The sequence below is a fragment of the Solea solea genome, chromosome 3 (genome assembly GCF_958295425.1).
Source record: "Solea solea chromosome 3, fSolSol10.1, whole genome shotgun sequence".
Classification (NCBI taxonomy): domain Eukaryota; kingdom Metazoa; phylum Chordata; class Actinopteri; order Pleuronectiformes; family Soleidae; genus Solea; species Solea solea.
The window spans coordinates 34800874-34869700 of NC_081136.1; the positions used below are offsets into that span (position 1 = coordinate 34800874).

The 68827-nt window shown below is 40.8% G+C and overlaps 7 protein-coding genes across 22 annotated transcripts in view; 4 read left to right on the plus strand and 3 right to left on the minus strand.

Moving 5' to 3' along the window:
• Window positions 1-277: 277 nt before the first annotated feature.
• Window positions 278-12784, minus strand: LOC131456257 (coiled-coil domain-containing protein 136-like). Of its 4 annotated transcripts, none has more exons than XM_058624424.1 (11): window positions 12407-12784; window positions 11679-11792; window positions 10426-10679; window positions 9126-9371; window positions 8897-8971; window positions 8159-8458; window positions 7917-8034; window positions 7645-7822; window positions 7426-7557; window positions 5948-6062; window positions 278-4592 (listed from the first exon to the last, which is right to left on the minus strand). In XM_058624424.1, the coding sequence occupies exons 1-10, from the start codon at window positions 12475-12477 to the stop codon at window positions 5958-5960; spliced, it is 1593 nt and encodes a 530-aa protein (XP_058480407.1). In that variant the 5' UTR covers window positions 12478-12784; the 3' UTR covers window positions 278-4592; window positions 5948-5957. The 4 variants fall into 4 exon arrangements, with proteins under 4 accessions (XP_058480407.1, XP_058480410.1, XP_058480409.1 ...); XM_058624425.1 differs by having other exon boundaries at window positions 4510-4589; XM_058624427.1 differs by lacking the exon at window positions 5948-6062 and having other exon boundaries at window positions 278-4589.
• A 20-nt stretch (window positions 12785-12804) lies between these two features.
• LOC131456258 (protein SCO2 homolog, mitochondrial) lies at window positions 12805-14727 on the plus strand. The gene is made up of 2 exons (XM_058624428.1): window positions 12805-13054; window positions 13407-14727. Exon 2 carries the CDS (start codon window positions 13422-13424, stop codon window positions 14232-14234), a length of 813 nt encoding a protein of 270 aa, XP_058480411.1. The 5' UTR covers window positions 12805-13054; window positions 13407-13421; the 3' UTR covers window positions 14235-14727.
• A 516-nt stretch (window positions 14728-15243) lies between these two features.
• ncaph2 (non-SMC condensin II complex, subunit H2) lies at window positions 15244-22343 on the minus strand. Of its 3 annotated transcripts, none has more exons than XM_058624421.1 (20): window positions 22135-22339; window positions 21011-21130; window positions 20824-20925; window positions 20660-20727; window positions 20501-20576; window positions 20361-20417; window positions 19990-20069; window positions 19698-19867; window positions 19475-19614; window positions 19202-19279; window positions 18476-18539; window positions 18078-18179; window positions 17961-18005; window positions 17764-17834; window positions 17009-17111; window positions 16801-16896; window positions 16593-16642; window positions 15844-15945; window positions 15593-15742; window positions 15244-15514 (listed from the first exon to the last, which is right to left on the minus strand). In XM_058624421.1, the coding sequence occupies exons 2-20, from the start codon at window positions 21116-21118 to the stop codon at window positions 15377-15379; spliced, it is 1800 nt and encodes a 599-aa protein (XP_058480404.1). In that variant the 5' UTR covers window positions 21119-21130; window positions 22135-22339; the 3' UTR covers window positions 15244-15376. The 3 variants fall into 3 exon arrangements, with proteins under 3 accessions (XP_058480404.1, XP_058480405.1, XP_058480406.1); XM_058624422.1 differs by having other exon boundaries at window positions 21011-21133; XM_058624423.1 differs by lacking the exon at window positions 19202-19279 and having other exon boundaries at window positions 22135-22343.
• Window positions 22344-24189: 1846 nt separating this feature from the next.
• On the plus strand, window positions 24190-27223 carry socs2 (suppressor of cytokine signaling 2). Its single transcript, XM_058624431.1, has 2 exons — window positions 24190-24324; window positions 24873-27223. Exons 1-2 carry the CDS (start codon window positions 24198-24200, stop codon window positions 25361-25363), a joined length of 618 nt encoding a protein of 205 aa, XP_058480414.1. The 5' UTR covers window positions 24190-24197; the 3' UTR covers window positions 25364-27223.
• Window positions 27224-27877: 654 nt separating this feature from the next.
• Window positions 27878-30239, plus strand: cradd (CASP2 and RIPK1 domain containing adaptor with death domain). The gene is made up of 2 exons (XM_058624430.1): window positions 27878-28495; window positions 29507-30239. Exons 1-2 carry the CDS (start codon window positions 28186-28188, stop codon window positions 29860-29862), a joined length of 666 nt encoding a protein of 221 aa, XP_058480413.1. The 5' UTR covers window positions 27878-28185; the 3' UTR covers window positions 29863-30239.
• A 1006-nt stretch (window positions 30240-31245) lies between these two features.
• ptpro (protein tyrosine phosphatase receptor type O) lies at window positions 31246-54020 on the plus strand. Of its 3 annotated transcripts, XM_058624740.1 has the most exons (27): window positions 31246-31649; window positions 37071-37332; window positions 37459-37614; window positions 37755-37907; window positions 38171-38677; window positions 39376-39537; window positions 39626-39822; window positions 40643-40763; window positions 40901-41094; window positions 41446-41557; window positions 41648-41811; window positions 41905-42025; window positions 42285-42418; window positions 42735-42873; window positions 43362-43482; window positions 44136-44204; window positions 46275-46358; window positions 48070-48105; window positions 48912-48993; window positions 49204-49294; window positions 49662-49738; window positions 49832-49966; window positions 50044-50166; window positions 50807-50961; window positions 51280-51415; window positions 52592-52702; window positions 52791-54020. In XM_058624740.1, the coding sequence occupies exons 1-26, from the start codon at window positions 31494-31496 to the stop codon at window positions 52694-52696; spliced, it is 3792 nt and encodes a 1263-aa protein (XP_058480723.1). In that variant the 5' UTR covers window positions 31246-31493; the 3' UTR covers window positions 52697-52702; window positions 52791-54020. The 3 variants fall into 3 exon arrangements, with proteins under 3 accessions (XP_058480723.1, XP_058480724.1, XP_058480727.1); XM_058624741.1 differs by lacking the exon at window positions 46275-46358; XM_058624744.1 differs by lacking the exons at window positions 46275-46358; window positions 48070-48105.
• Window positions 54021-57135: 3115 nt separating this feature from the next.
• eps8a (epidermal growth factor receptor pathway substrate 8a) overlaps window positions 57136-68827 on the minus strand; it is a 20665-nt gene continuing 8973 nt past the window's right edge. For 2 of the 9 annotated variants that reach the window (XM_058625266.1, XM_058625267.1), the window contains exons 3-22: window positions 68672-68730; window positions 67601-67668; window positions 67349-67510; window positions 67115-67264; window positions 66348-66430; window positions 66129-66265; window positions 65831-65922; window positions 65458-65584; window positions 65091-65179; window positions 64910-64984; window positions 64656-64804; window positions 64384-64567; window positions 64159-64292; window positions 63030-63132; window positions 62275-62415; window positions 61949-61972; window positions 61605-61857; window positions 60831-61014; window positions 60604-60736; window positions 57136-58451 (exon numbers count right to left, since the gene is read on the minus strand). In XM_058625266.1, the coding sequence (XP_058481249.1) occupies window positions 58341-58451; window positions 60604-60736; window positions 60831-61014; window positions 61605-61857; window positions 61949-61972; window positions 62275-62415; window positions 63030-63132; window positions 64159-64292; window positions 64384-64567; window positions 64656-64804; window positions 64910-64984; window positions 65091-65179; window positions 65458-65584; window positions 65831-65922; window positions 66129-66265; window positions 66348-66430; window positions 67115-67264; window positions 67349-67510; window positions 67601-67668; window positions 68672-68730 (2458 nt within the window). In that variant the 3' untranslated portion in view covers window positions 57136-58340. Of the gene's footprint in view, window positions 58452-60203; window positions 60257-60603; window positions 60737-60830; window positions 61015-61604; window positions 61858-61948; window positions 61973-62137; window positions 62174-62274; window positions 62416-63029; window positions 63133-64158; window positions 64293-64383; window positions 64568-64655; window positions 64805-64909; window positions 64985-65090; window positions 65180-65457; window positions 65585-65830; window positions 65923-66128; window positions 66266-66347; window positions 66431-67114; window positions 67265-67348; window positions 67511-67600; window positions 67669-68671; window positions 68731-68827 lie in introns of all 9 variants that reach the window. The other 7 variants (XM_058625275.1, XM_058625271.1, XM_058625273.1 and 4 more) reach the window with 7 other exon arrangements.

Genomic DNA, 68827 nt, shown 5'->3' on the forward strand with positions numbered 1-68827 from the left:
AAGGATTAAAAAAATATAAAAAAGAAACTCAAAAATATGTTAAAACAAACAAAAAAACTTTACATATTTAAATAATTAAGTGAAATTAAACCCAACATGGAGGGAAATCAAGTGAAATAACTTCATTTAATTACAACAAAAATATTATAAATCATAACACGTAACAAGGTCAGGCTACATTTCAAATAAAAACAACTTAAATAATTTCAAATAAAATATAAAAATATAATCATCAGATAATAGACATTCTAATACATATAAGTTCTGACAAAACATATTTGCTTCAGGATAAACTACTTTTATTTTGTTCATTTACAAAATGTACAGACTTAATTTAACAAAGTCGTCACATACAAACAGACATAAAGTGCAGAAACATGAAGAAATAAAATAATCATCATCATAATTTTAAACATCAGTCAGGTGACTCAGATCTCACATCTGACACAGCTAAAGCTAACGGACGATGCACAGAGACACAGAATGTGTCAAACGTCTTCTTCAGAGACATCAGTTTAACCTGTGACCAAGATGAGTTAGCCTAGCTTAGCACAAACATTGGTCCAGGATTAGTTAGCCTAGCTTAGCACAAACATTGGTGGTCTGGGACGAGTTAGCCTATCTTAGCACACACATTTGTCCAAGACGAGTTAGCCTAGCTTAGCACAAACATTGGTCCAGGAATGAATGAGCCTAGTTTAGCAAAAACATCGGTCCAGGACGGGCTAGCCCAGCTTAGCACAACCATCGGTCCAGGATGAGCTAGCCTACCTTAGCACAAACACTGACCCCGGATGAGTTAGCCTACCTTAGCACAAACATTGACCTAGGACGAGTTAGCCTACCTTAGCACAAACATTGACCTAGAACGAGTTAGCCTACCTTAGCACAAACATTTGTCCGGGATGAGTTAGCCTATCTTAGCACAAACATTGCCCCAAGATGAGTTAGCCTAGCTTATAACAAACAATAATCGATGACAAGTTAGCCTACCTTAGCACAAACACTGACCTTGGATGAGTTAGCCTACCTTAGCACAAACATTGACCTAGTACGGGTTAGTCTACCTTAGCACAAACATTGACCTAGGACGAGTTAGCCTACCTTAGCACAAACAGTGGTCAAGGATAAATTAGCTTAGTTTAGCCCAAAGACTGAAAACAAGGACCTGCTAGCCTAGCATGCACTTAGTAATCAAATAGCTTCTATAATGTTTAGTTGTTATCTTTATTTTAATGCATTTCAAATAAAAAAGATATGACATCAAACACTTTTATTTACTTAGGCTAACAGGTTCCCTATCTTCCAGTTTTTATGCTAAATTAGTCTGTTTTTTGTGGCTACGCACATAAGATGACCTGCAACATGCTAGCTGTAACAAGTAACTACTATACAAAAAGCTTGTGTCACGCAAACATTATCACAAATCGATTAATTAAATCAGCTACGTACCTAAAACAGCTAATGTTTGTATTTTCCTCATGGTTTTAGCTTCTTCTTCTTTTTTGCTCAAATAACATTTTAAAACAATACTTTGAAATGACAACTGTAACTTTGTAAGCTAGCTTGTTAGCTATCTAGAAAACAAGTGTGAAACTCGACCTGTAGCTTCTATACCATAATAATACCAGGCTATAAACATACAACATAGCATTTACTACGTTAACTACGATGTTACAGAAATATCTTTCAGCTAAGCTAAGCTAACACCTCCTGAACACACAGGTAAAGTGATGTGAAACTGGATTAATAATAATACAAAAAAATTACACATTCATAAACATAAATCTATATGTTTATATTTTCATGCAGAATCACAACATTGCTAACATGCAACATGGCTACAGATGCTAACATGTGTGAGGTAATACTAAGGAACATACTCTGATTACAATAATCAATATGATCAATAACTAACAACATTAACACACAAAATGAAGTAATAATATGATCCATAAAAGGATGTTGTTATTTATTAGAGAAAGTTTCACTGCTACATATGTTTGCAAACACTTGGCGACATTTTATTTAATTTTTTTTTACCTAAAAACTAAAAATAACTTCAACACTATTATACAGCATAAATTTAAAAATAAAAAACATAAATGCAGCATTTCTATTGAATAATATTTGCATGCGGTTGGAATCGTGGAAGAGTTCTGTTTGTTTTTACGTGCACAATAAAATATCTGTGTAAAACTAAATTTCTCACATTTGGTATGAACATTCACAGTTATTTCACAACCTTTTCACGGGGGGGGTGGGGGGGGTGAAACGTAAATTTGTTTGGGTATATTATATTTTATATTATTTATTGTTTTATATTGACGTAAAGTCAGACAACACTGGCTGTAACCAACCGTTGTTTTCAGATGTACGACAAAAATATAAGGTTATTTAAAAAAAATTTAAAACTCAATATTATAAGACACCTCAAATATTTGACTTAAAATTATGAGATAGTATTTTGACATCTCAGTCATTTCTACTTTGTTGAAATAGTCATGAATTTGACAAAAAAAAATTGGAGAAAATATTTCAAATTCTGTCTTTTTTGTATAAGAAACAAAATCCAGTTATTTTTCTGTTTATCTACATTTTCATATATTCCTCTGTCTCGTTAAAATGAATGACGTCTCTCATGCTAAAAATTGTACAAAAGTCTCCATAACACATGCTGGTTATTAGTTATTATCAGTTATGATGTAAATCGATAGGTTGTGAACATATAAATGATCAAATACGTGATAACAATAATTTAATTTTACTACAGTTTGATTGCTTCGTCACATTAATGCCACTTCAAACACAGCTCAGTCAATTTATTCACAACAGTCTTTTACATATTTAAATGTGTAATGATTTTAAAAATAAAGTATTATGGAATGTCTGATACTTTTGTATATTATTTTGTAAAAGGTCATCACTATCATCGAGACAGTTTAACTCAACTCTGAATATGATCAGTCATTAAAACTTCTGGTCAAGTTTATACTATTGTATTTAATATTATTATTATTATTATTTGGTCACCACTTAAATGTAAACTTGCGCATGTGCAAAATAAACAAGATAATCTCCAATAAAAAGATTTAATGCTACAAAACAAAAAGTTCTCACTTTCTGTTTGGGTTTGAATCAGTTTTGCAGCTACAGTTAAACTTAATGTTTAATCTATAAGTCTGTTTCGTTCAACTTTATAAACAGACATCGTTGGTGAAGGCGTCCCACAGGGCTACGTACTGGGTCCGCTTTCCATTTACTATTTACATCAGCTTTAAACAGGTGTATGTTCAAAAAAAAAATAATAATAATTTGTAACTCAGCTAATTAAATTTTTATTGAATTATTATAAACACAAATCAGGGACGACTGAGTGATTTGTAGACCGATTTGTAAAACAAATCATATGTAATCAAATATTACTGTTAAATAAGAATTGTATGAAGGAAAACCATTTTTTGTAAGGTGATAAATTGTTTTAGATAAATAATAGAAGAGGTAAGTATTTTTAATAAATCTGTCCAGTTTTCCACCATATTCTTTACGAATAAAATTTAAAAATGAAATATTTAGTAACATAACCAATATTCAAAAAGACAAACTGTTCTAACTATTTTGTGGAAAACTGTCACAGTGAAACCAGAAAAATGGCAACGATCACTTTGGCAAACACAAGTTACAGAGTTCTACGTTTTCATTTGTTGTTAGTAAAAGTGAGTCAACCAGTTTGTTAATTCTGTTTGAAAAAATAAGATTATTTTTAGAGCTGAAACTGTTTAAAAACTACATGTCTGTGCCTGAATATTTTCCCATTTATGTGTTTATTTTTTTCCTGCCATCCTCCTTAAATGTGCTTTTTTGTTTGTTTATATTAAGTAAATATAAACAATAGAAAACAATAGATAAAAATTTTATAAATTTTTCCTACATTTCATTACTATTTCTTTGTTCTGATAAAAATGTTTCTGTTAAACATTTGATGAATTAAATGAATAACATTTCAAGCCTTTTTAAAAAATAAACCAGTGGTTTCCGACCTTTAAAGCTTTGGTCTCACTATTATCACTCTGAGCTAACACCATTTGTGACAAAATAAAACGTATAATTTCCAGAAAGTAAATTATTTAGTGATTAACAACCAACGCAGTTTTCTTTCATTGTTACAAACAAACTCCATCACTGAAGGCGTTCCACAGGGCTACGTACTTGGCCCTCTTTCAATTGACTATGTATATCAGTTAAAAAAAACGACAAAAAAAACTTTTTAATAAAGTATTAACTCGGTCACTATTTAACGACCTAAGCATTCCTACTGGACAAGTGTGAATTAAATGAGCTTACTGCTTTTCCCTCCAGCTCTCACTGTAATTTGTGGCGTTCAGGATGACCTGCCGTGGTAGCCCCACCCACGAGACAGAGTGAGGCAAGGCGCGGACATCAGGAGAGCAACATGTATGAAGGCAGCGTGAGTCAGGTGACGCGTATCCCAGAGTTCCTCAGGCCCTTGTGAAGCTGGGGATGACCAGAGCCAAGATGGCCGCCACAGCAACCGCCACCACCGCCACGTTCCAGCCTTCAGAGTCGTTCTGCTGAGAAACCCCAAACTAATCATCAAGATCAATAATTATTAAATAAAACAACAACAAGTAAGTGAATATAAAAGGTCACTGCAAAAAGACTTGAATGTCACATCTCTCAATCCCGTGTTTGCGTGAATATACTTGAACTCTAGTGACATGATGTTGCAAAAGCCAATCAACGAACAGACATGGTGGAAAGAAAAAGCCCCTCCCACTTATCCTTCAAAAAACAGGTGACTATTCCGTTATTAAAAAAACAAAAACAAATAAAAACTGTGACAATAAAATTTAAAATCTTTGCAATTTGACAATAAGATAACCACGTTGGCACGTTTGAATTTAATTTTAATTTAACTTCAGAGCCACATCGCTAAAAGTGGGACCTGACGAAAAGCCACATTTAGAAGAGGATTTATAATTGTAATGGTCTGCAGAAACCTGCACCATGACAGACCTCTCACATTTATCCACAGTATTTTTGTCACTAACAAGCCTCCATACACACGTAAACACTCTAAATGTGGTGATGACGTTGTAGAAGTACACCCTGTAAACAGATCTGTTCTCACACACACACACACACACACACACACACAGGGGGAAGTCTGTTTTTAAACTGTCCCAAATGAAAAGATGAATGGTGTGAGCTGTCAATCATGATGTCACAGCCTGTTTTCAAAAAACTTAAAAAAACAACTGATTAGAAGCATTGACTGTTCCATATTATGCCCTTGTGCCTCCAGCCACAAGGGGGCAAAGTTTTTAATGCTGCATACCATTTGTAGTCAGAAATTGGGATTTTCGGAGGTCACAGGTCTTTCCTTCAATGGGAATGCGCCCTGAACTCGGATCTTGGAATCCTAACTCCAGGTACGCGAGGTTGGTACGTGTTTCCGAGTAAGAAATCGGAGGCCTTCCTTCAACTGGAGCGCCCCCTGTCTACGCTTTTTGTGTGCACCACAATCGAATGATATTGCTAACTATGGCTAGCTAGGTACATGTTTGCATCCATGTTTTTTTCCCGCCCGACTTCTCTGTGGTCAACTCAGACAATCCCAGTTCCCACTTCTGATGTAAATGGAACGCAGCATTATAACTATACCGCAGTCAGCCACCAGGGGCAGAGTTTATAAACTAGTACTTCAGCCAGCTACCAATGAGTGAACCTGATTTATGGCATACGTTTTTAAATATGTATTACTACAGTTGCATTTAAACAATTCACAAATCGTTGGTGTCAAAATATTGGGACCTTCTGCCGCTGAGCTCGACAGGAAGTTTGATGCACTTTTTTCAGGAGATGCCACACTCCGACGCTAAAGCAGCCACAGTGTCAGGTAGAGAGAGAAGGGGCGTGGCCATACCTGGTCCCCTCTAGGATGCCAGCTCCTCCAACCAGCACCAAATCAAGGCCAATATAACAACCAATCCTATGAAGGGAGCGGAGAGAACGGGGTGCTCAGATGGACGAGGGCGGGTCTGGGAAGAAGACATACGGAGGGGGGAGGGTAAGGGGAAGGGGGAGGATAAACCCATAAAATAATCATAATAATTATGAGGTCAGAGGGTGGCCGGGGCAACGGCGAGCGTGCAGCAAACAGAAAAAAGAAATGATCAATAAAAAGCATCAAATTTACAGAGAATTTGATCAAGTTCAGCAACAAAGATTAAAACATAACAATGAAGAGGAACAAGACAGGTGACATCACAGATGGTTTGAGCCAAGACGGAGGCGTCTTATCTCAACTGTCCAAAAAACGTCTTGTAGATCTGAGACAACAGTGCAAACCACCAACTACACGACAACTTAGCAAACATGTACCAGGTCCATGACACCTGAGGATGATCGATGAGTCAGGAATGTGATGAAGGGGAGCAATGAAGACACCAAAGCTCAAACCAAGTCACGTCTCAGGTCAAAGGTCTATAGCGTCAAGTCTGGAGAATCCTGGGAAGAAAAAACCTTACAATTTCCCCAAAAAGTCAAAACAAGTAAGTAAAAGTCTCTATGTTTAGATTTTCAGCACAAGAGTGCCATAATCTCCAGGTCTTATGTCAAGAGTAGGCTGGCAGGGTCCACTTCTCAAGACTGTCCAAGACTGATCCAGTGCCAAGTCATGTCCTGAGTCACAAATTAACCCGTTTAAGTTCCAATGAATGTCTGACCTCAGGTCAAACTTCCTGTCAAGAACCAAGTAATGTCTCAAAGCAAATTAAAACATGAAAATTTGACAAATGTTAAGATTAAAACAAAGTCCAAGTCTGAAAGTCTCAGAACGTGTCTCAATTACAGTCTCGTCTTGACACTCAAGTGCAAAATCAATTTCAAGACAAAGGAGTGAAGTCTCAAGTCTCAGTCCGCTAACAAGTTTCATCAGTCAGGTTCAGGATTCAGTATCAAACAAGTCAGAATTTGTCCTCAAACTCAAGTCTCGTGAAAAGGTCTACAATGAAGTCTGAGAACTGAGATCCAGGTCAGTGTGGCACCAGACTCAGCCGTGTGGGAGGGAGTCCGAAGAACCAAGAGTTCTAAAATCCCTCTTCTGTGGAGACCACTGAGGTCAGACCTCACATCATCCTTTATAAGCCAGACCTCGGCTCAGTTCCTCAGTGAACCTGCGATTCATTCTGATGCCGTTTTGTTTACGAACAAACAAGCAGACGATGAACAAACTGCTCAGCGGAAGCTCACAACAAAATGGCCGACACTGGCGACATGAGCAGCAAAATGGCCTGAAGAAGCGTCCAGACTGTTCGAACCCACATGCACAGAAACGCCGGGAGGACGTGTCCAGGAACCGTCCTGTAGGTTGCAGCGTTACCCTGAACTTTGATGTCTCACCTGTGTCTTCCCGCCCAGCTTCTGTAGCTCCGCCCTGTAGCGCTGCAGCTCCTGCTCCAGCGCCGCTCGCTCCCGCTGGCTGAGGTCGTTCCGCTGCTGCAGCTCGGCCAGCTCGCACTTCAGACCGTCACACTGAGAGAGAGAGAGAGAGAGAGAGAGAGAAATCCTGCAGTTACACAGCTCAGCCACCAGGGGGAGTAGATGTATCCATGTTCCTACCTGAATCTGAGCCCTCTGAACCATCTCCTCTGCGTCTCTCAGCTGGACTGTCAGGACTTGGAGCTCAGAGACGCCGTTCTCTTGATTGTCTGCCACAGGAGCCTGAGACACGGTGATGTAAGAGTGCGCCCTCACCTGGTCGTCCTGCGCTCTGACAGCCAGGTACACGTCCTCACACCTGTTCATCAGAACGACACAACACATGAACGTCTTTGTGAGTTCAAGGCTGATCAGAGGGCGATTGATTGACGGCCGCCTGAATGTCCACTCACATGTCTCGTTGCTGCTGCAGTTGGTCCACTTTGGTGCTCAGCTGCTTGTTGTCATCGCTCAGAGTCTGACGCTCGTCCTTCAGGACGTCCATCTGGTCCTTCAGCTGCGTCATCTCACCTGCACACAACATATTCAGCACAAAGCTAAAGGCAGGCTAGCAGTTTCCCTTCATTTCTAGTCGTTAAGCTAAGCTAAGCTAATGACAGAGCTGCTGTCTCTGACTGTTGACCAGAGTCCTCACCATGTGGACGCGGCTCGGTGTTCTGTCTCTTCATGGTGATTTCAGCTCTCAGCGTTGTGATCTCCAGCTCGTACTCTTGCGCCGTGGCGTGGAGACGCTGTAGCTCCGCCCTGAGCCGGCACAGCTCCTCCTGCAGGGAGGCGATGTCGTTCTCCCTCTCGGCTCCCGTCTCCTCAGCCGCATGCTGCAGCAGCAGCACCTCCTCCTGAGTAGAGCGCAGCTCCTCCTGAACCTCGTCCAGCTCTCTGTCCTTCTCCTCCTCCAGACTGTCCATCTCCTCCTGGATTGACCGCAACTGTGCTATAGGACAGAGGAATGGGCGGGGTTACAAGTCAGAGGATAAGTGGGCAGCGTCTCTGTCTTTATTTTAGGAGATTTTAATTATGGAGGACATTTTTGGGAACAAAGTACATATTTGTGAACTGGGGACTAAGACCTTTTTGGGAACTAAAGACACTTTTGGGAACTAAGAAAACGTTTGGGAACTAAATACCTTTTTGGGAATTAAAGACACTTTTGGGAACTAAGAAAACTTTTGGGAACTAAATACCTTTTTGGGAACTAAGGGGTCTTCAGAACAAAGGACATTTAAGGAAACTAAGGACACTTTTAGGAAATTAAAGACCCTTTTTGGAACTAAGGACTCATGGGAACAAAGTAAATTTAAGGGACCTAAGGAGACTGCTGGGGACTAAGAACATTTCCTAAGTATAATCAGAGTGAAGCGACAGATTATACCCTGCAGTCTCTGGATTTGTCTGGTGAAACTCTCGGCCTGGTGGGCGCTCGCCAGACGCTCTTCTTCCAGCAAACCTACGACAAACAAACATTTACATCCATCAATCAGATATTTAAATATTCATCATTGTTATATATTTATTTAAATTACTTCAATCTAAATAATCATTTAGAAATATTCAATGTCCACAGTAGCAGAGCACAGGTGAGACACAGAGGAGACACTGACCCTGCAGCTCAGTGAAACTGTCCTCGTGTCTCTGAGAGACTTCCCTCGTCTCCTCCAGCTCCATCAGCAGCTGCAGCACCTGAGCTCTCAGCTCCTCCACCTCCAGCTCTTCATCCTCAGCTCCTCCTCCTCGTTCCTCCTCCTCCTTCTCCTCCTTCACCTCCTTCTCTTCCTCCTGCTGTCCTTTCTCTCCATCTCTCAGCGTCTCATCGTCTTCCTCTTTGTCCTTCAGCTCACACAGCTCATCTGGAAAAAACAAACAAACAAACAAACAAAGACAGGTAAACACACAGGTGATGACATCACAGGGATAATTCACCCTCAATCTACGTGACACAGGTCACATGGCGATTGTGTTCAACTGTGCTGTGGCTCCACCTGCTGGTCATGGAGAAAATAACATGAAGTGGAGGAAAGAACACACATCTGAGGTCAGGAAATACATACGGTACTACATAATTAACAGTATTACACAACTGAGTACACACAGTTACACAAACAGTACCTACACACCTGAATACACAGTTATATACTCAGTAATACTGCTGAAAACACACATTACTACTAACCTGAATACACACAGAACTACATAATTAACAGTACTACATACCTGAGTACACACAGTACCACACAGCTCCGTACACACAGTACTACACAGCTCAGTATACACAGCACTACGCAGCTCAGTACTACACAGCTCAGTACACACAGTACTACACAGCTCAGAACACACAGTACAACATATTCTACGAGAAACCAGTGTGACTACACATCACAGACAGTAAATCACTGATTTATCTGCAGGAACCTTCATGAATAAATAATCTGATCCCACGGGACCGACCAGACTCCGCACTTCCTGTTCCTTTCACAATAAAAGTCATCACAAAGCCACCATTAAGAGAGCACATCTGTAGTCCAGGTCTATATACAGAGTCCTGACTCAGGTTCAGGTTTTAGGTTTCCAGAGCTCCAGTTCAGTCAGGAAGAAACACGTTCTCCGTGAGCGCACACACATTTATGTGTAGAGAAAAATCTCACAGGCTTTTATTGTGAAAGAAACAGGACGTGCAGGTTATACCTAACGGGAGCACAAAAGGAAAAATAAACAAATCATTTTCTAAAGGGAAATTATGAAGAAGCAGTTTAAATCTTCCTCCCTAGGTTACGGTTAGTTTACACTGATCACAGCTGATCAGCTGTCGATAATCAATAATCAATCATTAGTCACCTGTCCGTCAATCAGCTGTTTGGCCTGATGACGTCTTCAGTATAAATGTAATAAAATGTAAACACTGACCGGACGGGTCGAGCACCTCCTCTATGAGCGGCGGCAGCCGGAATCCATCCATGATGTCAGCTGCTGCTGCAGAGACACGAGCGAGGGGGAGGAGGGGAGGAGGAAGATCAGAGACACACACACACACACACAGAGGGTGAGGCGGAGGTAAAGGAGGCTGAGGACGAGCAGGCAGATGGAAACCAGGAAGTCTCCTCACGCTCCGGGCAGAGAGAGATGCTGCAGCTCCTTCATCCTGCTGGAGCTGAAAGACACTGAGGAAGAGGAGGATGGGGGGGGGGGGGTGTCAGAGTTAGTGACATCAAATCACAGGTCCATGATGATGATGTGTATAGGACACAAAGTCATTATATAATACACAATAACACCACGCTTGTTGATGTTCACTGATAAATAATAAAAACAGTGAGTGGGGGAAGTGAGTGACTGTGTCCAAACCAGAGGCTGCAGAGCTCCATTCAGCATCTCATCGTGAAAATGTATGTTTTTAAGTATCCTTCAGTGTCACAGTGATGCAGTGACAGTAATCTGTGAAAGCCTAATTACCTAAAAACAGTAAGTGATGATGGTGAATTTGGCTGCTGTGATGTCACACTGTAACTCTTTGTGACATCATCATCATCTCTGATCCCGGAAACCAGAGGCTGCACATGTTCATTCAGAACCTCATTAAGAAGATTGCCATTTTTAAGTTTCCTTCAGTGTCACAGTGATGCAGTGACATTAATCCGTGAAAGCCTAATTATTTGAAAACAAGAAGTGATGACAGTGAATTCAGCTGCTGTGATGTCACACTGTAACTCATAATTATCCGGTGTCATCCACATAAAACAAGAATCTGCAGACATGAATTCAGGATCTCATGGAGAAAGTTGATGTTTTTGTGTTTCCTTCAGGGTCACAGCGATGCAGAAACAGTATAATCTGTGTAATACTAATTATCTAAAATCATGAAGGCATTAGGGTGTATTCAGCTGCTGTGATCATCATCATCATCATCACCATCATCTCTGATGTCATCCACATGCATGTGGAGGCTGCAGATGTTTATTGAGAATCTCATAGAGAAAGCAGCTATTTTTAAGTTTCCTTCAGTGTGATGCTAACAGCTGTGGGACTGTCCCTTTAAGCTGCTGCGTCTATGAACGACCTTCATGACTCCAGTGCACCTTCATCATAAACACACATATACAAACACACACACATACAGTGAGGGAATAGGTGGATGGATGAACAGATTAGTGAGTGATTACCTGATGCTGAGATGAAGCAGATTCCTCTGTTGTCCTCTCTCGCTCTCTCTCTCTCTCTCTCTCTCTCCTCTTCCTCCTGTTGTCCTATATTTCCTCCTCAGTGTCAGATTTGCTCTGTGACGCAAAGAGACGTCACCACGGAAACAGACACCGTGGCATGAATGCATAATGAACCGGAGTGTGATCTCATTCAATAATAACAATAATAATAATAATAATAATAATAACAATAATAATGATAATAATAATAATAATATTACTACTACTACTACTACTAATAATAATAATATCTCATACTATGAACAGGTGCCTTTGAAAACACCAAAGGTCACACAGCAATGTAATAATAGAGCAATAAAATTAATAAATTGTATAATTATATATTATTAATTAACTAGTCCATTGAGGATTATTAAAGAACCTCCCACACCAAAGTCCATATAGAAAATCATCAATTTGAACATTACATCACACAGGAGTTGTTGATCCACTGCTACCTCCATCAGTAAGTTCAAATGTGGTATTTTTGTGACTTCGGCATTTGAAATCCTTTGTCCAGATTGACCTCAGTGACACAAAGTGACCACACGAGGCAGCAGCAGACCAGCAACTCCTGTGTCCACATGAGCTAAAATCAGTGATTTTCTATATGGACTTTGGTGTGGGAGAGTGAGCGCAAAACAGTGTCAAACAGTGATGTAAAGCAGTGGAAAATATTCTTAAAATACCGTGGTGGTTGTTCCTTGTGTCCCTGCAGACCCCTAAAAAAACATTTCACTATGTTACTTAGTCTCGGCATCCAAAAAGAATATGTAAAATAACATTTTAGAATCTGAAGCAACGTATTTGTTAGTGTCAATAAAGTTATTTGAATATAAAACTGAATTATTGAAACAATGATATGACGCCCTCTAGCGGCTGCGTGAAATGTGAACTAATTTGGTGGCGTTTAAATAAAACTGCATTATTTTTATATCGATTATATCAATTTCAGACAGAACGTGTACATAACAGACCCGGCGGGGGACGTTCCGGAAACAGTGCACGGTCAGTTCCGGTCTGTCCAATTCAGCTGACATGACACTCGACCAGTAAAACGCTCGAATTCCGTCACGTGCTTCTTCAGAACCGGCAGTCCCACGGTCACAGAGGCGGTGCGGTGCGAACGCTGCGGTCATTGCACGTTTTAAACAACGTTATAAATAACGAACGTAAAATACCACCAAAAAAACCGGTAACTACTAGATAAGCGCGTGACTCTGTGCGTGTTTCCGGTGTTTTGCCAAAACCACGCCGTGTTTGTGGTTCGTTAGTTCCGGGACACGCGCGAGAATCCTCTCTGCTGAATGACGGACCGTGAACGCACCTAAGTATAGGTGAGAGTGAAGGGAGTGCTTCGATCGTTATGGACTTAAATGTAGAATGTAGAATGTAGAATTGATCAGATTTACTCCGCTTTTTTAATTTTAAAACAAGTTTGGTTTTGTAACAGACAAGATCATTAATCAGATAAAGCATTAATAATCAAGAATGAATAATCAGTCTAGTCAGTAAAACAGGTAAACAGTACAAAATAACTTTTGCTTTGAAACTCTGACCACTTGATAATTTTACTCTTTTTTTAATCTTATTTTGAAAAACCATCCTTTGATACTTGTACTGTGAAAGTGTTAAAAACTTTGTTCCCTTTACTTTGAAGTCTGATTTCCTGTGACCCTTCTGTTACAGGACATTCTGTCAGCCATGTCACTGCTGCGGTGCATTGTGGGACGCCTGCGTCTTCCTCTCGTCCTGAAGACGCCCTTGTCCTCACCCCCTATGACGTCAGTGACTCACCTCAGACCGTGTGGACGCCTTCAGCGGCGTTTCCTGTCTCGTGGCCGCGACTCGTCCGACTCCTCTGCAAAGAAGCTGACGCTCAGAACTCGTCTGGTGGTGACGCTGCTGTTTGGCGGCGGCGCTCTGGCCACGTGCTGGTACCTGTACGAGGAGAAGCAGCAGAAGCTGCGGCGGCAGCGCGTGGAGCAGCTGCAGCAGGTGGCAGTAGGTAAGGGGAACTTCAGCCTCCTGGACCATAGGGGGCAGCGCAAGACCAAGCAGGACTTCCAGGGCTGCTGGGTGCTGCTGTACTTTGGCTTCACTCACTGCCCTGACATTTGTCCCGAGGAGCTGGAGAAGCTGAGCGCCGTGGTGACTAAGCTGGACGGGGACGTGTCCCTGCCACGGCTGCAGCCGCTCTTCATCACCGTGGACCCGGAGAGGGACGACGTGGCAGCAGTGGCCCGGTACGTGCAGGAATTCCACCCACGCCTCATGGGACTGACGGGAACGCCAGAGGAGGTGAAAGAGGCGGGGCGGGATTACAGAGTGTACGCCAGCGCCGGACCCAAAGACGAGGACGGGGACTACATCGTAGATCACACCATTCTGATCTACCTCATCAGTCCTGACGGGCTTTTCCTGGACTACTACAACCGAACCAAAGATGAGGACCAGATCACCGAGAGCGTCCGCAACCACATGAGGACATATGTCCCGCTGGGGCAGATCCACTGAGACATTTAAACACGTCAAGACCTCAGAATGAAAAACTGCTCCAGGAAATGAGACTATATTGAATAACCACTAGGGGGCGACTCAGATAGTTGCAAAATGTCAATGTCCCTCCGACAATCGTGGGTGTCTTCTGATTTTAGGCCGGGTTGAACAGATTATCTGGCCAAGTTAACCTGTACTGTGAGGGATTATCAGATGTGTCATCGGAGGCATCAGAGTCTTCCCAATTTCACAAGTTTAACAAGTTAGACATTTACCACTGAAGAGCAAATGGGGGCATGAGCAGAATCTTGTGTACTGACGCTGCCCACGTTCCGCCTCCAAGTTCCTTTGAGATCCCAAATCCCTGGAATCTTGTCCATGAAATCTTCTGATTAAATGCTAAGTATGTGGTCGGGCATCTTGACTGGATCATCTCATCCAGAGTTTCTGTGCTTTTCACAGAATTGAAATTTTGTGATTGAAAAAAAATGTGGGGCAGGATTTACAAGAACTAACTGTGTTGGAAATTGCGTTTCCTGAAAAACCTCCAGATATCACATTAATGCTTCGCAAAGCTACTTCAGCTGTGTGGAAAATAAAAGGATATGAGCAGAGTGTAACATTGTATGTGAAAAAAATGTAATAAAAAACAAAAAAAGGTACTGCAACATTTTAGTTGGTTCATTAATAGATTTTTGGTACTCGTTTGGTCCCTAAAATGTCCAAAAATGTTGATTGGCGTTTTCTAAATTGTGATTCATTGATGTCTTTTGTCCACAAACCAAAATGAATAAACCTACAAAAATAAACAATGATTTATTTTGTAATATGGAGCAAAGGAACCAGAGGAAATTCATTTTTAAGAAGCTAAAACATTTAGGAAAAAAGACACACTCAAACCGACTGAAAGACTCATCAGTGTTTTGTTTTAAACAATTAAAACAAGTTTTTCAGCTTAAGTGTGAATATTTCCTGGTTTCTTTGCTCCATAAAACAAAAAAACAAAAAATTAAAACTTATATTAAAGTTGGTTTTCAAACATTTTTATATAGTCACACCAACATATTACACAGGGACAGACATGATCAAATACACAGAGGAAGACGCTTTGTGTCCACATGTGATGAAGAGGGACGCGTCTCTGACCCGTGTCTCATCACTCACGCTGTTGTCACGCCAAACTCATCCTGGTTGAATCTGTCCGCCGCTCTGTGGAGACTGAGCAGCGTCAGTCCCATGGAGTCCAAGCTGTCCTCCAGACCCTCTGCACTGTCCACGTCCACCGTGTTGTCGTTCGCCTGAGATGCAGGAAAGACGTTTGTGAGAGAGGACACGCGTCTCTGAGGTCAAAGACATCTCGTGTGTGTGTAACTTACCAGCTGCAGTGAAGCCAGCATGTATTTACAGGCCTCAAAGTTGTCCAGCCCGTGAACGATGGACGAGAACTCTTGGCGACTTCCCACGCTGCCCAGCGCTGCAACGATTCTGTCTCCATAATCATGGATGTCAAAAATTGGACGTTCCTCCTAAAAGACACACAGAGAGAGAGAGAGAGGACGTCTGTCAGGGTCTGACACCAGGACAGTAGGGGACATTGTGTAAGGACAGTATGTGGACAGTGTTGGACCTGCATAGCCAGCTCAGGACGGATCATGTCCTCCCATTCTTTGACTCTGCGGGACAGCTCCGTCTCCTGAGTGTAACCTTGACAGTTCACCACCAGCTGCTCCTGCACGACAACAGTTTCATACAAACTTATTAACGAATAATCCTTCACACGAGGTAATTAATAAACACATTTTTGACATAAGGAATACACTTAAACAAATTTTCTTTGTCCCCAGATTTTGATATAAATAACATCTAATGTTCAATTAAGGTTTTTTTAGTTCACTGCAACAGAAATGGATTACAAAAACTTAGCTTAGCATAAAGATCGCTAAAAAACACAGATTCATGTTAGCAAGTAGCTAAGACGTCTAAAGGTTACACAGGTAAACAGATGGCAGCTAAAGGTCAACTTAAACTTAGATAAACATTAGTTTAAAAAAAAAAAGGCTGAATTAAAATTAGCTAAACCTTAGCTGGGATTAAATAAAACACAGCTAAAAGTTAGCTTAAACTTAGCTGAAAAATCACTTAAAAAGGCTAGTTAGATGACAAATAAAAAAAAATAAGACATTTCCGAGAGCAAGTTTGAGTGAAACAAAAAAAAAATTTCTGAGTTTAGAGTTTTTGAGTCTGTGATGTCAGTAAAAGCAGATTTTATTAAAAATCTATTTACTGTGGAAAAACAGAAAATGAAGGTGTTGCTTAACACGAGTTTATTTCACGTTCAATGGACGGAAACAATATTAAAAAGATTCATGAACTTACAATCCGTAGCCTCACCAGGTCTTCATAACTCAGGTCTTCATTGTTAGCATCTACACACACACACATTAACTAAAACAAAACTGTACATTTTACAATTTAAGCGCCTTGATTTAACAGTGTGTCAGTGAACGCTACATTAAAGCTCGGCTCAGTCAGTGTTCATGCTGATGTCATTTTACACCTGTGGTGTCAGTGAACGTGAGTTTACCTGGCGAGATGTCGTCTCCTCCTCCAAACTCAGCTGGGAAGTCGTCAGGAAACGCCCCCTGTTCACTGTCCGAGTTGTCGTCGTTGTCGCCTCCGCCTTTTAAATAAAGTTTGAAAACATTCAAGCTTAATTCACCTGTTCAGGTGTCGCAGCTGCGAGCAGTTGAGTGTCACTTCAGTCTGTAGTCTTTTATTTCTTTTTCTTTTACCCAACAACAGGTCAGCATGTCTGAATTCGTCCACAGGCTCCGCCCCCTCCTCCTCGGGCTGCAGCAAAGTCTTCTTCAGCTCCTCGTCGGAGACCATGACGCCCTGTGTGACATCACACACCATCAACCACACCCCCAGTGACATCACACGCAATTGACCACACCCCCAGTGACATCACACACCATTGACCACACCCCCAGTGACATCACACATCATCAACCAGTGGAAAAAAACTTGCTAATGTCACAGTTTAATGCAGAGGGTTTCATTGGATTAAACAAAAGAGCCAGCCCCCCGGTGGTGTGATGAGGACACTGCGTTCAGGCGTCCACAGGAATAAAATAGTCTCACTATGTCAATGTAAAGGGGCAGAGCATGACATTCATGTCTTTTAGTAGCAGATTAAATGTTTTTGTTTTTTTTAGAAATTTAAAAATAAAAAAGTGTTGCTTGTTGTTAACTCTGAGCATGTGAAAATAATTGGAGTCAAAGAGCATCATGTGACCTCCGTCACTTCCTGCTGACGCACATTAGGTTGTTACGCGTCAGCTGACATCAGTAGACTTCCAGGAATCAGGACATTCAACAGCCTGTGTGTGTTTGTGTTTTACTGCAGAAACCAATTCATTAAGGTTCACAAAGGTTCACAGTAAAGTGAGTAAAGTCCCTCCATCTGCAGTCAGACTTCTTTTTTTGTGATGAATAATTATTATATGAATGAACCTTTTAAAAATGGGAAATAAAGAAATCTTACTGTTCTCCTGAAGATCCTCCTCTGACTCCTCAGTTTCTCTTTTATTGTGTTCAGGAATATGTAGTTCAGGTCTGAAACAACAGGAAGCTTCATTTACACATAAATACTATCAAAAGATTTATATATAAACAAATGAAACATATTCAGAATCAAGGAAATTAATTTATTGGAGACAATGGAGACTTAAAAAGACGAACCTGTGAACGTGGGTCCATGTCTCAGTTTGTGTTCTGGAGGATCGACTAGAAAACACAAAAGCAGTCATTCAGTAAAATTGAAACGTTCAGACACACCAGATCCAGTTCTGTTCTTACAGGTTCCTGTGAACCAGCTCCTGAAGTCCTGCAGCGCAGGCGCTTGTTTCCGTTTCCTCTTCCCTCTGTCGTCCAGGCCGTTGGGAACTTTGTAAGATTTTCCTGAAGAAGAAACATGACCTCAGCGTCAGCAGCGACAACAACGTTTAACGACTAAATGATTATTAAATTAATGCTGTGTTTTTTTCCATAACTAAAACAAACATTTCAGACATTTCATTTTTCTAGTTTCTTTGGAACTAAAACATTTACAAACGTTTGTGGACATTTGAAAACATATTTACAAGGTTTTCTTTGAAAATACAAACATTTTCACCATTTTTCTAGACATTTTATGGACCAAACAGCTGAAAAAGTTCAAATGAATCGATAAAAGAATCGGTAATTTTCAGGTCAACCTGTTTTTAGCGGTTTCTCCTCCCCGAAACAAACGTACGGGTCATGAAGCGCCCACACGTTCACCTGAAACACAAAAAAAATCTTCATTTTTAATAAGCATGATCAATGTGTGGTGCGTTGAAAATTAAAATTAAAAGTTATAATAAAATACTTTAATAACAATATAAAGAAAAAAACATGGTTTTAAGAGAAAAAAAATACAACATTTTGTTTTCAGGGAGAAAAAAAATTGTTATTTTCAGGAAAAAATTTAAAAGTACAGAGAATGTTTAAAATATTAAATGATGTCGGGAAAAAAATACTTAAAAATAAGTGTAAAATAAGTTTTAAAATATTTTAAGATTTAAAAAAGTCAAACTTTTGAATTATAAAAATAGATTAAAAATCGTGACAGCAGGAATTACATTTTTATTTAATATATATATATATATATATATATATATATATATATATATATATATATATATATATATATATATATATATATATATATATATATATATATATATATATATATATATACATATTTGTATTATTTTCAAGATAAAATCATGACAGAACCAAAAAAAAAAAAACATACTCAATAGTATTGAAGAACATTTTGACGGGTCAAAAAAAAAAAAAAAAAAAAACATGAAATATCAGTATATAAAATAAATATAAAGAAACAGAAATCAGTTCTGATCAGTATTGATAGTGTTATTGATCAGTGTGATGTGACGTACAGCGGGCTGCGTCTCTTCTCTCCGTTTGTCTGTCTGTACTTGACGTCTTTCTCGGATCATTCGTCCGTCACTTTGAGCCTGAGACAAAAATAACATTCACCTATAAATCAATAAGTATCTGACATGAGCTCTGAAGCTATCAATGTATTTAGGTAAAGGTATAAAAACTGTCAAACTCCATTTTCCCACGAAATATAACGTCACCTGAACGCAGCATTTTGTCAATAAACTAAATCGATCAGATTATTGATAAACTGGATTATGAGGTGGAACCTGTTGCCGCTCCACGTGTTCCTCAGCTTCCTGGTCCACGTCCATGACGTCGTTTAAAGGGACAAAGTCGTCCTCGTGTCCGCAGTCTTCCACGATGGCCACGCCCACTGTGGCGTCTCCTGTGGGCGGAGCCAAAACACCTGGACAGACGTGTTCAATGCAAGGAGATGACACGTGAAAGAGCGTCCTTGGATACATACGTGATGTCGTGTTGAGGTTTTACCTTGTTCTTCCTGTTGATGATGATCCAGATCCTGATCCAGATTCAGAACGTGATCAAGATGCGAGTCCTGGTTCCTGGATCCGTATGTGAGGAAGATCTGACCTTTGTCTCCAGGGAAGAAGAGGTTCATCTTAAAATCCTTCAGACTGCAGAAGACCTCACCTTTCAGACTGAGACACACACACACACACACACACACACACACACACAATGAACGGGAGGACAAGAGGACGGAAATGTCTCCGTCTGTGAGCTTTTATTTTGAAAGGACAGTGTTTATGTGGAGTCTGACCTGATCATAGGAAATTTGTTTTTCTCAAAAGATCCAGGAGTAACTAGAGCGTCAGGAGGAAGACGAACCACCTCCACTGCCTGAGAGGAAACAACAGGTAAACTACAGAGGAAACCACAGGTAAACTACAGGTGAACTGAGGAAGAGGAACCACCACCTGAGGAAACAGGTAAACTACAGGTAAACAATAGGTGAACTACAGGTTAATTACGGGTGAACAACATGTAAACTACGGGTGAACTACAGGTAAACTGAGGAAGAGGAAACATGTCCATTGTCTGAGAGGAGCAACAGGAGACAGATAAACTACAGTTAAACTACAGGTGAACATCTAGTAACATAATAATGATTTTGTAACACTTTTCATTTACCGTTTTGCCTTCAGGTTTCAGTGAGTACGCAGAGGCCTCGGCATCCATGACAGTAAACTGCACCAGGAAAACAACATCATCATCATCATCATTTAACGAGTAAATCAGGTTAAATGAACTTCATGTGTATGTTTCCGTACCACATCTATATCATCGGCATCGCTCTGACTGACGGCTGAGTCGACATTCTGAGACTCTGACGACTGCTTGTTACGTCTGAGGAGGAAAAACAAACGTGTCAGTGACGCTTCGTAAACACAAACCACAACATTAATACTTGTTTTCCCCCCCCTCTTTACTCTAGATTCTTGTTCTTGTTGTTGATGTACTCCAGAGTTTGGTAGACGAGGGTGTGCAGCAGCTCCACCTGTCTCACACACACACACACACGAGGCAGATGATGATAAAATCATGGAAACTGTGACTCTTCCCTGTCTTCACCCTTGTGTGTTTTCTGTCTGACCTTCTTGCTATAGATGCAAGTGGAGCCTTGGACCAGAAGAGCTGCCTCAGCAAAGTTCAGCTGGATTCTTCCTCCGTCGAACTCGATGCACATTTCATCCAACTGCAAACAGGAAGAAGACGACGGAGGAAATTCGGTTTAATCTCAGACCTTGAAAGAAAAACTTAATAATAAATAATTAAGTTACTTCTTCCAAGTAGTCGTTTAACTCGGACGCCACATCGACGTCCCAGTTCTTGGCGAGTTCTCTGATCGGCTGCAGCAGGTGAGCGAACCTGCTCTCCGTTGACTCCATCGCCTTTTTCCACTGTTGAGAAAGGACACAATTATTTAAAAAAAACACGACCGTGTATCATTATAATTTTTTTATTTGTCTTTGAATATGGATAAAACGTTTGTTTTGGACACAAAAACATAATTTGACAGGCAACAAAAACACAGCAATGGGTTATTTCACAGGTGTACCTAATAAATTGGACAGTGTTTTTACATGATGGATTTCTTAAAATCATGAGCATCAATAACAAATACATATATATATATTTATTATTGTATTATGTTACTGAGTTTATAAGATATGGACAATAACAGTGGCTGCAAGAACATGCACGTTTGGTTTTACAAGTTTGTTTATTCATAACAACAAAAGTATGTATACAAACGTATTGGCAATTTATTGAGATTCCAGTAAAAACCTTTAAATGTGTGTACAAAAATATTCCTGTGAATATGTGGACCGATTATAAAGCTGTATAACGTGAAGACGTTCAAACCCAGAACCAAACTCCGTTTAAAACGTTGGCAATCGCGGGTAAACACCGGTAAGACATATTGCACACCGCTCATCACGCCACTGAGTTCACTTTATACAATATCTTATCAACAATGTGAATTTAAACCTAAATGTGAATAGTGTGACAAAAATTGACATTTTAAACGCGTTATTTGTCATAGTTTCTTACGCTCTGTGAACGGATTTAACTTCACAAGTGGTGGAAAAACAAAAAAAATATAGTTTATCGTAGCGAGTCATACGCCGAATATGCCACAGCAACTTGTTAATGCGTTTACATTTTATATTGGCTTTCGCTGTCGTGAAAAGAAACTTCAAACTAAAAGAGAATAAAAAATGACAGATTTGTTAAACGTACATCTGTTGAACGCCGCCGTCACTCAAAGTGACAGTTTTGTGTGCACGCGCTTAGTTTGACGACTTCATTTAACGGTTGCGTCATCAGGGACGTGGTATAATGTTTAATATTAAAGTTTGCCAGAGGTTATCACGTTTAAAAGTGAAGAAAAGTGACTCACCTGCGAGAAAGCGTCGGTCAGGGATGAAGGGGAAGCAGTTAGCAGTTAGCAAACAACCAAACAACCCGCCACAGCTCTTCCTCTCTTTCTTCTTCCGTGTTCATGTTGAACCGCTGCTGCCACCTGTCGGTGCAAACGCGGTAACAGACGTTATGTTACAGTGTCAAAGGCAAAACAAGACTTGAGATGGTTGAACATTAACATACAATGTGTAAACAGACATATTAACGAGTGCACTTTATAACAAGTACTACATTATTTTGTGATTAGTTTCATTATATGTATATTGTTGTATTATATAGTGTTATTATGGTTAAAGAAATACCCCCCATGTAAGTCCGCGCGTGTATGTGTGCGTGCGAATGTGTGTGAACCACTTAAATCGCGGCTCGCTGCACCACGTGACCATATTCCTGGAAAGTTCCTGGAAATGCCTCCTTTGTGTTTATGGTGATCTCGGTTTTGAGGCGGCTCGGTGTAGACACTGCTGTCCCCAGCTCGGTGACAGACGGACGGACACGGTGCGCGCGAGGCTCCGCGGGAAACGACGCTCGAAGCAGCAGTGTGTTATTATTGTGTGTTATTATTGTTGTTGTTGTTGTTCGGTGAAGCTCGGACTGACAGGTTCACGCTTCGACCCCCGCGTGGCTCCGACACGCGATTAGCGGAAAGGGCACGCGGAGCCGGAGCGAGCCGAACCATAGGAGCGGGTCGGCGGATTCACACCGTCACGTCCCTGCCGTCATGTCGGACTGCTGCCGTGCGTGGAGGATAAAGTGACGCCGCCGCGGCTGTGGTTTGGCCGGCGACTATATCCCACAGTGACACTCAGGCGGGTATGTGCATTTGTGTTTCGTCAGTCATCGTGTTGGCGTGACGTGACAGCAGGTGAGGAATCACTCACACATGTAACGCACACATGTGTGATGTGTTACGAAGTGTCGCCTCAAACCAAACCCCAGTCAAATCTCCTTCAATTGAATCCCCCCCAATGATGCGCAAACCTGCCTAGAAATAAAACGGCACGTTCCAATGCGTCTACAGCTCACTCTTTAGTTCCGCACATCAGTCAAACCGCGTATCACAATACATCAAATTCCATTATAAATTCTGCAAATGTAACATCCTCTCACGGGTCAACTGGTGTTTTAAACCTTCGAGTAACTTAATGTTACTTCTGTGCTGCTCAGCTTCGTCCTGTCACCTCATGTTAGACAGGAACTAAGAGAAGAGCACTTCTTTACAGGCGGGGTTGAGTTATGTAATAAGTTAAAACAACATGTTTTGTTTTTTTTACAATTTCCTGAATAATAGATCTCTTTTGTTTAAAAAATGTAATAGAACCTTTTGATCAATAATTAATCTCGAGCTGTAAGTGACTCTGTAATCAGAACATTTTGTCCTCTCAAATGTCCTCAATCGTCCTCTCTGTCATGATGCATGTGTGTTGCCCTAAATTGACTACATTTTAAATGGAATTCATTATGACCCAGAAAGTGCTCGAATTACGAAATTCTAATTCGAGATACAAATCATCTTTATTCAACGTATCTGTATTCTTCTCATGAGTCAGACTGATGAAACTTTGATATTCCTACCGACGTGAGTAAACACAACTGGGGACCACGCCACTGGTGCTAATGCTAAGCTAACTACGTGTGTGCGAACAACGGCTTGACTCGAGTACTTTCAGAAGTTACTGAGTCGTCCGACTTCCTTCCCCCACTTTCTGAAGTTTCGCAACTTCAAGTGTTGCCTAGTGTGACCAATTTGATGAAATTAGCATCTTCTCTCATCTTTATGTTGACTTTGGGAACTTTGACCTGTAGGGGGTAGCATTGCACCTCTTGCGTTTTGGTGTATACAACCAACTTTGGGTAAACTATGATGTCAAGTTTGCGGAGAACTTTTCAGGAACAAAGAAGAAAAAGATCTTATCGAGGGGAAGAGTTCTGTTTCAGTCTCTATGTCCGTTGTTTGTCTCCGGGACAGAAGGAGGCGCTGCAGCGCTCAGAGGAACTAGTCCATGTATCAGCTGTTGGCGTAAAGGTCGGATCTGTCCAATGACCTGCCAGTCCTCCGAGTCCACAGACGCCATTGAGACCAACAGACGAGCCGACGACAACTCAAGAGCTGTGGAATCGGACGAGAGCCGCATCGCGTTAGCCATGAAAGACCTGAAGAACACAGGTGAGACGTCAACACACACACACACACACACACACACACAAAAGGCTTATCTATTAAAATATATGCCAGCCGAAGTCTATAGTATACTAAAAATATGCTAGCTGCTTTATCGACAGCCTATTCTAGCTGTAAACCAAAGTTTGTGAACTCCTCACTCTCCCGTACCAAATTCCATTGAATAATATAAAATAGCAATTTCACATGATGGCTCACAGTTAGTTCAAACATGTTATTTGAGCTGAATTTGCTGATTTTCTCAATGGACTTTGGTGTGGCAGAGTGAGTAATTCACAAAATTCAGTTTCCTATTGGAAAATGTATTTATATACACACACATATACATATACATACATACACATATATATATATATATATATATAAATATATGTATATATATATATATATATATATATATATATATATATATATATATATATATTTAAATATGTTTTCCAACAGGAAACTAATTTTTGTGAATATATATGTATATATGTATGTATGTATGTATGCTACTGGGCCACTCACATGTTCTCTGTTTCTGGCGTCAGGCTGGTACTGGGGCAGTCTGACTGCGTCTGAGGCTAAAGAGATCCTCCAGGACGCCGCGGAGGGAACCTTCCTGGTGCGGGACAGCTCTCAGCGGGACTACCTGTTCACCATCTCTGCCATGACCTCGGCAGGTCCCACCAACCTGCGGATCGAGTACAAACACGGGAAGTTCAAGCTGGACTCTGTGGTTCTGGTGCGACCCAAGCTGAAGCAGTTTGACAGCGTGGTCCACCTGGTGGAGCACTACGTCACGCTGTCCCGTGTCAGCAGCAAGACGGCACCGGCGGCGGCAGCAGCGGACTCTCGACGATCAGCGACGCCACCTAATGGCACTTTACAGCTTCTGCTCATCAAACCCGCGTACACCACCACGCCGTCTCTGCAGCACCTGTGTCGCATCGCCATCAACAGGACGACTCGGCAGGTGCAGGATCTGCCGCTGCCCAACAGGCTGAAGGACTATTTGAGTGACTACGCCTACAACGTGTAGCAGCGACGCGGGACAGTGTGGATTTACCACAACCGCATCTGACCTCACACCAGGCGCCATCACCGGGCGGGTCGGAGCAATAACAAGCGGCAGGTCCCCGACAGCGTTGGCGGAGGTTGGCGGGTCGGCGTCTCATGCGCAGACCGCCTGACACCACGGGAAACGCACACACACACACGAGCTGCACACATACTTCCTGATCATCTTGTCAAAATAAAAGTCTGAGGCAATTCAACGTCAACAACAGAGACAAAAAAAAACAAACAGTAGTTTCATTTCCCAGACAGAAGAAATTCACTGGAATCAATAATCAATCGTCGGACAACAGCAACAGATGAATTTTTGATTATTGACGAGTCTTAACTTTGTCAAAGAAATACGTTTAATTTATTAAGTTTACTGAAAAGTGTTAAGTTTAAAAAAAAACAACAACAAAAACAAAACAGTTATTGATCGATTATTGGAGATATTCTCCGTTTACCTGATCGCCAGATTCCAGTCACGGATGACGTCATTAAACTTTTGCCCTGTGTCCTTGATCTGTTGAGCGGAGTGAAATCAATAATTGGCAGAAATGGAGTCGACTGATTTACATCTCGTCAACTGTCGTTTCCTAACCAGTCGGATCGATATTAAACCAATCGTTAATCCATTTGTCATTTGTTTCCAAAGACTGTTGATGGATGAAAAGATGCAGAATGATTGTTTTTTGTCACAGTCAAAACATGACAACGTGTTTGCACCACATGAAAGTGAATTGATTATCAGCAGAGATTCATCAGGAGTCAGCGTTTTACGAGTGAATGCTGACCTGTATGAACTCTCATCACATGTCACATGTGAATCTTTTGTTTTCACTTGAGACAAACATGAACGCTTGAAAGAAAAAAAATGGATAGTTTGGGGTTTTTTGGTTTTTTTGAAGTGGTATTGTTGTATGAGGCACTGTCACGAAGTCATGCTGCGTTCCATTTGTTAGTCGGAACTCGGAAATTTCCAAGGTCACAGCGTTGTTCCCTCTTCAGGAAAAAAACTCACTTACCTTGAGTGTCTTAAGCCAGTTCTAGGCACAGGGGGGCGCTCACAGCATCGTTGGCACAAATGGTGCGTTCCGTTTTGTAGCCAGAACTCGGACTTCCAACTCTACAACTAAAAGCAGAAACCTCACGTTTACCGTTAATGACACTTCTGTTGTATTTGTTTCACAGTAATTCCGTCGTACGCGTAGTATTGCTATGTTGCTACTCCGTTCGTTTATGCAAAATACTAGAAAATGCAGCCTGAAATACGTTGGCTGTTCCGACTTGAACTCGGGAAGTGACGCAACTCTTGAGTTCCGATGTAAATGGAACGCAGCATCAGAGCCCTACAAAACCACTACGCTACAAAAAAAACTGCTCCCCCTTTAAAATGAATTTGACCTCCCTTTAGTGTTGAGACGCGTACAGTAATGAGGTCCTCCTCAATGTTGACGTCGCTCTTCCGTCGCTCACTCAGGTAAATGGGACTTTGCTTGTCGTGTTTGTGTTTCTGTCGTGACGATGACGACAATGTTTTTCTTCTTCTGTTGTTTTTTTTTTTACGGAGGCCTAATCGTGGCAGATACAGGTAATTTATTTCCTCCCTCCTCCACTGTGATGTCACGGTAACGCTGGATGAATAAATGTTTGTACACATCAGCTGTGGGAGTGGCACCGCTCTGTTTTTTTTTTTATTTTAATATTTATTGATTTGTGTCACACTGTTTTTGTAACAACGCTGCACAGACCCCGACAGCAGCGTGCGGTCAGTGAACTGGCAGCTTGGCCTCTGTGATGTGGATCAGCTCATGAGATTAATAAAGTTTTCTATGGTGCCTCATCAGCTCATTCTTTATTTATTCATATTTAACTTATTCATCTTTTAATGATTAAGTTACACTTCATCTTTTAAATGATATTTTTTTTTCATAAAATGTAGCTTTAATAATTATAAATTAAAACAATAAAAACTACTTAATAAGGTAAAATTTGGCTGACGTGTGAGCTACAGCAAGCATTTTCCAAGTAATTAACTAAACTTAACAGGATACCCCGGGGAGACAAATCATCATAACTCGATTTGAAAATATGTCAATTTAGGGTTCTTTGTGGACCTGTTTATTACTGTCAGGTTTTAGAACAATAACAATGAACGTGTAGCTAGAATAAGGTTCTTACGGTTAATTCGGCATAACATTTATCAACCAAGTACAAATAATTTTGTTTTAAAATTTGTCTTCAAGCTGTAGCTTCTGCACACAACCTAGTCACCGTGTGTTTTCTAAGCAACGACGTATCACTGTATCTAACCTCATTAGAAAATATACAGTTTTACATGTATGCGTTAATTGGTTAACTATAAGCGTTTGTTGCGACATAAAATATGACACATTTGAACAATTCTGTATTATAATAATTTAGGCTATGGTTTGTTTGACCAAAAACGCGACGTGTTTTAATAAAAACAGATTTGCGTCAACCGCTTACTAGCTAAAATGTTAGCCAAAACATGGTAAAAACGGGGATGTCCGGGAGAAAGTAAAGAAACGTGAAGTACGTGTTTACACACGTGCTGTGTGTTATTTTAAAAGTGTGCTAAACTGAAGAGTGACAATAATTTGACATAAATTACACGTTTCTGAAAATAACCCATGAGAGGGGGAACGTGAACATTGGTTCCGCTGGCGTGTTTCCAGTCGGACACATAAACAGTGAGCCAGATGTAGTTGGCTGGGAAGTTTTTTCGGCGTGTTCTAATTATGATGTAAATAAAGAGATGAGAAAAGCGGTCAAATATTCGTCATGTTGCCGGAACACAGAGCTCTGCTGCGGAGACACAGACTGGACCTGTCCGCTGAGCTGCTGGTCAGTGACTCCATAGTTCCGTTTTTGTACCAGGAGGAGATCCTGACGGGGTCTGAGGTGGAGAACATCGAGTCTCAGTCCAACAACAGACTCAAGACCCTGAGGCTGCTGGAACTGCTCCCGAGCCGCGGGCCCCGGGCCTTTGACTGCTTTCTGCGGGCACTGGACGACTTCAGCTGGGTCAGAGATAAACTGCTGCTGGAGCTCCAGACCAAACCAGCTGGACCATCGAGATCCGGACCCACAGGTGAGGCCAGAATACTCCCGGGAGGAGATCGGCTTAAAACCCTGGAACATATCTGGTCACATCAGACCAGATTAGTTTCACCTGTCTGAAAACCAGTATCAAAGAAAACTTAATTGTAAAACAGGCTAAACGTCCCCTATAGGGGGCGTTCATGAGGTGAACTTAATGTCAACGTGGTAAAATTTGAGATTTTTTTTTTCGGGTTGTGTTTTCACAAGAGATTTTGCCAGGGTCTGTTTTTACAAGATTTTTTTTTCCGGTTCTATTTTTATGGAATTTGTTTTTCGGGTACTGTTTTTACGAGCATCAAATGCTAACGTTTTATGAGCTCAGAAGACCAAGAGAATTATTTTCTCAACACCCAGTGTCGTCCATGTTAGCATGTCCTTTCAAAGTACAACGCTAAATGTTAGCTAAAATAGCTAACATTTAGCCCCAGCAAGCTAGCTAAAACAAAGCTTTCGAGACAAGAAAACTGCTACGTCCATTAAAGACGAGATTACTGACGGCAGCTTTAATTTATTGTGATTAAAAATAAGCGAGTTTCCTAAGATTATAAGAAACTATACAGTAATTGACCTCAGGCCTGTAGTGTCCCTCACTCCGATTCTCCTCCTTGTCCTATTGGACACTTTTTAACAAACAAGTCTCTGGGGTTAAAGGAGTTTCTTGTGTCACGGTGACTGTTCAGAGGTCAGTGATAGTATTTTTATCGTACTTGTTTTTGTTTGTTGACGCTGACGTCCAATCAGTCGATACAAACCAGGACAGTCCCCCAGAGAGACACCAGGGACAGGGACGGCCCCTCAGATACTGAGAATTGAAGTCACTGTAGACTAATGACGTCAGTGAAGGTCAGAAAAACATTTGTTTTTTTCTGCTCTTAACATCCGTCCACATAAGTGTCCTCTGAAAAAAACAACGAGGGTTACATCAGATTTATAAATTTCACAGAAACAGATTAAAGTCAGAAATCTAAGATTTGTTTTTGTCTCACTCGTATCTCCTCAGACGTTCTCCCTCTTCCCGACTCCTTCCTCCAGAAGGTTCCTTCGGATCGGGAGTTGTCCCGGCTGGCGGCTCGGCTCGGCGCTGCGTGGGAGTTGGTGTTGATGGACTTGGGTTTGACCGCGGAGGCGTTGTTTCGCTGTCGGTCTGACCACGCCCACAATGCTCACGGCGCAGCGCTCGCTGGCCTGGTTCAGTGGCGACGACGTGAAGGGAAGGAAGCCACGGTAAAGAGACTGCTAGATTCCCTGCATGCCGCTGATGTCCATCCGTCTGTCCTTCAAGACGCTCTGACAAGTATCCAACAGGATACTACAGGACGCACTGTTGCAGAAGACCAAGTGTCCTACAGGACGTGACAAAAGACCAAGTGTCCTACAGGACGTGACAGAAGACCAAGTGTCCTACAGGAAATGACAGAAGACCAAGTGTCCTACAGGACATGACACAAGACCAAGTGTCCTACAGGAAATGACAGAAGACCAAGTGTCCTACAGGACACAGCAGGACGCTTTGACATGAAAGAAGATCAAGTGTCCTACAGGACGCTCTGTCACAGAAGACCAAGTGTCCTGCTTTTGTCTTACTTTTAGCTGTTTTTAGCTAACATAAGCTCAGCTATGTTTCGGGTAAGAGACACAGACTGTCACAGTAAAAACTTCAAAGCATCAGGAGACATGTTGACATGACATTATGCTGTTCTTAACTGTTTGTCCAAATAAATCATATCAGAATATTTTTACTCTGTGTGTGTTATTATATCATATCATATTATATTAGAGCCTCTGTTTCCCAGGCTGCATCAGTAAAAGCTCTGCAGTAATTCTAGGTTTATGTGTATTGACGCGTTTCGTCCTGTAGGGGGGGTCCTGCTCCTGTGCAGTCACTGACCCAGCTGTAGTTTGCAGCTTTGGCCAGCAGAGGTCAGCAGGCCGTGCTCTCTCTGAGGGTGGACACATTTACAAAGACTTGGAAACATCAACGTATGAACATGAAGATTAAACGTGATGTTATTTTTGTTAATTAACATTATGTAAATTGAAAAAAAATACATACATTACCGGTGTTGTGTGTGTTTAAAAAAGTTTAAAAAAGTTAAAAGATACAAAATGTTCTAAATTCTAAAAATAATACTAAAGTACTGATGACAAAAGTACCAATAGTTTTACAAAATTATTGGGAAAAACCTTTATGAAATGTCAAGTTATAAAAAATATAATTAAAAATCTTGCTACTGATAATTTTGTCACAAAAGTACTGATGTTTCCAAAAAATTGTAATGTTAAGAAAGCACTATATAAAGAAAATGATGAAAGAAAATGTTTAACAAGAAGTACAATTTAAAAGAAATGACTTATGTCACAAAAACAATACTAAAATTCATGTTACCAAATTTTTTTGTAAAAATAAAAAAAAATTGCGACAGCATTTTTTTTCCACATAAAACAAAAAATTCTGTAAACAAAAAAAAGTTTACAAAATATAATTCTGGAACCATACTTTCACATTTGTTTTTAAATTCACGATTATATCCCGATAATTAAAATTCCCTTTTTATAATATTGCATGTCTTCCAAAGAAATCCTGATATATCTTGTATTTTTTATCCACACAAACTGCTGTGATTAACTTGCGTTTATTGATATGTTAACAACAAACCTTCCGATAATGAGCGCATGCTGAGAGAGGGTGAAGATGCTGATGGGGGGGGGGAGGAGGGGGAGGGTCTTAGTCTCGTCTCCATGCAGCCTCCGGAGCTTTAGGGCGGGGCGACACCGCGCAGCAGCAGCAGCAGAAACAGCAGCTCCATCTCTGCTCCGACATCGACCTCCTGCTCGTCTCCAGGCCGCGGCATGGAGCCCGGAGCCCGGCCTGTTTCCTCTGGGTCACCGCGGAGCCGCGCTGTGTGTTGATGCTCGTGCTGATGGAAGATGACGATTAAGATGAAGAAGAGTAGTAGTGAACAAAGCGCAGAGTGTGAGTGAATGTGATGCAGCAGAAAAAGACTCGCCATTGTTTGGATGCGCAGCAGACTGAGAGGAGGAGGAGGAGGAGGGGGAGGAGGAGGAGGGGGAGGCCGACGCTCAGCATGCTATCCCCGGCCCCGCTACTGCTGCTCAGCGCGGCCCTGCTCTGCTGCGTCCAGGTGAGGACACACTGTGTGCGCGTGTGTGTGTGTGTGCGTGCGCGCGCGTGTGTGTGAAGAAGATGCTGCTGCAGGAGGAGGAGGAGGATACGTGTGTGTGTCTTTGTTCAGTCAGAATTGGAGATGAAGAGGATGGTGAACCTCAGTGTGTGTGTGTGTGTGTGTGTGTGCGTGCGCGTGTGTGTGTTGGTGCTGCAGCTCTGACACACTGTGTTGTGGCACTGCAGGTTTGTGTCCTCAGGAAAGTGGGTCACTGTGTGTGTGTGTGTGTGTGTGCAGCGGGAATCTCTCTCTCCACAGCTGCCAGAGATTCACCTGCGCAGGTGTGATGACGTCAGTGCATGCTAAATATTTGATGACGTCATATATATATATATATATATATATATAATACCCACAGTGACATATGTATATGTTAATATATGGAAATTCCCCACTTGTATCCATTCGCATAGTAGATTTGCAGTGTGTGCGTTTCTGTCAGCTGTGGTTCAACATGAGGCTCACGGCTCCCAGTGAAGGCCACTCACATCAGAGTTAAGGGTCATTAACTCTCTTATGACCATGATATTCAGGTTGCCTGGATTTATTCTGAGTTTATGGCTGTAGAATTGTTCAGTGAGTGAGTTCTTTTGCCCCGTTTTCCAAGTTATTCAACCGTTTAGGAATTACGGTACTGAGAAGCTGACGTCACAAACATGTGATGTGCTGGTGAATCTCGTCTGTGAATGGACGGTCGTTCCGCGGAGGTCATGATGTTCTACCGTAATGACAAGTATATGGGTGCAAAGCTCTGTTTCTCTGCTTTCCGGTATCCATCCGTGCATTCATCTTCCACCGCTTTATCCTCCAGTCCATAGTTTCTGAATTTTTTAGATATGCCAAACGGTCTTGGAGTTACGGTAATGAGAAGTACGAATGCCAAATCCTGTAGGCGAACAGAAGGTTTGAAGGGATCAGTAGTTGCTGTGTTTCATGAAAGTCAGAACTGGGAGTGACGTTCATCATGTTCTAGCTGAGAAATCGGGGGGAAAACATTGAACCAAACGTGTCTATCTTTGAAACGCGAAGCTCATTTCAGGCCCAGTTATTTATCAGTGGCAGCCCATCAATAGAGGGCGCTAGGGCACCGCCCCAACTCTCTCACATGAAGAAGAAGATAGGCATTACATCAAATAATTTCACGAAACCGTGACCATTTAAATAAACAAGCTATACTTTACACAGTCCGTGAGTGACAATGTGTAATCTGCATTAAACTGTAGTTTAAAAATGCTCTCACTCGTTAACGGCGAGTTAACTGTCAAGTATTGACGTTTTTCCGACTGTCGTTATAACAACTATCGTATACAGAAGATAGTTGAACACTTGGGCGCTAAACATTGCTTCAGACGACCGCACACAGATAAACGGAAACGGAAATTCGTTATCAATGCCGTTATTTATACATAAATTCTTACATACATTCTGCAAACAAACTAGAACAAGGAAGTGCTATAATAACGTTCTGAAGTAACAAACTACAACAACTAAGGAACTGACAACTAGCTAACAACATGCCTGACTAGCTTGCTGCTATTACTTCCAACTAGCTATCTTCTAAGTAGCTAACTACTACTAACTCATAATGAACTGACTGTTTAACTTATCCTGACTGACTAGCTTGCTGCTATTACTACTGACTAGCTAACCAACTAACTAGCTAAATTCTAACTAACTAGCTTACTGTAAGTTAGCTACTGACTGACTGACTAGCTTGCTGCTATTACTACCAACTAACTAGAAACTAAACTAATGAGCTAACTAATGCTATAATAGTGTTTTTATTGACAGTGTTCTATATCATAAAGTAAATAACACAAAACGAGCAGCTGTTTCTCTACAGACTTCAGGATTGAGGCAGAAAAGTCTCTGCTGTCGTGTTTGTTTCTGCAACATTGTCAGTCACAAATTTGAATGAGTGATTTCAAACCCCGAAAATCACAACAATAATAGTTTGAATTTACTGACGGAAGAAACAGAGGATCAGCAACTCTGTGCCATTAAAATCACTGATTTTCTCTGTGGACTTTGGTGTGGGAGAGTGAAAGTTTCCAAAGTGACACAAAGTTTAACATCAAAATAAAGTAGTGATTTTATTTTTAGAGTCTGGATTTTATTCTGTGTTTGTGCGTTACTGAATACATTTTCTTCCAGTCACATTTTTACTGAATGACTAAGTTTGATGCTAGATATGACATCACTCCATTATTATAGGGCTTGACACATCCTTGTTGCTATGGTTACACACGCTCTCTCCACACTCACTCACTCACATCACGGCTGGATCTGATATTTTTCAGTTTTTTTAATTTCCTGTTGGTTCATATTAAATCCGTGTTTGTGACGATGTCGTGCAACAGGCTTAACACAATGAGCCGACTGTGATCTCTGCCGGTTGTCATGGTGATTAGTGAGATGATGATTTTTTTTTTTTTTTTACGAGCATGTGAGCTCATTAACCGGAGGCTGAAACTCATCCACATGTGGAAAGAAAAAAAAAAAAATATAAATGAACAGTTTTAGCGACAGAAAACAGCAGCTGTGTTAGAAGCAGGGGCGTAACAACGGGTGGGTAACACGGGCTGTTGTTGGGACCCTGAGCTGAGGAGAAGCCTGATGACGCTTTTCTGTTAATCCGTTCTAGCACGACTCGGCTCGACTCGGTTTGGTATCAGTTTTCCATTACTTCATAGTACTTCCTCGAGGGGCGGAGTCATAGTACGACAGAGCAAAAACTGCTGTGTCGTCGTTTTATACGTGACGCGGACAAAGCAGTTGATTTCGGTGTCCTGAATCATTACAATCACTTAATTAAAAAGATTTGTTCACAGAATCGTTCAAAAATACGTCTGAATGGGTTGCGATTCGGCTCCTGTCAGTGGGCGGGGTTTTTTTGTCGTGCGCTAACGAAGCTCCGAGGCCGTGAGATTCGTCACAGGAGCTCGGGTCATCATGAGGTCGGCCATCTTGAACTTGCCAATGGTGTTTCGTGTCTCTCTCATGTCTCTTGTCATTCAGAGAACGTCGTGTCCACGCTGGTGGACACGCTCGTCCTTCACGACCTGTGTGGACTCATTACGCTTCCTGGCAAACAGTGAAAGGAACTGATGTGTCCAACATGGCAGATGGCCAGCGTGTGGCGCTGTGCCAGCGGGATGAAGAAGGTTAACTTGTGCTAGTTTGGATCGTTAGCTTAAGTACAGAAAACATTATGTAAAACAAGATGTGAACAGTGTTATCCTGGTTAGTGTCGTAGCAGTTAGCTCCACATGCTAAGATTAATGTTGAGAACCTTTTTGATCAGTGTTTGTTTCCTGTTTAAGTTAAAAGTTTTGTCTCCTGTGTGTTAGCCTCAGGCTCTTTCACTCTGTGTGTGTGTGTGTGTGTGGATAAGACGCCATTGTTGCTGCTGTCACTGAGGCGGTGGGAGGTGAAGAGAGGAGGTGCTCTGTCTTTGTATAGTTTGATAGGATGCCTGAGGAGGTGGAGTGTGGAGTTGGAGGAGGTGGACATAGCTGACCTCAGCGTGTTTATCTTTAATTTTCACAGTTTCTACTAATTAAAGTTGGGTGGTTTTGCTCCTGTTTGTTCAGAAAATGCTGTAACTGCAGTGTCTGCTTCCTCATTAAACCCCAGTTACTTTTCTTTCTACACAACACTGACTTTTGTCCATTCTGCAGAATCACAGAGTATTTGAGGCGGATACTTTTTCAGTTTATCATTGTTTTTATTCTGTGTTTTTAATTGTGTATCTGTGTTATTTGTGTTTTTATGTGATGCTGTCTAGCTTGGTCAAGCCTCACCCTTAGGAAAACATGTTTTTAATCTCAATGGTATTTAATAGTACAGTTATTATGTTGTTATGTTATGCTAGTTAGTTAGTAAGTTAGTTGGTAGTTATTGCAGCAAGCTAGTCAGTCAGGTTGTTAGCTATTACAGTCAGTTCATTAGTAGTTTACTTAGCTAGTTAGTAGTTAGCTACTTAGCTAGAAGTTAGCTAGTTAGTAGTATTAGCACCAAGCTAGTCAGTTAGGTTGTTAGCTAGTTAGTTCATTAGTAGTTGTAGTTTGTTACTTATGTATTTTAATAGTTAGGAGTGAGTGAGCTACTGTCTACAGTGTTTTGTTTGTGACCAAAGTGTCTATTTTAGCAGCAGAACAGAGGGGGAGGAGCTGGGGGCGGATTGTTGTTGTTGTTTTTCATCAGTCTCATTCACAGTCTGATGGACTGTGGACGTCCTCACCCCCTCACCCCCCTCATCCTCTCACCCCCCCTTCCTCCTCCTCCACAGAGCAAACAAAAACTCTGAGGTTTGCATGATTGTGTTGGCAGCTGCCTGAGGACGCCGCCTCCTGACCCCGCCCCCCCGCATTCATTCACAGGGTCACATTCTCCTTTCATTCATTCAGTCATTCACCAGCTCTCGCTCTCTCACTATGTGTGTGTGTGTGTGTGTGTGTGTGTGTGTGTGTGTGTTTGTGTGTGAGATCAATTTTCCAGCTGATGTGAATCAGCGTCCGTTAACCTTCAGTTTCTCTGCTCCGCTGCATCTCCATGGTAACAGTGGACTCAGACAGACATAATGAGTGTCCTCCTAAATGTGTCTCTGCTTTCATCTCGGTTACCTTGGTGACAGCAAAGCAGCATGGATCCTTTTCTTCAAACAAGGGTGAGAGAGAGAGGGAGGGAAAGAGACAGAGAGAGCGAGAGAGAGAGAGATTTAATGTATACGAGACATAAAACTCTCTTCCACACACAGCTATAGTGTTTACAGTTTATGTGAAGATGATTCACATGTTGATATAAACACTCAAATCTACATTAATACAAACCTAAAGCAGAGGAAACTGTTTGCCTAGCTTAGCACAACAAACAAAATCAAAGGGAGCTGTTAGGTTGTCTTAGCACAAAGACTGAACGCAGAGGGAAACATTAGCTTAGCATAGCACAAGGACTGAAAGCAGAGGGGAAACATTAGCATAGCATAGCACAAAGACTGAAAGCAGAGGTAAACATTAGCCTAGCATAGCACAAGGACTGAAAGCAAACGAAACATTAGCCTAACTTAGCACAAAGGCTGAGAGCAAAGGGATATATTAGCCTAGCTTAGCACAAGGACTGAAATCAGAGGGAAATATTAGCTTAGCTTAGCACAAAGGCTGAAAGCAGAGGGAAACATTAGCCTAGCTTAGCACAGAGGCTGAAAATAGAGGGAAACATTAGCCTAACTTAGCACAAAGACTGAAAAAGGGAACCATTAGCCTAGCATCATAAAGAAAGAAAAATATCCAGGTCTCATTTAAAGATAAACTGACCTCCTGGTTTATGATTGACATGTGACTGTTTGTTTGACTTACGTTTGTCCCTGTGTCTTCTCAGACGTCATCGTCCTTCCTCGTGTCGCTCAGCGACGGCGGTTTGATCACCGCGTCTCTGGAGCGCTCCGACCTGCAGGACAACGTCACAGCGTACGGCGCTCAGCTCTCAGGAGAACCTCGACTCATAAGGGTGGAGTTCGCGAACACGAGCGAGCCGCTGCTCATCAACACGTCCTTTCATGGTCTGTGTTACAGCGTGGGACTGGTCCTGAGACGAGGACAGACGTGGTCCAGGCCCACAAAGACTGTACCTGTCCTAACAAGTGAGGGACAGAGAGTGCTTCTCGTATAGTATATATAGATGAAGATATATATACTGTATATAGATGTTAATTTTCAGTTCAGATGTTTGCTTTTTAATTTGAGGGTTTGTTGTCTCGTCTCCTCAGAGCCACTTCCTGTCGTCAGTGTCCAGATCTCAGACTATAAAGAGTCTCCAGAGACGGGTGTCGTGTTTGAGATCGAGTCTCCGACAGGAAACGTCTTCAGCAGAGTCAACATCAGCTTCACTGAAGGACAAGAGCGACGATGGATGCTCTACAAAGGTCCAAATCTGAACCATATCAACGACTTTATCAGCAAACGTTTCACGTCTTTCACATGAAAGAAAGAAAGAAATCCTCTTTTTACAGTTTAATTTGTTTTACTGTGAAAGTGGTTGACTTCCGGTTTTGCGTGGTTGCAGATTTCTTCAAAGGGAAGACAGTTTTCAAACACTGGTTACCGGGCGTCTGTTACCGGAACATCACGTTCCAGCTGATCTCCGAGGCGACCGTGTTCCAGACGCCGCTGGTGACGCACAGTGACATCACACACTCACCTGTGAACCACAGGACAGGTGAGATCATCTGAAAACCACAGGAAAACAAAGTCAGTGAAACTACATTACAAAATATGATTCAAAAAAGTCAGAATTCCAAGATTTTAAGCGAGAATTCTAAGATTTAAAAAGTCAGAATTCTGAGACAAAAGTCAGAATTTTGAGATTAAAAAAAGTCAGAGTTCAGACATTAATCCCAGAAGTCTGAATTCTGGTCCTAATCCTTTTCCATACGATCTAGAAACGTTTTTTTTTAATGTTTCTGTCTTGATCCTCTGCAGTGCCCCTCCCCCCACTCAACATTTCCCATAAAATCGTCCACCTGAGCCAGAGGGCGGAGCCAGATGAAGCGTCCGACATCAGTCCTCCTGATGGGAACCAGGAAAGTGGCCGTGCTTTTCGTCGCGCCCGGGACGTCCCTCTGATGGAGGAGCAGGAGGAGGAGACCGCCTCAGAGGAAGCGGTGGGCGTGTCCACTCAGGTTCCCTTTAATGTGTCAGGAACCTCCCCCGTCTTCCTGAACGCCAACCACACGATGGAGGCGGAGCCTCGGCGGTACTGGCTGGATCCGACCGAGACGACTCCCGCCGATGCGGCGGACGAGGAGTTTGTCAACGCCGTGGTGTCGGAGTACGAAGACTCCAACGAGCCGGGGTCGGCCATGGGCGTGCCCTCTGACCCCGCCGTCCTGCCCACCAAGCTCCCGCCCGTTCTGCTGGAGCTGCGCTGGCTGCCGCCGAGACCGCCCACCAGCTATGACGGCTTCAACGTCTACATCTACAGAGACGGTAAAGACACAGAGACAGAGAGGACACGAGGACAATCTTTATCTTTTTAGCTATCTATAAAGAAAACAACAATAAACATAGAAATAATAGAGGAAATAAAGAGTTGAAATAAAATTATTTTGGTAATTTTAGATATGTTTGATTATATAATACATAATTTACTTCATATATATAAAGTATTTTGTTGATACAAACTAAATCAGTCAATACCAGATAAACTTATGTTGTTTTAAAAATAGAATCAATAATTGTGTAAATAATTAAAAAAAAACAGGGAAAAAATTTCCACGTGTAAAATAATTTTGATTATATGATACATTATTCTTTATATATATGTACAGGTATATACACAAAATGTCTTTTAATAGAATTTTGATATATATGCATATGTGTATATGAAATTATTTTCATTATATATTCAATTCTGATATATATATATATATATATATATATATATACATAATTTTGATCATATATGAAATTCTGTGTACATACTGTATATAAAAGTTATTTCCATTATAAATAAAACTGATATTATGATACATTTTTATTATTTGATGACATAAAATGTGTCCACTTGTAAAATAATTCTGATTATATAATAACAATTAATAACGTTTTATATATATATATAAAAATTGGTATAAATTTACACGTAGGTCTAATAGTGTGTGTGTATGTGTGTCTCTGTTGCCTAGGTAACTCCACAGAGACGGCCACTGTGGACGAAAACACTCACGAGTTTTTCACCGAGCTCACAGAGTCGGGGACGTACCGCGTCCACGTGTCCACGCTGAGCTTGGCTGGAGACTGCGAGACGAGGGAGAGCGTCTCCGACACCAGCTTCACCTTCTACCTCAGTACGATCTTCAATATGGATCGTCGTCGTCAGTCTGCTCATTATGGTCTGTTTGACTGAACCCGTGTCTCCGGTGTCTCTGGTTCCAGGTCCCGTTGGTGAGCTGCTGGAGGAGCTGCAGGAGCGTCCTCAGGGCGTCAGCGTCCGTCTGCTGGACTCCAGCACGGCCGCCGTCTCCTGGACGTCGTCGTCCGAGGACCACAACGGCAGCGTGGTGTCGGTGGTTTCCACGACGTGTCTGAAGCCGAGTCTGAGTCAGAGGATGGAGACGACCTTCTGCGGCGAGGTCAGCTCCTCCTCCACCGTCGCGCTCTGCGTCTTTTCTCTGTTTACATCAACACGAGGCACAAAATATTCTTAAAACATGACTTAAAGCTGTTATAAGCATTAACTAACCCTTAATTAATGTCATTCAGGTTATTCATTACTACATTATATAAAGTTACTGTTAATAAAACCTTTAACTAAGTGTAAATGTCTTTAGTTCACGTCAATTAAAGGTTTTCTGTGTCTGTTAAGTTGAAAATTAGTTTTCCTTAAGTGACACTGCTTACATAGAACCTTATGGAGATTGTATAAATAAATGAGGAGCGATAATTGAGATCAAATATGCTTAATTGTAGCCATTATACGTTAATGACACTTAAGGGAAAACAAACACAGAAACCTTTATTGTTTCAATGTATAGTTGAAAATGTGTTTTCCCTTAAATGAACCCTTAGGTAGACCCTTATGAGTAAGTCATTGTTTAATATTTAGTGCATAATTTAACATTTATTAAAGGTTTCTCTGTCTGTTAAGTTGAAACTTGTTTTCCCTTAAGTGACACAATTATGCACTTAATAATTACCTAACTATAATTACGCACATTTTTACCTTTATTAATGCAAATTATAAAGTGTAAAAAAAAAAATCCCTTAGCTATGACTTCATAAGTGTATGGGAGCATGGAAATAAGTTAATTACTGAACTATAACTAAGCATTTATTAACCTTATAACCCTTATTGGTTAATAAATAGTGAAGTAAATCTTATTTGATGTGCAGTTAACCGTTATTACTGCGTTAACTGACGCTAACGCGTGATGTTTTCTGACGTCTCTGCAGGAAAACACGACCAGTGACATCATCAGTAACCTGACGCCCGGCGCTCAGTACAGAGTGACCGTCTTCCACACCAACGGTCCTCTGATCAGTCCTCCGTCCGAGCCCGTCATCATCGACATAGGTGATTATCTCACGTTCTCATCGTGTGTGACCTCGGAGTCCTCCGCGGACTCACGCGTCCTCCGTGGACTCACAGGTCCTCCGTGGACTCACAGGTCCTCAGTGGACTCACGCGTCCTCTCGTGTCCCCCGTGTCAGAGCCCACAGGCGTCCGGGAGCTCGCCGTTTACCCTCTGAGTCCGACGGCGGTGATCCTGAGCTGGCAGCGTCCGTACCACGTGGCCTTCAGGAAGTACGTCCTGCAGACCTTCTTCTTCAACCCCGTCACGCTGGCGTCCGAGTGGACGACGTACTACGAGATCGCCGCCACCGCCTCCATCATCGCCTCTGTGGTAACAGCTTTACCCTTAACTTTAAAGACAGGGAGCAAAATACCCTGCAAAACAACACAACAAAGAGACAGAAGATTACCACACAGACATGTCCTCAAAGAGACCACAGAGAGACACATGAACATCTATAAAGAGACAAAATGACCTTAAAGAGTCAGGATATGTCCAACAAAAATGATCACAAAAAGACACAGACATGACAACAAATAGAGAGGACATGACATTAAAGAGATAAAATGATCACAAAAAGACACAAAAAGACTCAGAAAATGACCAAAAGAAAGAGACAAAAACAAAAACAAATGTCCACAAACTGCAACGCTGAGCGTGTCTTTGTCTCTCGTCTGTCAGAGGGTGACTGACCTGCTGCCAGCCTGGTATTATAACTTCCGTGTTTCCATGGTAACGTGGGGCGATCCTCCGCTGAACTGCTGCGACAGCTCCACTGTGAGCTTCGTTACAGGTGACGACCAACAGCGACAATAACAATACTCACATTCAGAAGTCTTCACTGACATTAATCTGAACTGTCTGTCTGCCTGTCTGTCTGCAGCTCCAGAGGCTCCTCACGTCTCGTCTGTAGATTACTCTCACGGCGTTCTGTACGTGCGCTGGACGTACGGCGAGCTGTTCATCGACCTGTCTCACTCCAGGATGATGCACTGGCAGGTGGTCGCTGTCGGCAAGAAAGGACCAGAGAAGATCTATTCTGTGGACGTGAGTCACTCACTCACTCACTCATTCATTCATGTGTTCACTCAGTGATAATTAAAGCTGTTTAAGCTCACTGTGTGTGTGTGTGTGTGTCAGGTGACCCGGAACATGATGAGGGCGAGTCTTCCTCTTCCTCCTGGAGACATTTATAATCTGACAGTGACGGCGTTTACTGAACGAAGCAGGAACACGTCGTCACCGAGGATCATCAAGCTGGGTAACGCACGTATACTGTATATATATGCTGTATATATATGTATATACACATATATATGTATATATATGTATATATATATACAAGTATTGTGGGCTACATACATATATATATATATATATGTATATAAAATTCTAAACTTAACGACATCCTCAGAAATGAGGTTCTGCCTCAATACAAATACAAGAACACACGCACACACACACACACACACACTCTGAGCTCAACTCATTATTTTGTTTCGCTGCGTTTCCTTTTTCAGAACCGGCTCCGCCCACGTCGCTGTTCGCCATCAACGCCACGCACTCGTCCGTGACGCTGCTGTGGAGCGAGGAGGGCGTGGTCGACTATTACCAGGTCACGTGTCGTGCGAGCAGAGCGGGGAACGAGCTGAAGGTGAAGCGTGTGACGGGCCGCGGCGGCCTCTGCTCGCAACCCTTTATTTATTTAAAGTTTGTTCAAATGTTCCTGTTTTTACTCTCTGCTGAGTCAGTGTTAAAGGTTTAACTTTCACTTCCTGTTCCTGTGAAGACGACTCGGGTCCTCGGGTGATCTCTCTCTCTCCCTCTCTCTCTCTCTCTCCTGTGCAGTCGTGTTGTCAGGGCGTTGTCACGGCAGCAGCAGCAGCAGCAGCTTCTCTCCTCTCCTCTGTTTCTGTTGTTGTTTTTGTTTTCTCTTGTTTTGACGCGTCCCCGTCTCTTATCCCGTCCAGACGCGTGAACCTCAGACGGTGACCTCGCACGTCGTGACCATCGTCGGTTTGGCGCCGTCGTCCAAGTACAACTGCAGCGTCACCAGCTTCAGCTACAGCACGCCGAGCCGCGCCGCTCACATCAGCATCAGCACTGTGGGTAGGTGGCGCTCTTCTGCACACTCACGTTGTCACGACGACGCCAGCGTTAACATAATATATATGTTAGTTGTACTGTTACGATACAACATTTTTCTTTAGTGATTAACCAGTAAATGTGTATTTTTTGACTGCAGTAGCTGGTGTTTGACCACAGGGGGCAGTAGATGCTCTGATTTTTATATATAATTTCAACACTTTACCTGAATCAACAAATAACACCAACTATGTCCTGGTTTACACCTGGAAAAAAGTATTGTAGGGCTACACATGCTAGTAGCACGCATGCTAACAGAGCCTCCATACAGAGCAGTGAGCGGCGGCGTCACGTGACGGCTAAAATGGACGACGCTAACGTAGACATTTACTCAGTTTAGAGGTTGTTTCTTGTTCCGTTTATGAGGTTTTATAAAACATGAAAACATACTGCACGTCAGCTGATGTACACGAGAGTCTCTGATTGGTCCTCGTCCCTCGTTGTCACTGCAGCTAAAGAGATGAACCCCAGCGTGGCGGCCATCTCAGCTCTGGCCGTCCTCAGCGTGCTGCTCGTCAGTCTGCTCGTCCTCTTCCTGCTCGTCCTGCGCAAGAAGCACATGCAGATGACCAGGTACGGAAAACACACGTCGTCTTCATCATCATCAACATCGTAAACATCGTAAACATCGTAAACATCAACATAAACATCGTAAATATCATCAGAAACACTGTATCCCAACTTTTATCTGCTAATCTCTGGTCAAAACAGCTGCTTTATATTTATAAGTGATCAGACACAAACAACTTCCTGTTTCCTGTCCTGACTTCCTGTCGAGACAATTTAAGGGAATTTTAGATAAAATAACGTATTTCATTAACACAGCGACAACAACTGTCGCAAAAACAATAGCGCTAACAGGAAGTAGCAGCACTTTGGCAAATGTGCTGGACAAATCGTGTTTCCGGTACAAACCGGGTAGGGACATGGCTTCCTGTTTTTACCGATTTGACTTCCTGTTTTTACCGATTTGACTTCATAACTCGATCCACACTTTGGTTTTCATCCAAATAAATCTACATAAATTAATGTGCGAAGTGCAGCTACTTCCTGTCACAGTTTCAGAGATTTAGGATAAAATAACGTGACATTACAAGAGGCTATTTTTATAAAATTACCCACAAAAGAGGAAGTAGCTGCACTTCACCGGTCTGACTTCCTGTTTACTACACTGTTTATTTAACCAAACAACAACAAGTCATGTGACATGTTTTTGTCTCTTTCAGAGAATGCGGCGCCGAAACGTTTGTCAACTTTGCGTCGTTCGAGAGAGACGGGAAACTTCCGTACAACTGGTACGACCTTTGACCTTTGACCTTTTTGTTCTCGTCTTCACTGAAACATTTGTCTGAGAAATTGAGTTTTTTTTTTCTTTCTTTTTTCTCTCTCTAATGTTTTTTTCTCAACAACCTCAGAATTGAAAAGAATCAATCGGAGGCAGATTAGCATGTAGGGGGAGATTAAGGAGGGAGATTATGGATTCGGACAGCTAGTTCGCTTTAAGCAGCGACAGACTCCGCCTCCTGATTTGATTGGACCAGCTGAAATCTCAGATTAAAAGACAATCATTGCTTTTAGCCTCAGTTGTGCTAAATTACTTCAAAAGAAGAAAAAAATTTATTTGAGTCATTTTTTTTTGTTTTATTGCTTCTTTTTTTTTTAAAGTTTTTAAATGGAAGCAGAGTAAATCCGTGAAACACGTGTGAATCAGACCCGGGTTCACGACGAGCTCTCAGATTAATATAACGGCTGAAAGACGGTCAGTTAAGGCAGAACCTCAGCTTCCATCTGCTCTTGTATTTGACCTCCATCACTAATTGCACATGTCCATCAGAGTGTTGTCTTTTACTGTGACGGTGGTTGTGTTTATGCTTTGACTGTGCATGAGGACAGGACCCGGAGACGCCGGCGTCTCACTGATGCAGAGGACCTTGAACAAACTAACAACAAAGTTCTACACGCGTCAAGATTTAATCTGGAAAATCTCAGAAAGGTTCAATGTTTCAGGTGCAAAAATATGTCGTTGTCCTGTCAGATCCTGATTCTGGATCCTTGTCTTTATTTATACCCTAAAAATACACATTTTGTAGGTTTATTTATACGCAGTTGACGCACAACTGTTCATATAAAAGTATAAAATGTAAATAAATATAGGACAATCAAGAACTTGGTTGAATGAAAACAAAAAACCTACTATTCAGTACTGGATTAGATCACAGAACCCGGTGTACCTCAAGGCTGGATTCTGGATCCTTTGCTTTTCTTTATTTATACTCTGAACTTGTAGGTTTTTTTACATGCAGATGACGCACAACTGTTCATATAAAAGTATAAAATGTAAAAAAAATGTATTGCTTAATTTCTATTTCAGATGGAAAATCAAGAACTTTGTTGAATGAAAACAGAAAAACTGCAATTGGACTGAATTCAGACTCACTTCAGTCTGTACTAAAACAAAAATTTGAGGATTAGATTTGACTGGATTTTTGTAACACAAACCTTTATCTGCATCAGTGAGTCACAACAACACACGTTCATGAGATCAATAAATTATTTGACGTCGCCACCGCGATAACAAACAAAGCTTTTTTGTGACCATCAGTTCTTGATTAGATCACAGACCCCGGTGTACCTCAAGGCTGGATTCTGGATCTGTTTCTTTTCTTCAAACTCTCAAATTCAAACTCTGAATTTACACATTTTGTAGGTTCATTTATACGCAGATGATGCACAACTATTCATATAAAAGTAAACAAATATATTTTAGTAACTTCTAATTTTTATTTCAGACAAACAATCAAGATAATAAAAAACAACATTTAGACTGAAATCAGACCCCAGTCTGTTTTAAAACAAAAATCGAGGATTAGCTTTGACTGGATTTTCATAACGCACACATTTATCTGCATCAGTGAGTCACAACAACACATGTTCATGAGATCATTAGGTTCTTTACGGTGGCCAACGCTTGGGTTTGACATCGCCAACCGCGTAACAAACCGTGGACTGTTCGTATAGAATTACGGGTCCTGCCTGAGTGTTTCATTGTGGGCCGGGCCAAGCCGGGCTGGGCTGGGCTGGGTGGACACAATGATGTCACAGACTCAGGATTGAGGTTGTTTAAGTGAGACAGAGCAGCCATTGACGTCCAGCGGCGAACAGACTCCTGTTGTCCCCCTGAGAGACAACGGGACACTTTCTGAGCGGCTGCATGATGCATTAACTCTGTGTTCAGCACTAATGTGCCTCTTTACTAATGGAACACCATGTTCTGTCCCCCAACCTATCGCCCCCTGGTGTGTGTTTTCTTTATTTATTTTTTTTCCTTGTTTGTGTTTTTATTTTCTGTTTTGACCCCCCTTCAGGCGAAGAAGCCTCTTTGCCTTCCTTACCCTACTGCCATCCTGCCTTTGGACTGACTATCTTTTGGCTTTTTATATTAATCCTTGGTAAGTAAGCACCTGCTGGCCAGAACCACTGCACCTCCGGGGCATGACTCAGCAGAGCCACAGCCAACAGTGTTGATCAGAGACAGAGTTTCAGGCTCCATTTGAACCAAAGCTGATACGTTAGTTTTAGGCCAATACGTCACATCTAGAACCAGAACTCAACAGGTCTGAGTTTAGTCCGGATTCTTCTGGTTTTTCCCAAATCCCTTGAAAAGACCAAAACCTTTTTTTTTTTTAATCAAGCTCACTGTTCATTTCTGGGTTTTATTGGTTTTTTCCTCTCCATGTTTGTATATAATATCAATCGTACTCTCATGTATTTACTACTCGTGTATTTTGTTGCAGATGATACTCTTCTATATTCTATTTTTGGTTTGTTTCAGTCACAAAAAGTGGCCAAACGTCATGGTAACAGCTTAAAAAATAAGGTTATAAAAAATATGGAACTTGTTCTAATAAATGTTAAAAAAATAAATACTATACTTATATCTTGCTTCTAAACATAATTATATATATATATATATTTTAAATATAGTTATTAATCAAGTCAAATAGTTCTTTTGTTAGATGCAGATCATTTTGTCAATAACATGAAACAACAACGGCCCTAAATATGAGCCGTGTGGAACACCAGATTTAAAGAACAATTTTTAATTCACTTTATTGTTTAGCGACTGAGACAAAATTAACTTTTAGTCATTTAACATTTTTTAATGTTTTGATTTTATATTTTCAGTTACAGAAACATAGTTATTTACAGATTTTCTTGTTGGTCTGAGTCTGAACATGGGATTTGAGAAAACCAGAATTATACTTAAAAACTAACTCTTACACTTAAATTCCAGTCTTATTCTGAAGGGAACAGGAAGTCTTGTCGAACCTTGTCTCGTCAACGCTGTGTCTGTGGGTCAAGCTTGTAAAAGTTACAATCGGCATGTCCCTTTTAACGTGTGCGCGATGTAGCATGGCGCTAACTGACGATGCTAACCATGGCTTTGGGGGGTGTCGTGCATGCCGTCGTGTGTCTTTGTCGCCGTAGCAGTGAGACTGTGTTAGCGCCCGTAGAACAGTTCAATGTGCGTGTTCTGTATGTTTTACGATGCATGTGTCACAGAGTTTAAATCAGATTATATTTAAATACAGAAGCATGACGTGTTCAGTGTAAATAGATGTAAATAGCGGCATGTTACATGTTTTAGATGACATTGCTTATTGTAGAAAAAAATGTAGATTATGTTAATTATTTTTTAGTTTTAGTGACATGGTGAGTTTTCTGAGGTTAGAAGGATGCATGGGGAGCCAATGCTGCCACTATTACAATGAATATTTTAAAGGAATATTTCAATGTGTGATGGGAAGAAGATATTTAATACAAATATATATACATATATGTATATTAACTTAAAAAATACACAAATTGATATACTGAAATTATATTATTTCATTTTAATGTTGGCAGACTTGTCCCCACATTTAATAAACTTACTATTAAGTTTGCTTTACTATTATTATCATTATTATTATTCTCAAAATCATTTTTCAAGTTTAATAATTCAAGTCTTGTTTAGTCCGCAAATTTGATATAAAATACAGATTTTTGTTAGGAATTTATATCATTATTAAAGAGTAAAATATAGTAATAAATTATAGTTATTTATGATTACATTTTATAATAATTTATAATCACAAGGATTATTTCTGTATTTTATAGGAGCAAGACAGCTTTAAAGAAACGGAAGCTTACAAGGTAACACAAACTAAACAACAACAATGTGTGTTTGTGGCCGTCATCATTCTGTGTTTTTATTCATTCATTTATTTATTTATTTATTTATTTATGTGTTTGTGTGTCTGTGCATGCGTGTGTGCTGCCATAACGCTAATTCAGCCAGAAAACGCCAGAAAAAGTATTTCAATTTAAGATGAGAAGAAACTGAAGCGGAGAGAAAAACGGAAATGAGACAAAAACGTGGATAAACGTGTAAATAGAAAAATGTAAAATATAGAAATGTAGAAATATGTTAACGTGGTTAAAGTTAATACTGATGTGCAAAATGTTGTTGTTTTTTTAGCCAATCCTGTTTCCAGTTTGGTCTCCTGATAAAATTATAAAATCGAGGGTCATCGATATTTGATTATTCGCTTGATTATAAAAAGTTGTCTAGTTATTGCGTTATATATTAAAGATACAAAACAAATGTTTTATCAGTGTTTGCGTTTATAAAAACAAACCTTTCTACTCCAATTGTGACCACATTTGTTTTACCAGGGTATTTGAATGCTAAACACGCTATGAACCCTGCATTGCTGTTACTTTTAGCTCTAAATTTAGAATATTCGACGAAAAATACCATTCAATATTGTATTTTATTTTATTTCTTTCAACCCATGAATGTCATATTTTTATTCTTCCTCTGATTTTTTATTCATTCTGTGAATGTGAAGTGTAAAAAGTGTTTTTTTTTTTACTTTCATTTTTACAGACCAATTTTTGACTTCTGTCCATTTTATTTTATTATTATTATCATTATTGTTATTATTATTTGTTTGTAGTCTGGTGCAGCTCGATGACTTTGACGCCTACTTCAAAGAAATGGGCAAAGACTCGGCGTATAAGTTCTCGCTGCAGTTTGAGGTGAGTTCACTTGAATACGATTGTTACATTTTTACTAATTTTGAACAAGATATGAATCATAAAAAACTTTTTTGCTTGTAATATCATTTTTTTTTTTTTTAAAGAAACGTAATTATTGTCCTTATTGAATTTTGTCATGTGACGTAAACTGAACATTTATTTGATTGTGATTATTTTATTGATATATAAGATGTTGATTGTTATTGTCAGGAGCTGAAAAGCATCGGCCTGGATCTGTCCCACGACGCAGCAGATCTGCCCGTCAACCGACCCAAGAACAGATACACCAACATCCTCCCATGTGAGTCACACTTTTATTTAATCATTAAATATTAACTTGATTCTTAATAACCGATTCCTGGTTTACAGAAACATCTGTATGACAGACTAATTCAGTTAAAGCTGTAAGCGGTATTGTGTGGGCCCTCGCAGCCACTGCCCCTGTGGAAAGTGCAAAGTTTTGTACAGATCCGTCAATGTACAGCAAAGTTACCGGGCACTTCCTGTTTCGGAAGAACTACTTCCTGTTTGGAGGTCATGGCTTGCAGACGCGTTCAAGGCGGGTCTCTGGTCTCACATACCAAGTTTCGAGCAGATCAGTCAATGTACGGCGATATATATGTATAGCTGCAGTGTATTTGTCTTAAAACTACGATTCTTTTCTCCAGACGACTTCAGTCGTGTCAAATTGATCTCGATGCACAACGACGAAGGTTCCGATTACATCAATGCTAACTACATTCCCGTGAGTACACTTGACATAAAACTTGTTTTTCTGTCGTAAACATGTCCTCTGTCTTTTTGTAATTATTGTGGGTTTTTTTTTTCCGATGTTCAGGGATACAAACACGCTAAAGAATACATCGCCACTCAGGGTCCGCTTCCCGAAACTCGCAACGACTTCTGGAAGATGGTCCTGCAGCAGAAGTCTCCAATCATCGTTATGCTAACGCAGTGTAACGAGCGTCGGAGGGTCAGTCTCAGTCTCACGTCAATTTGTACGAAACTAATTTATCTTGACGTTGAACCAACAAGTTGCTTTGTTTTCAGGTGAAGTGCGACCACTACTGGCCGTTTACGGACGAGCCCTACATGTACGGAGAGATCAGCGTGGAGATGCTCTCAGAAACCGAGTCTCCTGAGTGGATCATCAGGAAGTTCAGACTGGGATACGTGAGTTTACCAACCTGAGGGGCGGGGCCTGACTGGATTTTTTTTTTTTCACCTTACAACCCTGATATGTTTACGATATTTGACACCTTACTACACTGACATGTTTACGATATTTGACGCCTTACTAAAACGACTTGTTTACGACGTTTTTGACACCTTACTACACTGACTTGTTTACGATGTTTTTGACACCTTACTACACTGACTTGTTTACGATGTTTTTCACACCTTACTACACTGACTTGTTTACGATGTTTTTCACACCTTACTACACTGACTTGTTTACGATGTTTTTCACACCTTACTACACTGACTTGTTTATGTTTTTCACACCTTACTACACTGACTTGTTTACGATGTTTTTGACACCTTACTACACTGACTTGTTTACAATGTTTTTGACACCTTACTACACTGACTTGTTTCTGATGTTTCTGACACCTTACTACACTGACTTGTTTACGACGTTTTTCACACCTTACTACACTGACTTGTTTACGATGTTTTTCACACCTTACTACACTGACTTGTTTACAACGTCTTTAACACCTTAATACCCTGACTCAGAATGAGTTCAAAGTCAAATATAAGACTAAAGAACCTCTCATTCATTACATAATGTCTCTGTCGCCTCCTACAGGCTGATGAGAGTCAGGACATCCTCCACCTGAACTACACCTCGTGGCCGGATCACGGTGTGCCCACGGTGAACGCCATCGAGAGCATCCTGCAGTTTGTCCATATCGTCCGTCAACAGGCGAACAGGACCAAAGACCCGATCATCGTCCACTGCAGGTCAGGCCACGCCCACTCATTCAATTTCATTCTGCACTGTAAAAATCTTCATGGTTCAGTCTGAAAAATCGGAGACATTTGGTGAAAATGATCGGAAGTGTCACAAATGTGGTTTTGTGAACAGGAAATTAAGCGGCTCCTTGTTTTTGTCGGACAGAATCTGAAGTGTCTCGTCTAAAAGACTCTAAAGTCACCGAGCAGGAAATCACAGCAATAAAAGCTCAATTAAACTGATGATGTCATGTCCATTATGTCGTATATTCTGGTCTGGTTGTGGTTGTTACGGTAATTGAGTCTGATAATGTGTGTGTGTGTCAGTGCTGGAGTGGGCAGGACCGGGACCTTCATCGCTCTGGATCGTCTCATGCAGCACATCAGAGAACACGAGTTCGCAGACATCCTGGGGATGGTTTCCGAGATGAGGTCACACCGTCTGTCCATGGTCCAGACTGAGGTGAGGATTCGCTGAGTCATGGTCTGCAACCGCATCAGCGATCAATAAATTAAAAAAAAAATTATGAACGACAGCGTCACGAGGAACATCACGAGGAAACATCTGCAGAACGTAGGCGTAGGCTGTTAAAGGTTAATTAAGGAGGAAAAATTTCCATAATTAGCTAAGATTTTTAAATAATTTTTATTAAGGAATGTCTTTGTTTTCATCAAAACACTTTTTGTGTTGCATCATTCGATTATTTATTAAGTTTTACGAGTAAACACAAACATTTCTATCTTTGTCCCAGTGCTAATTATCATTCGCAGAATCTCAAAATCTATTCTTTTTTTACACAATTTGATAATATGATTTGATAAGATATATATATATATATATATATATATGTATATATATATATATATATATATATATATATATGATTTGATAACCTAAAAACCTGCAAACAAAAATTTCATGATACAGGTAAAATACTTAACCAGAAATGTTCCACTCTTTCTCTTCCGTAATAAGGATAGAGGGCACTGTTTTCTTTTCGTCTCAGTCCCACCGTTGTTTGGTTTTCGCGCCATCAAAATACCAAATCTAAAGCTAATGTTGCGTTCCTTTTTGTAGTCGGAATTGAGAATTCCAAGATGGACGTTCCAAGATGGCTGCCGCAAAACAAACTCTGCTACTTTTACTGTTTATTCGTATTTGTCTCACAGTAAATCAGTCCGATCGTACCGATTAATTTTTATTCGTAGACGTGTTGCTCTGCTGTTTGCGTGAAATATCACGTAGGGGTCATTATCAACTGGTATTGCAAGATACGTTAGCATTCATGTTTTTTCCCCCCCAACTTTTCATCCCTGACATCCCTCCCAGCTCCGACTTCCGATGTAAATGGAACACAGAATATTATTGTATATATTGAAAAAAATTGTGTATCACACAATGATGCTAATTTTAACGAGCAAGAAAGTTACGTCACGCATTCACACAAAATGTGAAGTTAGACGACACAGAATTGCGAATTTTGTGTCACTCCATTGTCTTCAAATAACAGAAATAGAAACAAATTTCAATTGTATTTCTTTTTAACTCTCGTGTGTGAGGACACTCAGGTCATGACCTCACCTGCGTCGCTCGTGTGACACCGGACGTTTAACCCGATGTTGCGTTCACGTCCCGCAGGAACAATACGTGTTCATCCATCAGTGCGTCCTGTTGATGTGGCAGAAGAAGAAGCAGCAATCCATCACCTCTGACTTCATCTACGAGAACGCCAGCAAGACATAATGACACGTGAGTCACCCTGTTTAAATCCATCGCCTTCAATTCTAACTTCAATTCTATCAATCGTGTCTTTACCGCCCTGTGCTTCGTCTCACAGGCCGTGGACACGTCCACTCTCCATAGATAGCTTCAGGCATCCATTCTCTGCCGAGGAAGAAGAGGAAGTTCTTCATCATCAGAATCAAGAAACAAACCACCGAACATCAACCACATGAGCAAATTTAAAAAAAGAAGAAAAATCTTTGTTTTGGTTTGAATTGGTTTAAAAAGCCTGACATGGACCAAGGAGCGTTACCGAGCTCCGTCTGCTGATTGGACGTCTGTGCTGTGATGACATTAAGCGATGAGTCACACGATGAGTCAGCAGTCGTTTCTTTTTCATTTGTGTTTTTTAATCTCAGGAGTCGCTGAAAGGAAAGAAGAAAAGAAACGCCAGGAATCTTCATCACGATCAGTTCACGTGTTGTTTACTCCGGTAACGTCACAAAACGACGACGCTCCACTGCCAAAGGTACGAAAGAAATAATAACAACGTGCTGAGTCACCGCGAGGACGGCGAAATATTCACGGAACAAAACCCAGCAAATGTTCGACGAGGATGAAGTCGACACCAACATCGAGGAATCTGAATTTTACGTTTTCAGCTATTTTTAAAAAAAGAAGATTGAATTTTATTTCTGTCCTGGTTGACGTCCGTGATCGTGTCAGCTTTTTCGGAACTTTCTCGCTGCAGGTTGAACACAACGAAAGTTCGGATTAAAGGATTATAAAACATCTGCACAAGAACTCAAAGGCACAAAAAAGAGTCGAAGGCTGCGGCGAAACTCACGGCGGCCGGAAACTACGACAGAAGACGGGAAGAATTTCCCAATGTCGAGCACGGCGCCCTGCGTGAACAGTTCCGACGAAGATCAACATTAAAACCGCAGAGGAAAATTTTTACCTCGCAACAATCTGCAGAGCGACAGATCATATCCGACAGTAAAGTGACTGAATCAGTTCAACTGTCTTTACCTGAAATTACAATGAAACATATTTACACAGCAGATTTCTGCTGCCTACATGAGCCTTGGATTTTTCTTAACACTTTAATAAATCTGCAATTATGATAATTATGATTATTATAATAACCTGAATGTTTACAAAAACGTAGCATCTTACAGTCACTGCTTTTGTTTCGATGCCCCAAATTTTTGTCAAATTAAAAAAATTGGCAAAACTCCAATATATAATTTTTTTTAATCTTGAAGTTGTAATCCAAAAATTTTGTAATGACCTCAAATTTCCCAACATATATTTCACACTAAGTAAAATTTGGCACAAAATGACAAAATTAAAAAAATGTGGGTTCTTTTAAAAACAAATAAATAAAAATCAATACACTGTGCTTCCATAAAATCCTCTCTTGCCCCCAATTTCTTTTTTTCATGAACCCAGAATTTTATGTTAAAATCTGAAATGAAAATCCCTAAACATTTTTTTGATCTTATATTAATTATATGTAAATGTAAGTGTCATTTGAAATTGTTGACAGAATTTTACACAATATGTCCAACATCCAACATTGTAACTGAAAAGTTAAGCATTGAATCCAAATTTTGAAGAATATAAAACTTGACAAAATTAAAAAATGTGGGTTCTTAAAAAGTAAGTAAATAATAAATATGTGCTTCCATAAAATCATATCTTGCCCCCCCAAAAAAATATAATTTCATGAACCCAGAATTTGAAAGCCCTAAAAAAATATTAATTATATGTAAAAGTGAAACAATCTACAATTTCTTTGAAATTGTAGACAGAATGTTATGCAGTAACGCACAACATTTTATATAGCATCTCTATAAGTCTTTTTTTCTATTATTTGTAGTTATCTCCCTTTTTTTTCCCACAGAAATTAGACTTTTTTTTGAAAGTTTTGATAGATTTCCGGGCATTTTAACTAAACCACTGACTGTAACGTTAAACACGATAAACATAAATTACATTAGTGTTAATATTTGGATCGAACCGACTTTTTATTTTTCCGTCATGGCTCAAATCGTCTGTAGAGAAAAAATTGCCGCAAAAAACGTCCGCAACTTAAATCACATCCCAGTTATTTACGATAATTTCATTCAATATTTCCACTGAAGATTTGACTTAAAGGGCAAAAAGAAAATATCACGTTTTTCACTTTGACTACGGAGAATGTTTCTGAGCAGACGAGTGGTCGACGCCATCAAACCAAACTTTTATCTCCTTAAACAGGTGTCGTCAAAACATAAGCACACAAAATATTAGTTTACTCACGTTTATAAAATATTTTACATTTTAAAATCTACTGCCAATTTATCTGAATTTCACATGACCATGAAAGTCTACTATAAAAACAAAATGTTGTTAACAAGTCAAATTTTTGATCATTCTCCAATAATCTGGTTTAATTTAAACTTTTCGTTTAGAAAGTATTAGATAAAATAATTTGCCTGTATTTTACTGTGGATTTATGTACAGACCGATACAAACAGATTTTTTTTTTACTGAAATTGAATTTTTTTTCCCAAAAAAGTTTCACTGTTGAAACTAATTGACTAACTTTAACTTAACTTTTTAAAAAATGTGGTTGGATTATTCTTTGCACTATTTACATTAAAAAATGTTTTCTTTTGTGGTAAAAAAAAATGTGTACACTGCATTTTTTTATTTTTTTGAAAGTTTCACATCGTCCCGCCACTTTTAAGGTCACTAAATATCATCCAATGATTTGAAGTTTATTTAAAGGAGAACACCGCCCATTATTTCCCACTATATTGTTTAAGAAAAGAACAAAAAAGTGTCTAAAAAGCTGTTAAAATTTTACGACTTTCCAAAACGAAGCATTATTGTAGCCTTGTGGTTTGAACTGATGCCGCTTTCCTCATCTTAGTTTTTTTTTTAAATTTACAGTATTAGATTTGTTTGTGCTTTAAAAAATTTTGGGCTGCGCCAAAATGAAGACGCTGTTTATTTTTGACGACACCTTGTATCTTCATTTTCAGACTGATTAATGAAAAGGCTTCAGTGTCGACTCGTGACATCGTTCATCTTTGTGGCCTTGTGTTTTTATCTTTTAAAAACAGCTGACGTCTGTTTCCTGTTCGGTTCTTTCCTTCGTCGTCGCCACTCAATCTGGACTAAGTTACATTTTACTCTTGGATATCAAACGTACTGTACATATTAACTACTACTACTGCTTTTTTCTGTTTCTACTCGTCATTACAAAGTAAATTCTTGTGCTTTTTTTTTGTTTTTGTTTTTTAAAAAAAGAAGCTGTTGTGTACGTGAATCATCATTAACTAAACCAGAGGACGAGTTCTCGCGCCACTGTGAAACTCCGCTGTGTCACGTGACGTCGAGAATGCGTCTGTAGGAAAACGCACTTTGGTACAATGGTCGAAAAAATGAGAAAAAGTTAAAAAACAACAACAAACGTCTGCATCAACTGTAAACTCTTCTACGATTCTTTCTCTTGCTTAGTGTCCAGTCAAACTTGTGCGTCATTGGTGCCATTTCTTGTGCTTTGTTGTCACTTGGATTTGACGACGATCGCGTTTCGATTGTCGTCACAGAGTTTTAATGTGTGTGTGTGTGTGTGCGTTGGAACAAATAAATTGTTGCAGTTAAGTGTCGCATTTTCATTTTCTTTCTCTGGAAATTAGTGACAACGATCAAGAAAAGTGTTGGGTCAAAAATATCAAATTGGTGATAGAAGTGTCATCTATTCTCATGTGATAAGATAATCGATCTATAATATATCAATATTTTAATAAATAAACAGTTTCACGATACATCGCAATATCTGTCCTCAGACAGATACCATGATGCATCGCTGTATGATCGTCTCATATAACAGAATATATTGATAATCACAGACTCGTCATATTGTGAGGTTCCCTGTGATTCCAAACTCTGAAGATATTAATGTAAACATACAAATATAGTCATGATTATTGAGAAATGTATTGTTAAAGTTATTTGATTTGGGCACAAAAATACAAAAAAGTGGTACCAAATTGCCTACAATACAAATTTTTATGTTGGTTTTCCTTTCCAAAATGTTGTGTCTTTATAAAAATTTTACTTTTATCTCGTACGTACTAATGTACTAACCGAATGCAATGTTAGCGTAGCAGGTCTAAATACCACATTTGACTAAATTAACACAAGAAACAAGATATTCTCTACATTCCACTGCAAAGCCATAAGCGAGCTAGCTGACATTAGCTACATAGAATGGTGACATAAGCTAATTAAATGTGGAGAAAACAACAATTTCATAAAAAAATAAAAAGACTCACCTGAACATTTCATGCAAACTTCTTTTTACAGTATTTTTGAATAACTGCTCCATGGAAAAAGGAAAAAAAAGGTAGAATTTCACCTAGAATCAAAGACGAGGATTAAAAAAAACGCGTCAAAAGCGGTGATTTTTGTAAAACTTTTATTGCAGGATGATCAGTTTGAAATGGAAAAGGCACCATGAAAACTAGACACAAATGCTTTCACTGCGTTTTTTTTTTATCTCTGATCGACTTCTAAGAGTGTCCATTTAAACTTTAAAGGGACAGTTCACTACAAACACGTTTGTCATTTCTCATTTACAGCATTGATTTAGCTACGGTTCGTTATTATTATTACATTGTTATTACCGTTGTTACAGTTTTGTGCTACAGTTCCGACTAAAACTTTCTCCGTTTACAATCGACGGCACAGTGAGTTCAGGTCGCATTCGCTTGTTTGCAGACGACTGTGTGATTTAAATCCCCATTTTCAGTCAGATTTTTTTTTTTTTTTAATTATCGCGATACTCGCCGGTCATTCATGAACCAGCATGAACTCTGAGGGAGGCGGGGCTACAATGACCAATCTGACCAATGTGGGCGGGGCCTGAAGCAAAAATGTTAAAGTGAGCAGATTTTTCGGGTTTGAACACTAATTTTAAATGATTACGTGTAAAAAACAAAACAAAAAAAAACGCTGCTGATCAACATCCAACATCGTAATCCAGGTCTAAATCACGTGACGATAAATTAAGAGAGTATTTAGGTTTAATAGAATTATCTTGAATAAATAACTGAAACTTTTGTTTTAACAATAAACATTAAAAGATTATTTACTATGAATAGAACATTTATCTTGGACCAAATGTAAATTTAGATTTTACTATTCAGTTTTTTTTTCCCCACATTTTTTTAAGCTCCTCCCTCTTTGGGAGTCAACATCAGTTACTAATCTCAGAGACACAGAATGTTTTATTTTCTAAATTTAGAATCTTATTTTCAGGATTCATTGACTCAGATATTTTATTTATTTATATTAATCTTAATTTACTTCACTTAACAGTTTTGCTGTGGATTGAAAACAAAACTAAAATTTGGTGTCGACATCAGGGACACATTACTGATGCAAACGTTCACTTATTGGTCCAAACATCGTCCTTTTGTTGTTCTTGTTGTTGTTGATGTTGTTCCTACGGAGACGAGACAAGGACTTCCTGTCGTCGCCGCATGATCTCCACAAACTCAGCGTGGTCGGCCGCCGCCTGGAGGTGAAGAGCAAGAAAAAAAACGTAGGAAAAAAAAAACAGCAGTAAAAGCAGCAAAAAAAGTGAAGGAAGGAAGGAAGGAGATCAATGGGTGCTGCCTTCATCAAAAGACTCCACCCCCGAGTCACAGGTGCTCGCCGTGAGTTTCTCCTGACGCCTCCTCATGATCTCCTGGAGCTCAGAGCCCGCGGCTTTCTGGAGACGCAAGAGACACAGAGAGGACGAGGACGAGGACGAGAGAAGACAAAGACAAAGCAGAGAAAAAACACAAACAAAATTGTTAGGACAAAAACGAAACAAAAAAAGGGTGAAGGAAGTGATGTCAGAGACTCTCGAGAGACTGAATTTGATCATTTCCTGTTCATTTCGCGACAAAAACCTCATTCTTTTACGTTTTCAGTAAATAATTTGTTGCGTGGTTAGATTTCACTTCCTGTTCCTTCCAAAATAAAAGATCTTCACTTGCATATTTAAAACGTAAACAATCACCTGAGAACCACTCACCTGTACAAACAAAAACGCCGCCCTAGTGCCGAGTATTTTACGACCGTTTACGTTGTTACACAACGTTTTCTGAGGGTTAGCGTAGCTTTAGCTTGGGTCAGACTCCATCATAACGTTCATATATTAGCTAATTTTGGTTTTTACACTGTAAAGTGTTTTTTTCCTGGCAAATTTACGATATGTTGTGGTTTAAAAAAGTAACTTGAATGTGTCATCAATTTCAGGCCCACGGGCCACCAGTTGCTGACCGCTGTCCTTCTCTACTTGGTCTCAGTCCCTCGAGAGTCTCCGTTCGCCGTCTCTGAAGCATGTCAGCGGCTAAAGCAGAAGATTTCTTCCAGCGTCCGGTGACACGAGAGAGAATCTTCCTCTGACTGAGGTCACATGACTCCACAGTTTATCATGCGTCATGTGACCTCAGTCAAACCTTAACTCCTTAAGAAGCGTCTGCCGCCATCGCCGCTGCAAGCTGTGGAGAGCGTGAGGATGAAAAGCATGTTGGGAAATATTTTCTGAAACTGGTCCCACAAAAATCTGAAGGCTCAAAAAATAATAAACAAAAAAACTGAGAAAAACAATTTTTATGAAAAAATAGTTTTACTTTTTTAAATAGTTAATATTTTTGCCTTTGTGGAAGCAGCTGCAGTAAAAAGCTAGAAAAGCTGATATTAAACTCATTGTTTATTTTCAAAAAATCATTCGTATCATTATTGATGCAGCCATTAAAACAATGCTAATCAATGCTAAGCTAATACATGTTAGAATATCTACGTCCCGGTATCTACAGGAGGCAGGGGTCAGAGGTCAACAGGAAGTGGAGGTCAATGTTGTGGAGTGAGTTCATTCAGGGGGAGTTTAAGGAGGACTGACTTCACGAAAACAGCCACAGCAGCTTAACAAACACTGGAGCTACTGGGGCTACCTTAAAAACCACGAGAGCCTCGCTCTGACGGCCAGAGTCTAAAATTAAAGGTGTCAGCGAGTCTCAAGTCAGGACCAGCGAGTCAGTGAGTCCAGAGACAGGACCAGTGAGATCTGAGTTGAGTCCAATGACTGGAATGGAGTCCAGGAGGTCCAGAGTCAACACCAGTAAGTCCAGTCAAGTTCCAAGTCATGACCAACTTGTTGGTCCAATGAGAGTTAAGACCAGTATGTTCCAAGTCAGGACCAGCAAGTCCAGAGTCCACAACAGCTAATTCTGAGTCGCGATATTTGACCAAATTGAAGATCAGTGATTGGCTTCTGTCAAATTGATTGACAGGTATTTATAGTAAAGTGAGAGGTCATGTGATCCAAGTCCAGACCGGTTCCTGTTTGTCAAGTCCAGTCTTGTGACCCGAGTCCAAAAACCCAAAAAGGAAAAAACACAACAATTTTGTCAGAGTCTGTTGTTTTAAATCTGGCCAACAGAGCGACGCCGACGCCGTCATGTGATCAAAATACCTGAGCGACCGCGAAAACACACTCAGGAGATCAAAGGAGGGTCAGAAGAAAACCTGCAAGAGGAGACAAACACCAAAGACCAGAGGACGCTGCGGTTTGGGGACAGAAAACTCAGAGACACAGAAAAACTCAGACACATGACGACTGAAGTTATCTAAACAATAAAAATACAGCGTCTGGTGAGTTGTTGTCCCGCTAACGTTAGCTCAGCTCGTCTCTCTAAAAACCTCAGATCCAAACGTCCTGAAGATCAGCGATTAAAAACAACGCTTGTGACTCGTGACACTGCCACCTACAGGTCAAACTTCATTTAACTACAAATAAAAATGTCTCTTGGTTATTAAACTTTTACTTATTTTTATTTATTTATTTACTTTTTTTTTTTTTTTTAAACGCTCACCTCCAGCGCCGCCTTCTGCACCGTCACCTGACTGAAGACCCGAGCGCCGTCGTCGGGACAAACCGTCTTCAGCTCGTCTTTGTTGAGGGAAAACAGCTGAGCGCCGGTCAGGACACCGAGGCTGGCGATGGTGCTGCGGACGAGAAGAGCGTACGACAGCGTGAGCGGCGACAACAACAACAACAACAACAACAACAACAGGACTTTAATAAGTCACGTAGACTCACACGGCGCTGAAGCCTTTGGCGTCCAACCACGATTTAACGTCCGCGGGCGTCGAATCATACGTGATGTTGACGGACGCCGCGTTGGCGCCGCGACACGGACCTGGAAACTTCTTCTGCGTGCTGCGACCCAGAGTCAGTCTGTGCAGCAGCTCGTCCTGAACCTCCTCCATGTTGGATTTCCTGCCTGCAGGGGGCGACGAGGGGAGCCATCAAAAAACATGCCATCGGACAAACTGAACTGAGCGAAACCTCAAGATTTTTATGAAATAACTTGCAAAAGTCAAAATTCCCACGACTCAATATTTCAAGATTTTACTAAAAAGTTAAATGAAAGAACATTTTGGATACATTTTGTTCCAAAAACCTTTCTCATTACATTTTATACTTGTATTGATTTTTGTAAGTTTTTTTGTACGGCTTTAAATATACAAACTTTATTAAAAAAAAAGCAACTTATTTAACAAATGTACAAATATTTTTTCTGTATTTCTTTAGTTGTTCAAACTAAACACAACAAACTTTAACTTGATGAAAGTAAAAAATACTGAGATAAATGAGACGGTGAAATAATAAAAACTAAAATATGAAAATATGAAAATATTGGGAATTTTAAAACTAAATAAATAAAGTAATGTTACAAAATGCAATTTTTATATTAAATTTACAAAACATTTCTCCTCTATCTGCTTCTTAAACAAAATGCAACCAGTTGTATTTGGAAATAATAAAAAAAAAAGATCAATTTAATTCATAAAATACAGACTAAAAACTCACGGCTGAACTGTGTCGGTCTAGGGTTGTGGTCCCTCATGGCGACGCTGCCTTGCTCACTGGACGTGGTGCTGTTCTGGCGGCTGACACTGCTGCTCGTGGCCTCTTTGGCGGGTTCAGTGGCCGGAGGAGGAGGCAGTGGCGGCGTGGGGAGCCTGGCGATGGGGGCGGGGCCTGGTGGCGGCGGAGTGGGGGCAGGAGGCGTTGGCGTTGCGGCGTGTTTACTGCCTATGTGGTCAGTTCTGTTGGTTTGTTTCTGAAAGGAAATGATGTTCGGGTTTATGTCAAACACGGCGGCTAAAATCTGACCCAACATCAACTGTTTGTTTGTTTGTTTGTTTGTTTACCTCGTTCAACTCGCCCAGTAATTGCTGCCGACGTTGAAAAACATAAACATTAAAATGGTATCGATGAAAATTTTTTGATTTCAATTCACGGCAAACTCACTGCAAACTGGAAAATCTAGGGAGGATTCGACTCTACGCCGACGACATAATCAACTACACTCGACATCACACTCAACCTCGTCGTCCTACCTTAAACAACTCAAACTCCTTCTTTGGCATCATAAGCTTCATTTTTTTTAAAACAAGGGAGGAAAAAAGTGTCGTCATAAGACTCTGCGATAAAAATCTTGTTAAATAAATCACATTGTGTTACAGAAAACTCTCACCTGGATCGTGTGGCTGTAGACGGGCTCGGCACGGCCGGTCACGTCCACCGCTTTGGTGACGTCGAGGATGTTGTTTGGCACGTAGCCCAGCGCTCCTTCACCGTTACGAACTTTCCACCACTGCTTCCTGTCGTCAAGGACCTGGAGGCGGAGTCACAGGTGGTTTAAATTCAGTCTGAGGTTTTTTATCGAGGTATAAATGATCAACAACTCAAACACTGTATTACAGCTAACTCTTAAATTAAATGTAAAATTTGCACCCCCAAGTGTGTTTGTATGAGGTACTGACACCCTGTGGTGGAGTTAGGCAGCTGCAGCAGTAAAAGCAGTAAAAGCAGATTTTAGCCAAATAAAATCTACCTCAGCTTAAGTTTATGTTCACTGCATTATGGTGTATCAATGCCAGATAATAATTTCTGCCAATCATTGACCCATCTCAGGGTCTACTAATAGTTATAGGGTTAAAATGTCAAAAATATTTCAGGCTGAAATAGTTTTAAAAGACTGACTGAAAACATCAATATACAACATTCTTACAGCAGTTTTTGGGTATGGGACATTTTATCCCGCTAGGATCAAATTTGTAAGTTTTAAAAAAAATCTGACACTGCAAAAAAAAAAAAAGAACAATGCAGCAAAATCAATGTTTCTGCCAATCATTGGATTAGAAACTCTCAAGGGTTAATGACACAAACTTAGTGGTTGTTTTACTCGGACGTAAACATGTTTATTAAAATAAGTGCGAGTTTGGTTACCTCGACGACCTCGTCTTTGAGGACGGACAGTTCGGTGTTGTTTCGTGCCACAAAGTCGTATTTGGATTTGGCAAAAACTGTTGGTTGGAGGGACTCAAAACCTCTGGAATCAACAATTCACAAGTCAATAATTCTGTCTCATCAATATTCTACTTTAAAACAAAAACACATGCTAAAATTCAATATAACGACACAGAATTATACAATTATTTCTAACAATTTCACTAAAATTCCAAATAAAAGTGGACTTAAATAACGAGATTTGATAAACAGGAGCCATGGAGAAGTGTTTCCGACTGAATGTGATTTAAAGAGATACATTTTTTTTAAAAGATTTGAGGAACAGTTCAAATAGAATCGGAGTTAGTGGAAAAAAAAGAATCAGACTTAAAAAGAATTTAATTAAGTTAAATAAAAGTGAAAGCTGCAGATTGAAGAGAGATTCTATGGAGGACCAACAATGACCTAATTGCATAAAAATATAAATATCAAATAATAAATGACACATCTCACTCAAAAGTAAAATAATTTATTAATCACACTAATAAAAGCACTTTAAGTTTTTTTAAATTGACTTTTTGATAAACATAAATCATTTTTTGAACGATTTGGTCATAAATTCACAAATATAGTAGAAGCCAAATTAAAGCTTTTAAAAGTGTCTCTAATTTCATGTTTGACCAATTTATAATTATGGATTTTACTATTTTTAAGTCATTTATCATTTTTTTGATATCATTTCTGACTGAAATGGCCCTCTGTACTGATCGTTTACATTTTTTTACACTTTAAATTTTTGTTTTGTTGTTATTTTTTTATCTATAAACTCAAAAATGTTGCATTGAAATTCTATTATTTTGTGTTTAAGACATAAATCTTTAGTCCACAACTGGGACATTTATGAAATAATTGACTGAATAATCCCATGGACAGCTGATGCTACGGTCCACTGTAATAACAAGGACTGGTTTGAATAATAATAATTAAAATAAACAAAAGATGAAATGTGTCACAATTACAGTAAATAAATAAATGTAAACGTCATATTTGATCCTCCAAAGGTTTAAAGGTCATAAAAAAGGCAGGAACAGTTCTCCAGGGCGCTGGAGGTCACGTGACCGCTTGTTACCGGTCGACACGGCGGCTGACGGCGTGTTTGAAAGCAGCCACAGCCGTGTCGCGATCCAGGGTCTGCGTGCGTTTGTGGGCGGAGTCGGAGAAGACGTACCCGTCGGAGGAAGGATACGACTGCAGCGCCACCTGCTGGACAAACGACAACCACCACAGGTAAAGTTTAACGTTGGACAGAAAACGTCGCAGGCGTGAGCGGGTTTGAAAAGAGGACGACGCCCACCTCCTGCGCCAGCCTCGTCGCAAGCTCCTCCTGCCTCTGGACGTCGGCATTGACGAGACTCTCGGCGAGCTGCGTCAGCTCCCGTTCGCGACTCGGTGTCACCCCCGGCAACGCCGGCGGCTCCCAGCCGTCGCGGAACCTCAGTGGACACGGAGGGAAGAAGTGATCCTTAGGCCACTCCAACCTGGAGACGACAGGCGGGGAAAACGGAGAAAGGTCACATGAAGGTCACAGACGCGCCGGAGGACTGTTCGTCCTCGTCCTCGTCTCACCTGCTTTTCGTCCACCCGTCTCCCAGGGCAACCCACAGGTGTCTCTCCTCGGGCGTTCCGGACGCGTGCAGGAAGTCGATGGCGTCCCTGGTCAGGAGAGGAACCACGACGCCGCGGGCCAGATCCACGCCGCCCGACTCCTGGATCACCTGAGGAGGGAGGAGGGTCAGACTGAGGCCCCGCCCACACGCCCACATCAAGTGCTTTCATTTTGTAAAAAAAACAACACAACAAATCAGAGGGCGGAGTCTGACCATCCTAAGCGGCGTGAACAGGAAGTGAACCAGATCCTCGGAGCTGGGATTCTGGATGTGATCCTTAAGTTTGGCCTGAGCAAAAAAACACAGAATCACAGGAGGTCAGTGAACGCACCACCACTCGCTCTGTACACGTTTGTGTGTGTGCGTGTGACCTGAGGTCAAAGTTCACTCGCACCAGCTGGTTGAAGGCGTGTTTGAACTTCTGCAGGCAGTCGACAAACTCGTCCTCACTGGGGGGTTTGGAGCGCAGCGTCAGGACGCCCTCTGGTGGACACATGCAGAGACACGGCGTCAATTACACTGTAAACAAAATCACCTCAGAAGCAAGAAATCAAAGGAAAAGTGTTTTTTGGGTGTTGTTTTATCAGAAATACATAGAAATTAGATTTTATAAATATAATTGAATAAATAAGTTTGTAAATATTTCAAACAAAAGTAAAATCATTTTTGATTGAAAAATACTGGCGTAAATAATTTTTCTAAAGCTGACAATCTAATGATAAACAGTCTGTTGTTAAATGAACATGAAGGCGTGTCCTCACCTCCTGGACTTTTCTTCTTGCCTTTCTTCACCTTCTTCCTCTTGTTGAGTTCGTTAAAAGCCTCGGCAGCTTTCTGAAGTTTGGTGACGAAGAACTCCACGTCGTCCAGGATGTGGTTCAGGATTTGCTGTAAATAAACAAACAAACAAACACATAAATAAATAAATAAATAAATAAATAAATAAATAAATAAATAAATAAATAAATAAATAAATAAATAAATAAATAAATGAATGAATGAATGAAGGTTGTGCCACATTCAGGTTCTGATGTAAAAACTGTGATTAAATTTAAAAAAAACGAAGAGAAGAGAGGTCGTGCAGTCAGATTAAATCTTCACGCTGACCTCTGACCTCAGATCAGATGGACTCACCACGTCTCGGTCCACTCTAGCCGCCGTCATCTCCACGGGTCCATCGTCCTCTGAGAGACGGCGCTGCTGCTGCTGCTGCTGCTGCTTCTCGTCTGAAGACAAATTAAATATTTACATTTTTACGGCTCACAATTTTGCTTAAGATTATTTAAGAAGTCTTTAAAATAACTGATTTTTTAAAGTAGAAAGAAAATACCCTGATGCTTTAATATATACACATGTATGTATATATACACGTGTATTTAGCATTTTAGCACGCTAACATGTCACACACAAACACTGCAGTGACATCACTCACAGTCTTGCTGCTCATTGGTCCAGGCCGACCAGGCGGCCGCTCGGCTCTTCACGTCCACCTGATTGGACGCCGTCGGGGGTTCGGGGGCGGGAGCGGGAGGGGGAGGCGGGATGACGCCGTCGCTCTTCAGGATCATCCTGCGAACACACGCACAGACGGATCAGCCGATCGGCCGCCAGCGAGACAAAGCGGCGGCGCTAACGGAACGCGATGACTTACTTCAGAGCCTCAGGTCGTTTCTTGACTTTGCCTCCTTTGGCATCGATCATGGCACTTTCAATGTCGGCGTGGATCAGATTAGCCTGAAGGAAACGGCGTTAACGCAGGGGTCAAAGGTTGAATATTTTACACTTAATTCACCAGAAAAAAAAGTGTCTCAAAAAATGCGAACAACCTTTATGAATAATGAAACATACAATTATTGATGCAACACAACTTCGTACGATTTTATCATGTGCTTTAGGTTTGAAATATATAACTTAACTCATAAGGCACTTGGTGTACCACAGGGCTCAACCATGGGCCCCCTTAACTTTACATTAAATGTAGTTTGAGCAGAAACTGAGACAGTTCCGTCTCTCTGCGTCTTTGTCTCCCTCCCGTATCTCTTTTTTTTCCACGGACAAATAATTAAACGCGTATCATCTGTATTTTATCGATTTGAAGCATCTCGTCGGATGCAAACTATATTTACAACAATATTTTTTACAACACAAGAAACAAAAGAAAACTTTGACTCTTTGAAATGTTTCTAAACTGTATAAACCAATCATCATCGAGTGAGAGAGAGAGAGACTTATGACAAATGCTGTTAGCTTAGCACTCTAGCTTAGCACTTAGCCTCAAGAGAGAAGTCACTAAGTTATGTTGACTCTCAAACAATCAACGTAAATAAAGCGACGTGAAGGGGAAAAAAAAAAACAAGCCCCGAAGTCAATCAGCCGATCATGTGATCATACAGAGGAGCCAATCAGAGGCCCCTGTACCTTGATGTCGTCGCACTGGAACAGGTGCAGGTCGGGTTTGTTCTGACCCGACTCTTTACAAACCAGAGCGAGGATGGAGTCGTAGCTGCAGGCGTTCATCACGGCCTGACAGTGCTGCACCGTCCCGATCGGGAAGTTCTCCAGCTCGTTCTGACAAGAAAAAAAACAAACAAAGACGCGTCAGAAAGTCTGTGGACATGTGAAGCCACGCCCCCTCTCACAGGTGACACCCACCTTGGTTTCGTGGTCGATGAGGCTCACGCTCTTCTCCTCCACCTGCAGCAGCATCTCCTGAGTCCAGACTTTTCCTTTGGCGTCCAGCAGGCGGAGACGTCTGATGCCGTCGTCCACCGTGATCATCCCGTCTTTACGGTCCAACAAGAACGTGGTCAGGTGCTGAGGACGGAAAAAAGGATTGATTTTATTATTTGTTTATTTATCTCGACGTTGGTGGAGTTAAATCTTTGTGAATCTTCTACGTCTCACCTCCACGTGATACTGCGACGTGTCCGTCAAACCGTTGATGCTGTTTTTGGTGAAATGTTTCCTTTGTTCTGGATTTAAAAAAAATAAATAAACAAACGTCAGTTTCCTGTTTACAAACATAAACAAAAGGTCAGAGTCCCATCGAGAAGTTTGTTTCCTGTAAACATCAGAGGAACCACGAATGTTTCCTGCAGGGACCTGAGTGGGTTCAGAGGTCAAAGGTCAGAGGTCAAACATAAACACAGCAAAAAGAAAACAAAGTATCACATTGAAGTGGAAGCTGAAAAACATTTAAAAAAGGCGTGGCCATGGACCAAAGTAAGGGGGTGGAGTCAATTCAAATGGGTGAGGTGTTGAGGTTATGGTCCATAGGATGACTTCACTGACATCAGGACGTTTAAAGAGCAGTTTGGTCAATGTTACGTTTATGTGGGTTTATAGAGGTGATGAAATTTACGAGGTTTCTTGAACGCATCACGTTTGCCGCTCCTGTGTTCTCATGAGCAGGAGTTTAAAATATCTGAGAAAATAAAACCATTATGTAATATTTAAAAAGCATTTTTGACAGAATCCGGAAAATTCTACACAAACACACACACATGCAAAAACACACACACACACGTGCACGCACGCACACACATGCAGACACACAAACACACTCTCTGCTCACTGTGACTTTTCTTTTTGTGTTTTGAAGACGAGCGAAGGAAATAAATGTCCTCTGATCCTGTTCATGTGGACAAACGAGACACGGAGAGGACACCGACTGTGAACTTGTGTTGATGTTTGAACACTTTTCCACGACGATACCGTCCCAGCACGACTCAACTCTACTCTCCGTTAAATATTTCCTTTGCTAAATGTCATGTTTTCAGGGATTTTTATGTCTTTTTAACTTTAGTCTACAGTTGGACATTGTTGGCTTTGATTCTCGTGTCGGACGTCGCGCTCATGAACCTCGTCAGAGCAGGAACTAAAACATGCCGAGCCGAGCGGTGCTGGAACTGTGGCGTGGAAAAGCGTCAGTGAACATTACGTTAATGTGTGTGTGTGTGTGTGTGAGAATCTTACCGTACAGAGCTTTGGCACGAGATTTGACTTTTTGTTTCTGAGGCTCTGAGTCGTTTCCACTGTAACACACAAACACACACTGTTACTATCTTGTCTTGTATAAAAGTACCTCAAAGGGATACTTGAGTATTGTAACTATAATATTACTTAAGTAAT

What these genes read in the sequence shown, in the direction of transcription:
- cradd (XM_058624430.1), top strand. Translation starts at nt 28,186, where the DNA reads ATGTTGCCGGAACACAGAGCTCTGCTGCGGAGACACAGACTGGACCTG. An exon ending in ATCGAGATCCGGACCCACAG is followed by an intron (nt 28,496 to 29,506) that starts GTGAGGCCAGAA and finishes GTATCTCCTCAG; the next exon opens with ACGTTCTCCCTCTTCCCGAC.
- LOC131456257 (XM_058624424.1), bottom strand. Translation starts at nt 12,477, where the DNA reads ATGCCGAGACTAAGTAACATAGTGAAATGTTTTTTTAGGGGTCTGCAG. An exon ending in CAGTTTCACTGAGCTGCAGG is followed by an intron (nt 8,972 to 9,125) that starts GTCAGTGTCTCC and finishes TGTTTGTCGTAG; the next exon opens with GTTTGCTGGAAGAAGAGCGT. An exon ending in CTGCAGCAGCAACGAGACAT is followed by an intron (nt 7,823 to 7,916) that starts GTGAGTGGACAT and finishes TCTGATGAACAG; the next exon opens with GTGTGAGGACGTGTACCTGG.
- LOC131456258 (XM_058624428.1), top strand. Translation starts at nt 13,422, where the DNA reads ATGTCACTGCTGCGGTGCATTGTGGGACGCCTGCGTCTTCCTCTCGTC.
- socs2 (XM_058624431.1), top strand. Translation starts at nt 24,198, where the DNA reads ATGACCTGCCAGTCCTCCGAGTCCACAGACGCCATTGAGACCAACAGA. An exon ending in GAAAGACCTGAAGAACACAG is followed by an intron (nt 24,325 to 24,872) that starts GTGAGACGTCAA and finishes TTCTGGCGTCAG; the next exon opens with GCTGGTACTGGGGCAGTCTG.
- ncaph2 (XM_058624421.1), bottom strand. Translation starts at nt 21,118, where the DNA reads ATGGAGTCAACGGAGAGCAGGTTCGCTCACCTGCTGCAGCCGATCAGA. An exon ending in TAAACGACTACTTGGAAGAA is followed by an intron (nt 20,926 to 21,010) that starts GTAACTTAATTA and finishes TCCTGTTTGCAG; the next exon opens with TTGGATGAAATGTGCATCGA. An exon ending in GAGCTGGTTCACAGGAACCT is followed by an intron (nt 18,006 to 18,077) that starts GTAAGAACAGAA and finishes TGTGTTTTCTAG; the next exon opens with TCGATCCTCCAGAACACAAA.
- ptpro (XM_058624740.1), top strand. Translation starts at nt 31,494, where the DNA reads ATGCAGCAGAAAAAGACTCGCCATTGTTTGGATGCGCAGCAGACTGAG. An exon ending in GCCCGTCATCATCGACATAG is followed by an intron (nt 40,764 to 40,900) that starts GTGATTATCTCA and finishes CCCCCGTGTCAG; the next exon opens with AGCCCACAGGCGTCCGGGAG. An exon ending in GGGAAACTTCCGTACAACTG is followed by an intron (nt 44,205 to 46,274) that starts GTACGACCTTTG and finishes ACCCCCCTTCAG; the next exon opens with GCGAAGAAGCCTCTTTGCCT.